The 72,089-nt window shown below is 35.2% G+C and overlaps 2 protein-coding genes and 1 long non-coding RNA gene across 6 annotated transcripts in view; 1 reads left to right on the forward strand and 2 right to left on the reverse strand.

Moving 5' to 3' along the window:
• Positions 1-615: 615 nt before the first annotated feature.
• LOC128236580 (uncharacterized) lies at positions 616-33,257 on the reverse strand. Of its 4 annotated transcripts, none has more exons than XR_008261386.1 (8): positions 33,120-33,257; positions 21,145-21,636; positions 20,081-20,245; positions 19,268-19,709; positions 8,165-10,296; positions 2,512-2,963; positions 1,985-2,108; positions 616-1,024 (listed from the first exon to the last, which is right to left on the reverse strand). XR_008261386.1 is itself a non-coding variant. In XM_052951533.1 (7 exons), exons 2-7 carry the CDS (start codon positions 21,607-21,609, stop codon positions 1,018-1,020), a joined length of 3,663 nt encoding a protein of 1,220 aa, XP_052807493.1. In that variant the 5' UTR covers positions 21,610-21,631; positions 33,120-33,255; the 3' UTR covers positions 616-1,017. The 4 variants fall into 4 exon arrangements, 2 of the variants coding, with proteins under 2 accessions (XP_052807493.1, XP_052807504.1); XR_008261385.1 differs by having other exon boundaries at positions 21,145-21,631; positions 33,120-33,255; XM_052951533.1 differs by lacking the exon at positions 1,985-2,108 and having other exon boundaries at positions 21,145-21,631; positions 33,120-33,255.
• A 2,695-nt stretch (positions 33,258-35,952) lies between these two features.
• LOC128236702 (uncharacterized) lies at positions 35,953-38,324 on the forward strand. The gene is made up of 3 exons (XR_008261416.1): positions 35,953-36,195; positions 36,691-36,833; positions 37,174-38,324. It is a non-coding gene; the product is annotated as an uncharacterized LOC128236702 (long non-coding RNA).
• A 12,308-nt stretch (positions 38,325-50,632) lies between these two features.
• LOC128236599 (multiple epidermal growth factor-like domains protein 10) overlaps positions 50,633-72,089 on the reverse strand; it is a 24,198-nt gene continuing 2,741 nt past the window's right edge. Inside the window, exons 3-10 of the mRNA XM_052951573.1 lie at positions 71,478-71,618; positions 71,024-71,152; positions 70,570-70,698; positions 69,369-69,497; positions 56,624-57,130; positions 55,550-55,706; positions 54,930-55,057; positions 50,633-54,667 (exon numbers count right to left, since the gene is read on the reverse strand). Of these exons, the coding sequence (XP_052807533.1) occupies positions 54,018-54,667; positions 54,930-55,057; positions 55,550-55,706; positions 56,624-57,130; positions 69,369-69,497; positions 70,570-70,698; positions 71,024-71,152; positions 71,478-71,618 (1,970 nt within the window). The 3' untranslated portion in view covers positions 50,633-54,017. The remainder of the gene's footprint in view (positions 54,668-54,929; positions 55,058-55,549; positions 55,707-56,623; positions 57,131-69,368; positions 69,498-70,569; positions 70,699-71,023; positions 71,153-71,477; positions 71,619-72,089) is intronic.

The following is a 72,089-nucleotide window of genomic DNA, read 5'->3' on the forward strand; positions in this document are numbered from 1 at the left end:
GAGTTATCACTCGGACAAGCTTTAAAATTATTTTACCATTAAAGGTCACTGTGACCTTGACCTTTGACCGATGAGCCCTAAAATCAATAGGGGTCATCTACTGGTCAGGCCCAACCTTCATGTCAAGTTTGATGACCATACGTCCAGGAATTATTTCTTCGAAGGGGGGCATAATAAAAAGTAGCTAACTAACCATGTTGTGGATGTTGTTATTTATCATTTATGTTTCGAAATATATATGCAAATTACGTGTCACATATGTACATACAGGGGTCATCACATCGTATATGTTCATAAAGGGCTTATCTAATAAACGATCGTACGATCAATCATCGTTAAATCAAGCCTTTGCGTTTAATATTTAATGAGTTTCACAATTTAAATTGAAAATTATACTTGCAAAAGAACATACACTTTGCCTTAACTGATAAATAAAGTTGTTTATTTTTAATTTTCGAAATAGATAGTACTGTAGAAAACTACTAAGATGTAAACATTCGAAAAAGCGATCGTAGGGTTTGTTAGTTAATAAGATGGCCGCAAAATTATTATACAAAACACTTATACAATGGAAATAACATAGTACTTTTCGGGAATAGTCAAAAGAAGACGCTGAATTCTAAATACAAAACTTGTTGGAAAATTGTTTGGTATAGTTCAGTGTATAAGTACCTATACATGTCAAAACATGAAACAAATCCACATTACTCGTCTTTTCATAGCGTCTCAATCGTCGTGTACTAATATCAATAACATAGGGTTTAAACTTGTACACCCTTTATACATATCAGGAATACTTTGTCGTAGCTTACATGCGATTATTGACTCCTTTGAAACATAAAAAAACACTTGTTAAAGACGTTTTTTTAACCCAATTTTAGTTAAACTTTTTAAAAACATTTTGCTCCACTGACGTAGACATTTTTTCCGCCGATGTCTGTTTACCTCTGTTGATGTAATACACATTGTTACATCGTCCATATGAGCTTAATGTTCGTATCATTTCGCGGCGCAGAATTATAATCTGAAATGTACAAAATTAACTATCATTTTAATTGCAATGACAATAATAATATGAAGAGAACACTAATCACAGAACTGTGATATCTAATATATCAGTTAAAATAGTTACGTCTAAACATTACGCCGTTACATTGTTGATAAGAAAACACACAGATCTTTCAAACCATAACATGCATCATTTTTTTTTAAATAATTGACCTAATAATATAATTATACAGTTAATAAATATCTGAAATAAGGTAGTTAAAGGTATTAATATCATTTATTGAAAATCGATTTATTTAAATAATGAAAAAAATAAATTCCTGGTGTAAATGTACATGTTAAGTTACTTTGGCAATCATTGTCTCTACATTCTGTGCATGGTTTATATACATGTTTAAATTTTTTTGAGTGTTCATAGTCTCTCATTAAATACCCGCCGAGCAATTATTGGAGCCATGCCATTTTGTTATGTATTGGCATGCTCCATCGCGTCTTCCATTGTAGTGCCAATGAGTGGAAAATAGACGTAAACAGTGAGTATGGGTTTTTTAATTTTCTTTTTTAAAAGATTAAACGTGTAAAATTAAAAAAAAATCTGGAGATTTTATTCCACATAGGACTGACCATGCGTTGTATTAAATGTTAAAGTTTCGAATAAAAAAGAACATCTGATCCTCTAGAATTTGCATTATTTGCGAGAGCTTAATGTTGACAACATCAAAATCTGGATTGTCAGGAAAATAGTGTTATCGTACTTGAGTTTTTTACAATTCCGTTAGATATTTGAAGCTTTTTAGTGACACAATGTTGTTTTGTTACAACTATTAAAACACTTAATTGCTGATTTTGATTTTATTTTCATAACTTTTTTTTATTTATATCACACATAGTCAATCATATGGTGAACTACAATCCCAGATCATTTTAATTTAATCATATAAACATCTAAATATGAAAAATAAAAGACCATACTCACTGTTTACCGCCATTTCCCACTCATGTGAAATACAACGGAAGACGCCATGGAGCTTTTTGAACGAATAACAAAGTGTTAGGACTCCAATGATTGCCCGGCGTGAAGTACAACACCTTATTATACCCTGATTTGATACAATGATACATTTTAAATGCATAATTATGGACCTCTATATTGAGATTCATTAAACAGTAAAGAGTTATCAGTTATAATAAATCAAAATATTACATATTGTACATAATTCTTAAATAGTTGCTATTACATTTAAACTATAGTTTATTAAATAAATCAGGCATGTTTTTGGTTACAATAATACAAAAAGCTTGTATTTGTATAAATATGCTTTTTTACATTTCAGTGATGCATTAAGAACAAAATTTGAAATTTTGAATATCATGAAATATCAAAGTAAACGTATCTATTAAATCGAAAACTTATTAACAAATATGGATATATTTACGATGCAAATTAATGTTTTCTTATATTCAAATAATGATATAATTAGGTAAACTAACGTTTCCATATACCTTTTTACGTGAACTGCGAACGTAATGTACCACAGGCGTTCTTTGTTTCCGCTGAACTCATACACCTGGATGGCGGGATGTTTTCCCAACTCCTCCTTCAATTGGTTCATGTCCTCCGCTAGTGTACACTCAGTTAGCCTACAGTAAACATACTGTCCAGACTGTATCAACATACGAAGGAAACGCCTGAACACTCCTGCTGACATTGTCACCTTCACTAGTATAATGTTATGGTCAGGTGAGGCGGGCTGTGGATCTACCACCTCGAGGGCAGCCGTGTTTCCCATTTCCTCCTTTAGCTGTCTCACCTCCTCCTCTACTGTACACTTAGCTAACCTACACTGCACAGAATGTGCCGACTGTATCACCATTTTAACAACACGCCTGAACACTTTTGCTGACATACGAATATTCCCCAGTGTAAGTTCACTTAGGACAGATTGTGGCCTATCCTGAAATGTCATATTCATCAAAGATTGTTACAAACAGATCTGATGCATATACATAATGTATTCATAGGTCTACACAACCTATAGTATACTACGCACCTGCTTTTATTCAGCAATTTTACTAACTAATTTATTAAATTGAAGTGATAAGATTTCTTGGATGATTTTATTCGTTTAAACATATTAAGCTAGAGTTATATTGTGGTAGTATTGTTATATCATTCTCAATAATGAAATCGCATACATTGTGATGCGATACAATGTTTAGCTTTTTATACGTAGTAATAATATATAACGATACATTCTGTCAGATTAACCTTTGCTTGATTTTCCATTAGGTTGGTGTTGAAAATGTTAGTATTGACAAACAAAACATGTTTAACTGTTTCTTTGTTTGAAACATGCGTGTGAATTTATATTCTAATTTCTTGTCTAAAATCGAAATGAATTATTGAATCCTAAGATTCTCCTTTCTCGTATCTCTAAACATTTCGTGGCACAGGTAATTTTATATTTCTTACTATAATCTTCCCCAGTAAGTATGATAACGATTTTAAACTTAATATACAATACAAAAATAGTTTTCACCAACAAAAGGACAGATCTCGCATTATGATGACTCACTGGTCATTTAAAAATGCATGAACTAGAGGATAATTGTTTGTTTCAATGTAAGATCGTATTATTTTTCACCTTAAACTATATTTACCATTTTTGTTGCACGAGGTGAAATATATTGCGACCTTCCACTGATCTTGCAATCTTGTATCAGATAAAAAATTAAGTTCAACCTCATGCAACATCATTTTATGAATCTCTTTATATGAGAGGACGAGAATTTAGAATTTCCTTAAAATATCTGCTTTACGCAAAATGAGAAAAAAATGTATTTCAAAGGTAGATCATGGACAGGTCGATCTAACTGAATACGAATGTTTAAACGCGATAAAAGCAAAAAAAAGTCCAGTGTCGCATGGTTTGACAGCGGAATTTTATCAATCTTTCTGGAACAAAATAAAACCAGACCTGGTCCTGTCTTTCAATTATTCATTTTAAAAGAATTGCAAAAATAGAGTATCATTACACTTCTTCCGAAAAAGAAGAAGATATTACTCAAATAAACAATTAGAGACCTCTTTCTCTACTAAATTAAGGTTACCAAATAGCTTCAAAATCAATTGCAAATAGAGCAAAGCCATTCTTACAGAAGATAATTTGTTATGATCAGACAGGTTTCATCAAGGGGAAATATATTGGGAAAAATATCAGAATTCTTCAAGAAGTGATTAATTTCACAAATTCAAACGAAGGTCTGATATTTTTTCTGATATTAATAAAGCTTTTGATAGCCTGGACCACAGTTTTCCTAATAAAATGCCTGAAAATTTCAATTTTGGTAAAGGTATAGTAAATGGGTACAACTATTTTATTATCTTATTCAGATACCAAAGGTTGTGTTACGAATCACATTTTTTTTTTAAATCAGAGTTCTTTTAAACGTAAAGGTGTCAGACAAGGCTGTCCTCTTTTCCCGTATTTATTTATTTGTTGCATCGAGCTATTGTCTATTGAAATCAATATAAATGAAATTATTAAGCTATTAAAGTAAACACTATTTACCCAAATCGAACAAATTATTATGCTAGCTTCATTTTAGATGGATCAAAAACATATTTCGACAATTTAATTAAAATAACAGTTTTGAAAACGTTATTATCAAAAATATAAGTTTCATCCATATTACTTTCCACTACCTACAAACATCTCTTTCTCCCTTTTCAACTAACACCCCAAAACAAAAAAAACCTCAAAAATACTTTCTCGATTTATTTGTGATTTATTTATGTGATTTATTTGCGTACACGAGTTTTGTATATATTTTCAATATATTTATGATCTACATGTATATTTGAGAAAATAAAATTGGAAACACAAGTGTTTACATCTAATTCGACAGTTGTTTTGTTTCTTAAATAATCTACATATTTTAATACTACGTTAACCTCTACTGATTATTTAAACAAAAGCAAAACGAACATAAAATCCATTCTCATATATGCAACAATTATAATAAACTGTATCAATTTACGAGGATAGACATGTCACCAGTGGACTTGTGTTATGATATACTTTACCCGTCATCTGTACGCATTAGTTTCTATATAGCGTCATAGCTAAAATTAGAAAAAATGGACTTGATGATGAAAACGAGTCTGATAACAGCAAAGACAACATGTCTGTAACCTCTGATAACTATTCGGATATTGATCCTTTGCAAGAGTTTGCCATTGAGGCTTTTCGAACCGTGTCAATCTCAGTACAGGGAGAAAGTGCGTGAGCTTATGCAAGAAGATAGCGATCTTAGTGAGAGCGAAGCCAAGAAGGTTGGATTTGAGGATATGCGGATATATATACCGAAAAGCCCTGCTAAACATTTTTAAGATCAGACTGCTACAGGCCATAAAGAAAACGATTAATCAATTTAAAGTCACAGAGAACTACGAAGAGCAGGAAGCCGTAAAAAACGCCAATGGCGGTAGTCCGATAGCCCTTGGCTACCGAATTTCAGCTCGGACTACCGATTTTCCGCAAAAACTAACCCGACCGGGCTACCGTTTTTTCCTTATATGATTAAAACAACAACATGCCAATGACACGCGTAAAGCATCGTGTTTTCTATACGCTTATTATTAAAAAATGCACCAAGTCAGATTCGCCGATATTTAAGATGACAAAAAAGGTAATTGCTCTGCTATTCAGGGATGCAAGCCATGTGCTGAAGGTTTGTTTATTAAATTAATGTATATAAACACATGTCAAGAGTAATTAACGCCCGATGTTAATTCATCTGTTTCTAACCAGTAACTGTGTCTATTAGCAGCAGTCAAACTCAATGACGTCAATAATTCCGCCCATTATGTAAATTAATGAATATCTTCGCCTGTTTCCGCGGACTGCGATGGCTGTGAAAAAACAACAATGCTAAAATATCAATATCAAATTTGATATGTTATTTATTTCGTTTAAATATATTTTATATATTGATCAGCTGAAATTAAATAGATCTTTAAGTCTTTAATGCGTAACAGAAAATAAGCGCATCGTCTTATATGCGCGGGAAACAGGTGCCCGTTTACTTCTTGGAACCTTTATAGAAAGTGAAATGATAACTGTTAGACATGATTAAATCGTTGCCAGTGTACCGTACAGTAAGGTTCATTTTTGAACCTTTGAAGAACAATTATAGAAATATTGGTAAAAGAAACATCGAGTATTTTTGTTTTTACTTCCGGAACTTGAAAGTGAAACTTAAAGTAGAAACTAGAAAAAATATCATTGCACACTCGCTTGTGCATTTCGGATTTGACAAGGATACACTGGATAACAGAAAGAATACCTTTTTAAAAGGCCTAATTATTTATATTGTATATATTTTCTGATCTTTTGATGACTACACTATTATAATATGTATCACTATAATTTATTTAAAACTGTATGAGCGTGCTCGATTAGATGGTCAGAATCGTGGGGAAATCTTATTCATACTTTTCCAAATGAGTGATTCTTTATGGTGTTTTAGTTTAGGCTAGTGAAATTGGTTTTGGGCTTGTAAAATTTCCTATCTGGTAGCCCGAAAGGTCTTGTGGATTCAAATCCGAATTTCGTATATGGCGGCCATACTTCAGCGGAGATTTTTGTTCTTTAAGGCAATGGCCAGTTACAACGTTCCTTAGTTAGACAAAGAGCAAGAGGAAGAAACTGAAGAGTCTATATTTGGATTTGCAAGGAACACACTACGGTACATGACAAACGCAAAATATAATTATAATCTACTATAAAATAAGTTTGATCTACGCCTTCCATCCACAAAAAGGAAAAATGGATCAATTTCAATAAATTAAATCAAATATTGCATTTCTTAGTTATAGGTGCAATCTTAAAGTGTATGGAACGGTACGGTAGTATGGCTATCAGGGGTTTGAGTAATAACCATAACCTTGGGAGAACCTTAAACAAATAAAGTAACATTTTGCTGTTTTCCTTTCTTATAAAGTTAAAAAACATAACTTTTTACCAATATATTACAAGTATATTTAGCCGCTTAATTAAATGTCAGCCTCTCATTGTGAATGAACCACATTGCCAAGTTGAGATCATAGACAAGTGCATGTACTGTTTCAGGTGTACAGTAGCTGAGTCTTAAGATGTCACGAGCTATTAACATCATCCGGATAAAGTTTGCATATTCGGAATATTGCAAACTTATTTCTTTTTTTACACCCCATGTTTTCATTTCTTTATTTTTGTTCTATTAGAATGGGTTTGGTAACACATATAAAACATATTTTTGGATTACTGAAATTGTATTTGAAAATATGATATGTTTTTAATTAAGGTCAACTTTTCAATTGGGTATCCAGTTGGCCGTCCTATTGGATTTTAGCTTTTCCGAAGTTTACTTATATTGAAGATTTAGAATTTGAATTATATCCACGCAGAATGGTACGCATTAAAATTTCACCAAATAGTTCTTAATCCAACAGGACATTCAATGTAAGATAAGGAAATATTCCACCGATTGACAATGAAAAACGCGAAATATATGGGATAATTGTTTGTTTCAGTTTAACAATGCAATGTATTTTACCGAATGAAAACCAACAGCTACATTTACTTCGGTTTTTAACGAGATGAAATTCACTGCGATCATAAACCGTAACAAATAATTTTCAAAATATATATCCTAAAGAGGATATAAAATGACAGACAACTGTAGTTTATACGGAAAACCGTGCCCGATTGCTTCCGAACGTAACGTCAATTAGAAAAGTACGTCGTTGAAATTGGTTCCACTTCTTAAGCGCTGACATTTGATTTTGACATAGTTAAAAAAACAGTGAAAACTATCAAATTTTTATTTTTACTGTGTCATCTTTTGTTACTAGTTAATTTATAATAGCCTCCGAAAAACAAGTAATAAATGTTGGATCCGTTACGAGTTCAGCAAGTTTGTTAGTAAAAGACATCATTAAAATAGCTTCCAAGAACGTTTGTTACGGTTACACATTTTACAGTACTGCATTACATTTTGAATGTGGTGTTCGAAAGGGTTACTTTCGCAAATAAAATGAAGGAATCAAATAGTTAGAAATCAAAATATTTACTATTTTACATTTTTAATAACTTAATTAAGAATCACTTACCAGAGCCGTTGTGAGTGAACCATCTCTTTGCGGTAGTAACGCTGTTATTAACTGTGGTGCTCGTTGTTGTGTTCTAAACTTGATTCCTAACTTGTGTAGATTGATCACTTGTAAGTTGATAACGTCAGAGAAATCAAGTCCACGTAATGAGAGTTTCTCGAGATATTCGAGATGTCTAAGGTTCTCAAGGTCTAATACTGAATCATTTGGACGACACGCCTTGATCAATGTGAGGTCTATATGTTTGATATTTTCAAGCTGTGAGATAATTTCCCCAGCTTGACGTTCGAAACCAAAGTTGTTCAATGTGAGTTTTCTCAAACATTTTAAATCTGACGACTGCAACGAAGATGCCAGTTTACTTGCTGTCTGGTAGTCTATGAAGCTTATATTGCATTCTAATAATCCGTGCAAATTCAAATGGTTGATATCTTCGTATGAATCATTTGTTAAATCAACAAACTTTAGAGTCTTGCAAGCCGCTAAATCTAAGATATTTGGATCTTTCTTGTACTGAAGGGCAGAGGAGAGGGTACTTTTTTCACCTATATGTAATGACATGAGGTTTGATTTTCTTTTCTCCAAACAATCTTTCAACGTTGACTTTTGTTTTGTTGTAAGATCATGTTCCCCTTTCCAAAATTCTACATTGCCAAGGACGACATGATTAAGGCAGAACTCTAACTCCATCCTTGAGTGTCCGCTTTTCTCCGCTTCGTCATATCCTCGCAGTATCATGTTTTGGAATTCCAAAGCTTTGTCAGCTGAATAATCATCTCTTTCACAATTTTCAGTAAACAGATCATTTAATGTTTTGGAAAACATTTCAGCAGCAGTTTTATTCAGGGAACAAAGACTGAGGAACATTTGCGACAGACTGAATACACTTTCTCTCCTGTTGTGTACATAAAGTTCTTCAATATGCTTGCACATTTTAGACAATTCTGTTCCGCAATTCGCTAAATACCATGCCGACAAATACTCTTGAAGTGTTTTGTGCAGAAAATGATAATACGGTGATCTTTCACCTGCTCTGTTGCTGCATGAGATTATTCCAGATTCAAGAGACGACTGTTCGTACCGTCTAAATTTTTCTAGTTGATCCCCTTGAATTTCAAATACAATGGAATCGTCCTCGCTAGGGGAAATCAGTTGATGGAAAGCTAATTCACCCAACGCATAAAGAAAGTCATTAGGTGGTTTGTTCGCTTTTATGTTTTTCTTGTCCCACATTTCATACCACCTTTCTTCTATTATTTCCCTGTACACGAAACACTGAGACATGTTTTCCTTTAATTTGCCTCTATGCCAGAGCCAAACAATGTGTACCAGCATGATTGGAACGTCTCTGAAATGCCACAGACCTTTCATTTGAATTTCATTGACGCAGGTGTCTGTATCTCCTGCTACTTGGTGACTTTTCCGTAACTCCCAAATTATTTTCCGAACTAGTTCCTTAGGTGACTCAACGCCTTGCAACTGCACGTGGTTTCCAAGTTGTGAGAGGTTTACTTTTACCTCAGCTAGTTTGTACGGTCTTGTTGTAATTATTGTTGTACAGTTCATCCAATTTGTTTCAATATGAGGAATCCTTTCATCAAGCTTACATTTTCTGCTATGCTTCCACTCGTCTAGACCATCAAGCAATATAAGACATCGTTCTGATTTCAAAATCTCTGTTAACAATTCAGTAAAGCCTTTATCATCTGACTCAATCTGATCGATCAAACATTGCAATATCATGTCTTTGACTTTGCATTTTCCCTCAACTTCTCGAAGCTTTATGTAGAATAGGAACTCAATCTGGTTGAAGAGTGTGTATGTCCCTGCCTCCTTAGTTCCTTTCTGATTCAGTTCGCACCAGTCAGCAACAATCTTTCTGCAAAGTGAAGACTTACCGGTGCCCGGCTCGCCTTCCACGAATACTGTTGTAGCCAGTGTGCCTTTGTCGATCAGAAACATGTTATTTATGTCTGATATTTTTTCATGTTTATATTTCCCGTCTTTGTCTTTTTTATTCTTTAACACCAGTAGTGGCATTTCATAAATGTCCTCTACAGCAGCATCAATATCCAATCGGACTTGCATTCTGACTTTTGTTTTGTAATGGTTGAGCAAATTTTCCTTTAACTCTGGAAATTGTGATATCTTTGTTAGTTTTATTTTCATTTAATAGGAAACAAAACTAATAAGACTAATTGTATCATATGTGAAATAATTTTCTTGCGTTCGATCATCTATTCATACTCATATTAATACGGTTTACAGTAGGCTGACCTTGAATGTTACAATAAGTAGACTGCGGTTGAATTACAAAAACATGTCAGTACATGTGTACGAACGCTATATATTAGGCGCTAGCTAAGCTAAAGAGTTACTACAACCAACCCCATTGTTTGAAATTATAAATAACTCGAGCTTCACGAAAAGTTTTATTGTCAATTAAAATCCCAATGCCTTCGTATTCAATCTTACAATGTATATCGTATATTTCTGGTCTATGTTCGGTGGGTATACGATACTCATTTTGTAATACGTGAACGTTACGAAGGAACGGTGATGACATCGTAATAATTTTTATCGTTTATTATTCACACTTAACGATTTTAGTTTGATAGCCTGCAGGGGTTACTGACATGTATTGGGGCCATCGGATGTTTGTATTTGTTCCGAATCCCTAATGTATGGCAAGATTGAAAACACATTTCTCAAGCGTAACAGGGATCACTATCTAATATTCATGCATTTTGATACCGTAAAGTAAAAAGTACGTTGAGATTGAATCAATGAAATGGTCCAAATGTATATTTATATGCGCATAAGTATGTTTAATATTTATGTCCCTATATAAGGTAATACCGTGATGAGGTCAACCAGAATGAAAACACTGCATAAATAGTGAAGTCATATGCTCTTGAAAAGGTCAAGATATAAAAAAAGATCAGTTTCAAAATCACCAGACATACTTCAATGTGACTTTTGTTACAAATCATTTGATGATATGATAATAAATATTCTTTTTTTAAAAGTTTAAGGTATCTGCTGTAGGTTGTGATTTTCATTGTGGTATCAGTTTTGCGCTTTCGTACAAAGAAGAAGAAATGCTAAATGAAATTGTTACTTTTTTATATCGTTTGGAAAAAAATGACAACTAGCCAATCAAACAAGAACATACATAAATAATCTCAACATTTATGGCTACACTAAACATATCGCTTTGAAATGGTTTATAAAATCATAAAAAACTTTACATTATGTTCACGCTGGAGTTGTATTTGCTTTATTTAGAAGACGATATGTTTTTTCGCAAAGCTGTTACACACTTTCAAGAAATTTCAATACAAAAAGGTAAAATACATTCATCTATCACAATTTAACTTATCAACTATGCACCCATATGACATTTCCTGAAACTTGAAATTGAAACATATAAATACATATATAAACAATCACATTTAGTAAAATGTATATCTATATTGCCTGATCGACAAATTTAATATATCAGAAATGCCTGTCTTAGTAGTACTATTATACAGATTCTGGCATAAGAACCAAGCCTTTGCTAAGTGTCGATGCAACTGCATTTAAAACAAAAACATAAACTCGGGTCGTTTTAACAAGGTTTGTTTCAATGTTATATTTTCAACATCGCAGTTATTATCAACTACTTGGATAATGCGTCCCTTGCGATCCACAAATTATGTAAATAGTTCACATATTTCTCATTCCTGAGCAATTTGGCGCATGCACGAACATCTGTCTTATTCTACGCATTGCTCGTAAGGATAACATTTTCGTAAAAGGCCATTGAATTAAATCTATATAAGGTTACACTACACTAAAATAATTATATATATATATATATATATATATATATATATATATATATATATATATATATATATATATATATATATATATATATATATATATATATATATATATATATATATATATATATATACCGAAAGCAGGACAATTAGACAAAATACAATTACTTTGTTTTGATAATACGCTCGTTCTAATGTAAGACTAGTTTGTAGTAAAGATTTGTTATTATATAATATTTTTAATGCAGTCGCCTACAGTACATGTGAAGCAGACCATCTGTGAATAGCACTTTAGCTGAAGACCAGTATTTTATAATTGTACTTCAATTATTACTCTGACTGGAAGGCAAACTATTACAATTATATACGATTTATATATAATTATTTACATTAATTAAATAGTCACTCTGGCATCAACATTAAACCTGCAATATATTTGTTGTATGTCAATATTTTATTTTTGCTCTGACGCTTGCTGTCATAATAATATCGTTCATTCGAGATAGAAAGACGAGGGTCAACCATAAAATTAAGCAAGCATTCTTGTGTGTTGCATTTGTTGAAATGCGTTGAGGTCACACCAAATATTTCATTTCATTCTAATGATAATGAAAACAAATACCGGGGTGGTCCCTAAACCCTAAACATTACGAATCCAATCAATCATTTTACTCGCTCTTTTGAAAAATGAGATGCATAAAGGAATCGCCCATGACGAAAGAATTGGTGAGCGGTCACTCACCGAAGTTGTCCGATCCCAAAGTGGACCAATTTTCATCCACTTATTGGCAATTAATATATTCAACGAGTTCGATAACCAGTATGGTCGCTTTAGCCCTTCAGTTATCAAAGGTTGAATACTTTCCCTAATAAAACTTAATATTGTAAGATTATTTTCACCAAATTTTAACAAATCTTGACCACAATTCTCTAATATTAATATCTCAGACGGAGTCAACCTTATCTCTTTTTGTGTTGATTGTCAAATGATAACCCGATTTACCTTTTCCGCTCTCAATCTTAACTTCTTTATTTTAAACTTGCTTTAATGAATACGGGCATATTTTATTGGACGAGTACGGTAACACATCGTTAATGGAAAGAACATCAAGAGCCATATTTCTTAAGTTGAATTTAAGATATGAATTGGAGGAAATTTTCGTTAGCAGTGACTTCGTTCGTGGTCAAAATATGCAATATACGTAGAACATGTCAACAATTTCATTACCATAAACATTTCAGACAACACATGATTTCAGTTGGTGGTTGAACACTTTCAACGCCTTATGCAAATAATAGTTACTGCAATATATACCCAAACTATTAAACAAGAAAACGCATTGGTTTGTTTGACTGCTTTGTACCATTTGTCCAGTTTATCTAGCAGTAACTAGTGTTTATATATATATTGTTGTAAAATATCCGCATGCTTCTAATTACATGGTACAAACTATCCCTACTGGCTACCGTTCTGATATGAGATTTAATACATTTAGTAACACATTTGTACAGGGGTTTTGTGATTGTTTTCACGACTCAGCTATTATCAGTTTTGCGGCCCTGGCCGATTATTGATTATCATTTTGCGGCCCGTAGAGCGTTCGCACGTGAATTCAATTTTTATCTTAAAATCAAATTTGGCGACTGTGAAACAATGTCTTAACTAAATAATCACATTTTTTTAGTCTGCTTGTACGTATTATTGATCAAAATCCTAAAATGAGGCAAACGCGAGCGCAGTTAGGAAAATAAGCTAGTGTTTTTTAACCAGTGTGGACTATTAGGGCGGCGTTTTGTTTATAAAGGTTGACATTTTAAAAACAAAACAAAGGAAGCAGCAAAAACTGAATTTACTTGAAAAACAGCCACTGCACATACATGTTGACATCAATAATACGAGGTATTAGTTTATTTAAGTAAAAACAGTCGTTCTTCTTGCTAAGTGTTCTTTTTTTAATTTGAATTGAGACATTAAAGGCATGAAAATACAGATGTCAGTAATTCGTACGGAAAAATTCGGAGAGACGTTTTGAGGAGTTTTCAAGGTGAATTGAAATTGATATGAATATGATATGACAACAAAATGTTGTTTGCCTTTTTGGCTTACGCTCAAAAACTAAATTTAATTTGATAGTGAGTTATCTAAACAAAGTCAAGACAGAATGAAATAAGAATGAATAAATGGATTGCAGGTAAACTATAAAAAAAGACTTTAAACTTACGCAATACGACTCGACTTCGTCTTGGGCCATTATGAGGCGCTCGGGCCAATTACCACTCAATGGCCCGGGTACGCCGTCTTTTAACCTTTAATTCATATATAAAAGGAGAAAAGAAATCACTTCCATAATTGAATATTGTACAACTTCGATCATCCAATATATGCAATCTTTTTTCACAATAAAATGGACATCACGGTACAAAACAGTTTCTTTAACCAGCGTTCGTTTGTGTAAAATTTCATTGTGTCATTACTATAAGTGTATTCTTTGTTTTCGTCTTTGCATTCACTTCTAATTCGGAAGAGTTACAAGAAATATCATTATTAGCATCAGTATTATTATTATTATTATTTTTTATATTATTATTATTATTATTATTACTATTATTATGCAAAATCAGAAAAAGTGCAGTGTAAAAGCACCCTAACTCTATTTTAGCTAATTTCAGAGTTATTGACCTTTTTAACATTTAATTGTCCGGAGAATTAACTGAAAACTACTTGTTGGAATTCAATTAAACGCCATACAATGGTTACGCACAAATGATAAGTTGAAGTGTATAAGAACCATAACTCTATTTCAGCTAAACACAGAGTAATTTCCCGTTGTTTTTTCTTGTCCGGAACATTAAAAAAAATAGTTGATGGAATTTAATTAAACTTCATACATGCTAACGTACAATGAGAGGTAGTGAAGAATACAAGTACCTTAACTTTATATCAGCTAATTACAGTATTATTGCTGATTGAAAGTTTTCTTGTCTGGAGCATGACTTAATAACTACTAGATGTCATTTAACTAAACATCAAACAATGGCCAAGCACAATGAAAGAAAGTACAGTGTACAATATTCATAAAACTGTATTCATAATCATTGTCAATTTAAGGTTGGAGTTTCTAAATATTATTCTGCCATTTACAACGAGGGCGGCGTTCGTGGGTATTAATTTCATTCAGTGATAGCTGTAATTATTACTATCGTCATAATTATTTTTTTATTATTATTATTATTTTATTATTATTATTATTATTTTACTTTTAATTTAAATGCTGCTATTCCTTACATAAAGTGTCAGCCCCCTTTAAATACTTTCCAACTAAATTCAATTCATCAAAATAATTCGATGTTTGGCTTAAAAAAACAACTACTTAAAATGTTATATAAACTAAGGACACGTCTTGGAAAAGGTTTACTTAGTGAAACATACTACATTCAGGAGTGAAAGGAAAACGTTTGTCATATATTTGTTAATGCAACTTGGAAGTATTTCATCCCGTTGTAAATAACAAGCAGGTCTGCTTCATTTGACAATTTCTTTAATATACATGTATAAACAAACATCTACTTTTATAGTGTATACATTATATAAAATACATGATACTATTTAATTTATAATCAAAAATGAGTTGTCCTACTCCTTTCAACTTAAACATAGCAACTATACATTTGATAAAGTTCACAAATGCATTCAAAGAATATGTAACAAACAGGATTTAAATCAAATGTATCACATGATTGCACATAAGAATATTACAGACAAGAATAATTGTATTTTGTACTCGAGTTGAATGGGCAAAAATCCCTTTAAATATGATGGAAAATCATGCCCAGAAAAATGGTCAATTTCTAATAATAATGAAAAAAAAAGGATTCCTTACCCTAAGACTTGAATAAATTATTGATTTTACATGCTTGATAAACTATTTATAGCCAAGCAACTCTGACACAACATCTGCATTTCATCTCAGTGATAATACATATAGGATAATTGTTTCAGTGTATGATCGCAAAATATTTTATCGAGTAAGCACCAAATGCTGTATTTCAGAAGTTGCGTTAGTTTTTTGGTGTTCAGGCGGAGAAATATCTTGCGATTGTTCACTGAAACGAACATTTTTTTTCTTTTTATTATATGCTAAAAATAATATAAAGTGGCATTTTAAATATTGTAGTTTATCAGAAAAGCGCGCCGAATTGTATGTAAAAGGAACGTCATTTTGGAAATGACGTCGTTGGAATTGTGTCCCAGGCCTGTACGCGCTGATGTTTGATCTGTTTTAAGTGTAGGAGCGTGTTTGCGTGCGTGTGTGTGAGTGTGCATTTGGTTTATACTTCAACCATTCTTCTAAAGTATATTAATTGCTAAATCTCCCAATTACTGCTTCAGGAGCCAATTTAAAAAAAAAATCATTTTTAAAGTTGATGTTTTGACGTAAGTATGGGCAAAAATATCAATACAGTAGAAATTATCAAATTATATTTTTTTTATTGTTGGAAACATTGAAGTATCATTTTTATATCACATATAAATTGCTATTAACCGCCGGGACGCATAAAATAAAGAATGTATTATGATGTGTTTGCTATGAAAATTACATAGCCCAAAACCAATTAATAAACTGCTGCAAACTGTTAAATATGAAAAAATTGTATTATTGAGATTTAAATGGCAAATACAAATAGTGCTGTTCTTAAGACCAAGACTATTAAGATAATAGCCGCAATTATTTTCTATTGCATTAAATCAATATAAGCTTACTGAAATGCATCAGTTTGTCAAATTTTGCTTTTTAACTCCAGTCATGTATATAAATTATATTCAACAGAACGTTTCAGTTCAACAATATGCAAATAGTGATCATGTAAGTGACAGTCATACACCATTATTACTAAATGCTGAACTGATTGCTTCTCGAACACATGGTGCAATTACAGAAAACACTAAAAACTGAAAAATTCTTAAAGTATCTGGTTTTAAATTGGCACAAACTTTTGAGAAAGGCATTTTGCCATTGTTTATACGGTGCTCAATTATTACACATTTGCTGTAAATGTCACACGTTTGAACACGCAAACAAGTTCAACAGCGGTGACTAACATCTTCATTCTCTTGAAATATGGTATTCAGTGCTGCATCCACATCCGGTTTCAGGTTGCTTGACCGCTTTAGGCTGCTGGCACATCAGAATTTACAGATAATATAAAAGCAATGTTTCAATAGAATAAAACTACCATCTTCTACTGTGAAGGTATGCAAAATGCATGTTAACAATCATTTAAGGCATACACAACTCCATAATTATGTTATCATAAATTTGATAAATTGAGTGCAGATCACATTTATTTAAAGATGGAGTTAATGAAATATATAATGTTTATATATTTTGAAATGAGTATTTAACAACTCCGAGGTAAAACCCCACTTAATGATTACAAAGAAGCATTTTGGAGGAGTCAAAACTACACATGCTTAGAATCTCTTCTACTTAAGTACCATATTTTATTCTCCGGAGGCGGTATGGAATTCCGGACAGGACCATTCTTTGAGCAGCACAGAGTTTGTCCCCCAGAGCTTTAGCAACCAGGCGGCTATAGAAAACATACCATAATACATTTGTGTTTAACATAATGTTTAAATGTATTAAGGTGTATTGAGGGATAAGCAATTATCTTAATGTAACTAGCACAATTTTTATCTGATTTGCCTTTTTTTGAAATATCACTTAAGTTTTCATTATCATATATATATATTATTGTGTGCAACGGGGCGGAGGGCTTATCATTGGTTTATACATGTGCTATATTTTGTTGAAGGGGTACGGTACACTCAGCGAGTTAGACCCACATTCGGCGCTGTTACGAAAACTGTTACCTGTTCAGAAGTTTTGACCAGATCAGTAAGGCACATGAATATACAAAAAATAAGACATGTATATGTTACCTCAGTCTATTTTAATAAAATAGCAACTAACATATTTTTTATTTTATTTCAATTTTCTTTCACTAATTAATTAAATCCTTCGATAAGTACAATATTGTGACTCAAGAATATAGAAAGTACAGACTAAGTACTGTATTGTTTTTTTGTGTTATGGGTCATAATGCAGATCGTCCAGAATATTCCAAATGGCCGCAGCCGTCCGCATAACAATAACAATTATTTCAACTACTTATGATCAAGTATAACATTTTTAGCAGCTTATCATCCCAAACACACGTTGTAAATCGATACTTAACCGTTAAAACCAATGGTATCAAACATCGAATGAACAATCTATTGAATTATAATTGGTATTCTTAAAGAAAAATCTGTGAAAAATCTGTGAATATAAAATAAAAATTCCAATATTTACAATATTTGCGTCAGACGCGTGTGGGAAAACGTGTTGTGGAGACTTCGTACCACTTCAATATCGTACTACTACTATACCTTACGGTTCTTGGTAACTCTTTCCGACCGAATCATCAATAACTGAATGTTACGAACGTTCCTGTAAAGATATTGTTGTGGTTACTGGTACGAAGTCTGCGTAAATAAGGAAAAACCCGTACCTTGCTATCAGATTCGTGGTCGATAAAACATGATGTTTCTAGTGAAAAGTGTTCAAATATGCATTATTCAATAGAAATAAGCATCATGCATCTCATTTAAACTCACCTTTACAAGAATCAATAAGATTAATCTGCTCTGCTTTCAAACTTGGAGTAGGATTTGTTATTTGTGCCAGTTCCAAATAAACAAAATAGCGTCCAATGTTCACTTAAAGTCGGCATCAAGTTCATTGTAGCGTGAAATGCGGATTAATATATTTAAGTTTTATTCCATAAATATTTAGTTTCAGCGATACTTTGCGAATTTGTCAGGAGCAGTTACTGCTAAATGACAAAAAGCAGTTTGCTACATACTGTATTGCACAGTAATGAAACATACTTTACTATCTTTTAACGCATTAGCAAAACTATCTATATATGGAAGTGCCGATCTAATATAGAACATGTGCCTCGGTTGTTTCCGTATTGATTTTCATTGGTTAACGGAGGTAAAACCCCGCCCGAAACATGTAAAATTTGATTGCCGGCCTGCACGCGCTTTATATGAGAAAAGAATGACAAGCTATTGTGGTGCCCATTTGTTATATCCATCACTTCGGCAAAGTAAAGAAGTAGTCCCGTGCACATATATTTGCCGTAGGAGGACGTGTTATGCGCGTTCGACTTCAAGCCCGTATTAATATAAAATTTAAACGAATTGTAAAATGTTAATACTGACCAGATTTCGTTTGTTTGTGTAGAGGTTCGACTACTTCTTTACGCAACCGTTTAACGAGTATCTCTGACTGATCTTCAAGCGTTCTTTTACCATCTGTCACAGCTTGTTTAATATTTTCTGTGGCCCTTCTTTCCAAAAACGTTATGTGATCCATGACCCTACTCCTTTCTTGTTTAATCGACAGAAAAATGTTGTCTTTAGTCTCTGATAAATCGTGCATAGCAGCGTTAGAAAAAAGTTCATGTGCTTCCAACATGTCTTCCAGATTCTTCTGGAATTGTTTGCTTTCAGAGTGTATATATTCTTTAGCACTTTCTGTATCAATTGTGTCTGTTTGAAGTTTCATTTCAATATCTGCAAGTCTCTGTTGGAATTCATCATGTAACTCCTGGCAGATATACTTGTATGCATTTTCATCTTTAGACGGATCGGTTGTCTTCAGCTATAGATATAGTTTCATCTTACATTTTGTATCCGGTGAGTACTTTGTCAAACAGTGATTTATCATTTATAATTAAAAACGCTCCTTTATATCAAAGTATATAATAAAATAAATGAAATAATATAAAATATAAATGTGCATGACTAAATGAAAGTTAAATGCTTACAAACGACATAGCTAAATGTGACTTATATGTACATGGTTTGGCTTTGTTCTTTATACGTTTGTAATGTTACTATTTAAGTTTAAGTTTCCTTCAATTTTAGCAGACAGTTCAGAACGTTGATGGTTGCAAAAATGTTGCTAAGCCCTAAATAGAATTAAACAGCTTTTTTAAAATTAGTTGATACTGTGCAAGAAATAAAGTGTACCTGGTCCAATTGTTTCCTAGCCTGTAACGCCTCTGGCCGAGCCTGCAGTCCTGGCTCTTTAAGTAGAGCGTACAGGTTATCAATACATTCGGTTGTAGCCTGGTCTGTCAGTGAGCTGGAACAACTGTCCGGCATGTGCCGAATGTGATTGACCATTTCTCGAGCCTGTAAACAGAACGTAAACAATGCATAAAGTGACTTATTAAGCGAGATAAACGTTGCAAAATAACGGTTATATACAAATGTTGGAACGCATTCCTGACATTGACTTGTAGTTGACCACTAGTTTAGGTTGTCATGATTTATGGTAATGTTGTTGTAGTCTAGTAAATGAAGGCCTCGGGACAGTGGTCTGTTAATGTACCGAATGTGTTTGACCACAGTCAGACCTGTCATGAATAAAGATAAATATGTTGTGGTCTCGTTAATCAGGGCAACGGAACAAATGTCCGGCATTTTGCCGACTGTTATTACAACTTCTCAATTATGTCATAGTAATTATAATATACGACAAACAAAACAAGAGCGTAGCCGAGCGAGCACCATGGCTGACCGGCTGTTGTTTAAACTTGTACTTAAGTATTGAATACAGACGTATGGGCCAGGCTACATATATGCACAGTGTCACTAGGTAATATGTGTAAAAATGTTTCCTGTCTATCCAAAGGTTTTGGCCACGTGATATATTTTGTCTGACCTTTGCACGCTATCAAGTAGCATAGTGTGTCAATTACTTATGCTATGGGAGTTATGGGTGTTGCCACATATGAACATATTTGTTACTTGTACTCTATAATGATTGGTGTTAATATCTTGAACGTTTATAATGGCCATGTTTTACGTTTGATGCAACATGATGCGGATACTGACACCGGTGCTACAACAACAACTTTAAGTTTAACTGACCAGGATGTATAAAAGCAAATAAGTTCAAACACTACAAATAAATTTACATGTTCGTTTTTGTCTTTAACCTCCTCAATCCGACTGACAGCCGAAGAGGTGCATATGCAAATGACTTGTAAATGTAAACCTGACTTAAGACACACATTCGACGATCGTACCTTTTCACAGACACTGGGAGTGATCTTCCCCTGGAAACGCCTGCAGTTAATGATGAATCCAGCAATGCCATTGAAATCCGTTTCTTCAACAGTGGCCTTTTTCTCATATCCAGATGGCGACATAAATACCTTGGCTATCTCCCATGGTGAGTGAGCCCAGTTTTCTGTTTTTGTGTTTCTCAAATTCAGTGCACCTATTCCTTTCGCTTGTCCATATGCATGCTCGTTGACCAACTCTTCTCGGAGAACAGTATGAAATGGGCACCTTGCATTTCTGTTGTGTACATCTATGGAAGAGCATGTGGTGCATGCTGGTACCTGTGCTTTTCGCAATTGTTCGCCATGCAAAAGTGTCGCCTCAACTTCGACAGCGGGCAGAAGGGCCTGCCTTGTGACGTATACAGCCCGCCACTGTTTAAGCCAGTTTTGCGATGCCGGATTGTTGGTGTCGATGAGTTTTGACATACTTTACTCATCTCGGTTACATCTGATCTTCAACAAAGAAATGACAATACATAAGTTCTGGACACTGAATATATACAAAAGTTTTAAAATAGCTCCAAGGCCCTAAGCGCATATTATACCACTCATCTGAGGTATCAGACTCATTTCGGAATCAAATTAATGCAAGTGTTCAACATAACTTTTATAAATTGCTTAAAGTTTCCGAGTCGAATAGTACATGCACAGGATTGTTCAAGAATCGTTTGAAATCGCGGGCAATATTAAATTAAAAATATGTGCCAGTATTGAAATATTTACTAAAATTTTGTGTATTTAGAATCTAGCAAAAAAGAACACACCCAAAACATTCCGAACGAAGATCTACCTTTCTCAAGATGGTAGTTTTATATGACACGACCAATATTCAACTTGTCACATATTACATGAAGACAATCATTCTAATAAAGTTACAAGTTAGGAAAACTGTTAAAACACAATCATACTTTTTTCAAAATACATTTTTTTGGATTTGACCCAAAATGACGCATATCAGAGATTGACATATATGTTATTCATAATACATTATAAACTACATGTAAAGCCTGTTGTCAATGTAGCTTGCTTATTATCAAAATGTTGAGGCTTAACAGACACGTCAATTCCTCGCGTTTGGTTCAAATGAGAGTTACTGACCAGATGAAATTACCATCTTCACACATATTCAAAACTATATTCGCCAACCAACAGATTCTGATGAGAAATTGAACTCCTGATTCTACGTTCTGGGATTGACCTGTCACACTTCTATTCTATCTCCTCAACTCTCACTCAGTCGCGTTCTTTCTCGCCCAAAAACTTCTTACATGTGTCGAAGTGTCATTTTAATGCCTTATTGAAATTATGTCTATTGTAATTATTGAAATTAACATTGACTCTATAACTGAGTTTCATATTTTCATTTGTACCATCAGCAATTAAACTTGCAATGTTTCATTCATGCGTTAGATTATTATAGCCAGAGCGTAGTTTACTAGTTAAGGTAATTTATACCTCCAACAATATCATCTCTTTATAACCCATTTTTGCATGCAAGTTTATCCATAACAGAACCTATACACTAACAGTTTGCAGTTGGTCAAGCGTAGCGGGAGATAAACACTGCCATTATTTGCTTGACCATCACTTGATAATCATGATTTACAATAAATAGTTTACATATATATTGCAGTCTGCCGGTCTTTAATGAACCCTGAGAGCACTTTTGGTAACACATTCCTTCTACTGTAATGTATTAAATGAAGAATTTCCATTAATATATATATATATTTCCCGTTTTAACCAACTAAATAATATCCAAAAGCAGCTGGTGTGATTTACAGAAGCGATACATCATTGAATTTAATTTAACCTTTCTGCTAAAGTCTTTCTGAAATAAATAGTAATCATTATATATTTTGTTCATGATGCACCTGTTTATGAGTTTTCATTTGTATTCGATAGATTATGCGTCCTAGTTGTTTTTTCTGGTTCAAAGAATTTGAATATATAATGTTTCAATCAAACCGAAAGACGTCACAAAAATATAGACCGAGTATACATGCAGCAAAACATTTTAGTATTACAGTTCGGGACTGCCTTGGAACGGACATCGAAACGTGAGTATACGGGGTACCACTAGAGTTTTGGTTCGCAACCTTCGCAACCTTATATTTATCAAATAGATACTTCTATGCTTTGACTTGGAAACAAAGTGTCTCATCTGTATGACGGGTTTTCAAACTTGATCTATGGCAATCAATCTTATCAAATCATTAATGAAGATCAGGGGTAAACTGCACCTGCAATATGGCTCAGAATCAGTATATTGGATACGAAATGGCCCGAAATGTAATTAGTTCGTTCATGACCATAAAATATTACTAATAAAATCATATTTAGGTTTAAGCAGGATTGCTTCATACTTAAACAAGCTAGAATGATCACAAGCTAAGTGTTGTGTACACTGGACGGTCGTCAGACATCCAATTATTCTAATAGTAATACCTTACCTATGCTCTTAGGTGAGCTAACAAAATATGATAAGCTTAAACATAAACTACTTAAGAGACACTTTTAGAGATTAAAACCCGCATGGTTTATATATCAAATCAATGTTCAAAAACGACATATGTATTTTCAGTGTTACATATATATAGTTGCGTGCTACGAAAACTTTTGTTGAACTGCCAAAATTATTCAGTGGTAGCCATAGTCACCACCTAACTTGATTATGAGGACTGGAATGTTCCGCAGTGTTGTATAAAACTCCTCCTAAAATAGCGTAGTTTGTATGATAGCGGATAGGAGAGATAACATTTAACAAGAACGCTGCAGAGCTCGTCTGTTCCATCACCACTGCCATGTGACAGCGCCTTGTGCAACGTTTTCTACCGGAAGTAGTTTTGTAAACATTGGAAAGCCTTGAAGCTTGAAAATTTTCACACATATAAGTGAATATATACATTTTCATGGTCTACCATTGCTGGTATTGTGACCTATTTATGTGAGTGATTGATTTAACTCAAATTTGCAATTTCGCATTGATATTAAACATTATTTTGAGTTTCATCTTTTGTCAGTGATAGTGACCTTCACCTTTCGACAGATCTCAATGTGTCATTTAACATTTTTTTTCAACATCTTGGAATACATTTAAATGAAAATATCTACAATGACAATTTAATAAGCAGTTATTACATTTTTCCAGTGAATCTACATACATTTTATTATAGTTTTATAAATAATTTTGACTTTGATTGTTAAATAAGTAAATTTATTGTGATTTTTCATTAAATGATTTATTGTAACACTGTTTTATGATTTGTTTGTGTATTTGTTTTCTAAATTGAGATTATGTTTGTGTAGGCTGGTCGTGCGGTTCCTTGTCTGTCACTGTCTTGGTTGCACAATCATTATGAAGCTTCACATTGGTAACGGGCATTTGCATGAAACGGTGAAATATACTGGTGAGCACTTAAACATTTACTAACATCTGGTAATCATTTCATATTGATTAAATAATCCTTACATCCCAACCGTGTGTCGTGGTTACAAAAATCCCTCTGGTCAATACTTATATTGTTAATAAGTTATTATTTACTATTTAATTAGTTCTTACTGATATTTGTGGTAGTATAAGAGCTTCTGTATAATTTAGTGTTCAAAATCCAATAGATATAGAGAGTTGTATATTGTATTTTCATATTAATAAATTCCTGTGAAGGATGATGTTCCTACGATGAACACATTTTATTTAATCGGTCTGTAGTTTTATTTGTGTTTTTTTCCATTTTGATTAAAGAAAAAAGTACACAGTTTTCTCATCAATGTAAGTGATCTTCAAATAATTTTATTTCGAGTGCACTTACATTGTGTTTGTTAGTTTCAGCTTATTACTGTTAGTTGATTTGCATTTTTGCTGTTAATTTGACATTTGAGATGACGTTGAATAGATAAGTATTGTGTATTGCAAATTTAAAACAAGAGATGTTTGTCAAACAGTATGCCCCCCCTGCGCGCCATGTTGTCAGGATTATATGGACAATTGAATGAAATATGCATAGACCAAAATGACAGCTGATTTGTCACCGACATTGGATGCCGTTGAGGCAGCTTTAAGATTATGACCATTCAAAGTGTGAGGATAGTGTGTGTTTTGACCATGACCATTGACTCTATGACCTCAAAATCCATAGGAGTCATCAGCTGGTCACCAAAAATCTAAATATCAAGTTTGAGGGCCATGGGTGCAGGCATTGGCAAGTTATCACATAGACAAGCATTTTTCGTTCAAGGTCACTGTGACATTGACCTTTGACCGGATAACCACTAAAATCATAAGGGGTCATCAACAGATCAGACGCAACGCCAAGTCAAGTGGGGGCATGGGTGCAGTCATTGTCGGGTTATCACTCGAAACATTTTTGCATTCAAGGTCACTGAGAACTTGACCTTTGACCCGATGACTCCTGAGGGTCAATTACTGGCCCAACTGTCATGTCAAGTTTTATGATCATAGGCTCAGGCATTGTTGAGATATCACTGGGAGAAGATTTGTTAACTTTTTTGTGTTAAAGATTACTGTGACCTTGATCTTGGCCTAATGACCCCAAAAGTCAAGAGGGGTCATCTACTGGTCAGGCCTAACCTTCATGTCAAGTTTGATGACCATAGGTCCAGGAATTGTCGAGTTTGCTTTCAAGGTCACTGTGATCTTGACCTTTGACCCCTAAAATCAATATGGGTCATCTACTGGCCAGGCAAAACATCCAAGTCAAGTTTGAGGACCATGGGTGTAGGCATTGTTGAGTTATCACTCCGACAACCTTTCACCATTCAAGGTCACTGGGTCCTTGACCTTGGTCCAATGGTCCTTAAATCAATAGAGGTCATCTACTTGTCAGGCCCAACCTCCAAGTCAAGTTTGAGGGCCTTGGAAGCTGGCATTGTCAGGTTATCATTCGAACAACCTTTTACCATTCAAGGTCACTGTAACCTCGACCTTTGGCCCGATGACACCCCAAAACAACAGGGTCATCTAAAAGTCAGGCCCAACCTTCAAGTCAAGTTTGAGGGCCGTGGGGGCAGGCATTGTCGAGTTATCACATGGATAACCTTTAGTCTGGCATTGACCATTTGCCCGATGACTTCGAAAAACAATAGGGGTCAACTACTGGTCAGGCCCTACCTCCAAGTCAAGTTTGAGGGCCATGGGTGCAGGCATTGTCGATTTATCAGTCGGACAGCCTTTTACCATTCAAGGTCACTTTTGCCCGACGACCCCCCAAAACAATAGGGGTCATCTACTAGTCAGGCCCAATTTTCATATCAAGTTTGATGACCATAGGTCTAGGCATTGTTGAGTTATCACGCGGACAAGCTTTAAATATATTTTACAATAAAGGTCACTGTGACCTTGACCTTTGACCAGATGAGCCCATGTCAAGTTTGATGACCATACGTCCAGGAGTCGTTGATTTATCACTCGAAGAAGCTTTGGTCTACCGACGGACCGACCGACCGACCGACCGACATGTGCAAAGCAATATACCCCTCTTCTTCGAAGTGGGGTATACTAAAGTGAAAAAACATTGTTTTTGAAGTTTGGTTTCTTTGTTCTTGCATTTGTATTTTCAGGGACCTACTATAGGTTTTTTTCAAATATTATTTATACCGGTGTTTATGAGTTTCTTTTTCAGAATAATTTGTCCATTTTTGATTTTGTGCTTTGTTATTCGTATTTTTGATTTTCACAATCATAGCTGATTTCACGGATGATGCACGTGAGCTCTCTGGTTTGCGTAATATTGAGTAATCTTATTATGCTGAGCCACTTCGGAAGTCTGGTAGATACACTGTTTTGGCTGCTAGCACACCAGCTGTTTCGAATACTAAGAACATTATTTATCCACACTCACACCTGTTAGGAAAGCCAGGGCTGCTCAATATATCAAACCTAAACATGTCCATCGACTTCGCTCTTTTACATGACAGCTTTGGAGCCCTATGACCCATGATCGTAAGCTTGATGATTTAAGGTCTTCTGCTGAGGAAATTTAAAACCCAGTTAAGATTACCCCGGTGTCTTCTAGTTATGCAGCTGGATTCCAGACTGATGTTGCTAGAGTGAGTATTGTTTTACGTGTGGATAGCCAAGCTGCTACTTTTGTCCCAGTTTCTTCGGTTAAGATGCCTAAACTTCCAGAGTTTCAGGTTAGGCAGTTGCTGGTGGTGTTGAGTTTGATGTGTGGAAATATGACCTGAAGTGTCTATTTACAAGTCAGGTTTACCCTGCCCACATTATACTAGAAGCAATTCGACGGAGTTTGAAGGGCAGGGCTAGAACAGTGTAGTTGCATCGAGGTGAGCTGGCCTCACTTGATAATATATTGATTAAGTTGGAAGGCATTTATGGTAATGTTCACTCTACAGAGAAGTTGGGGGAGCAGTTTTACAGCGGGGTCAACGAGAGTGTTACTGATTTAAGTATTCCTTTGGAATAGCTACTCAGTACCTCCAACTTACAGCTGGATTCTCACATCGTGAAAGACATGCTTCGTAATCGGCTATAGTTAGGACTTTGTAGTTCAGAGTTGCGTTATGTATCACGTTACAAATTTGAGACTTTTTCAGACTTTAATACATTGCGTAAGGAGTTGCCAGTCAGTCATTGAACAGGAACTAGGATCAGTTGCATCTGGTCAGCAAGCTGAGAATGAGCAGCTTACTGATATTGTAGGTCAACATATGAATGTTGTTGAATACGAGATGATTCAGCAGTTACAGGATTCGAGTAAGCAGAGGAAGCAGCGTAACACTAGGATGGGGAAGCTGGAAGAGTTGTCTAAACAGCCAGGTCAAGGTAGAGGTGGTCCTAGATTAGGTTAAAATTCCAGTAATAGTTTTAATACGCCGGGTGATTTAAACAAGAAAGTGCACAAATCAACCGGAAGTCAATGGTAGGTGACCTTCTTCTCGCGCGATTGCTCCCCTTGTAAGTCAATCTAGTGAAAATATATTCTGGTAAATGGTGTGTCTTATTGTGCTTTCTTGGATTCTCATTCAATGGTACCTACTATAAGTCAACATTTATTTAACTATCTTGAAATATGTTCAGCTTTGCAGAGTTTGTCTGATTTTACCCTGGATATAACTGGAGTTGCTGGTTCTAAGGAGTCATATTTGGATTATGCGTTATTGGATATTAACATTCCATCACATGTTATAGACCCTGTGACCGTTCCAGTTTTGATTATTTCAGTACTCTTTAAGTACCCTAGTGGTTTTTGGAACAAATGTGATAAATAATGTGAAGTCAGCTGCTGCTGATTGTAGTCACATGCCTCTCTGTGGAAACACGTCTTGTCGACTCATGCTGAGGCGCATGTTATATCAGGTAGGTCGCTGAGTCTGAGGCCTGTTGTTGTTAGTCCATTTGAGACCCGTTTACTTACTGGAGCTGTGAGAGATGATGATTGTATGACAGTTGGTGTAACAGAGACGGACGGGCACTCCACTTATTTGAATGTTTGCCATCGGCTACTTAGAGTTAAGTCCGTTAGTTCATTTCGCAGGATTCCGGTCCGTATTTGCAACATGTCTTTACGGTCCATTCCACTTCTGCCGAAGTCTCTGCTGTGTCCTTTGCAAGATGTTGATGTAGTTCGACAGTTTGATCCTTTTGAGGGAAAGTAGGACAAGTCACTGAATTCTGAGAAGTAAGGTGTTTGTGTCCCTACTGATACACATTCTCAGGGAGATCAGATTATAGCCAAGAACTTTCTTTCTGATTGGGAGCATCTGTTTTTGTCTGGTTTTACAGATCTGGTGTGTAATTCTTTGGTCGAACATGAGATAGACTTGACAGATTCCACTCCTCCTTTTAAGGAACCATGTAAGAGGAATCCACCGAGAATGTTTGAGGAGGTTCGTGAACACATGAAGGAGATGCTGGAGGCTGGCGTTATACGTGCATCTTCATTTTCATCCATCGTAGTCATAGTTTGCAAGAATAAAAACTCACAGGTTTTGCATGCATTGACTTCCGGCGTTTAAATTCAAGGACTGTGAAGGTCGCTTACGCTCACCACAGGATCGACGAAACCATTTATTCTTTGACTGGTTCTAACTATTTCAGCAAACTTGATCTCCACAGTTGGTATTGACATTGTGCCAAGAAGGAGTCTGATAAGCCTAAGACGGCATTTTCTGTATTTCCTGAGATTTAACGAGTGGCTTTTGGTTTTACTAACGCCCAAGCAACATTCAAGAGGCTCATGGAGCGCTATATGGGTGTGCTGCATCTTAAAAAATGTCTGATATATCTAGGCGACATTAACATTATCAGCGATACCTTGGAAACCCAAGGGCAGTAGATGTGAGTTTCTCTAGCGGCAAGTGAAGTATTTGGGACACGTCTGGTATTGGCAATGTGCCATGAAGAAGTCTGATAAGCCTAAAACGGCATTTTCTGTATGTCCTGAGATTTTACGAGTGCCAAATTGGCTTTCGGTGTAACTAACGCCCTGGCCACTTTCAACAGGCTCATGGAGCTCTGTATGGGTGAGCGGCATCTTTAAGAATATCTGATATATCTACACGACATTATCATTTTCAGCGATACCTTGAAAACCCAATGGCAGTTAGTGTGAGGTTTTCCAGCGGCAGGTGATTTATTTGGGGCAAGTCTTTAGTGAGTCCGGTGTGGAGACTGACCCGGACAAGATTGGTGCTCTCAGACAGTGGAAAGTTCCGACGAACATTAAGGAGCTGCGAAGTTTTCTTGTGTTCGCTAGCTATAACAGGCGTTTTATCCGTAACTTTGCCCAAACTACCTGAATGAGCTGTTGGTAGATGGTCCTTCTAAGCAGAAGAGATCCAGACGTCCTGTCCCATGGGGTAGGGGCGAGAGACAGCAACATGCAATTGATTATATCATTGAAAAACAAGTTATGATCCAGTGAAGGCATATGCTGATTTCTCGAAACAGTTTATTTTTAATTATGATTCTAGTTGAGACGGGCGGGGAGCTGTTTTATACCAGAAGGTGGATGAAGTCGAGCGTGTCGTCGCGTACGCCTCGCGTGGTTTGAGACAGAGTGAGCGCAACTACACCGCGAATAAGCTCGATTGTTTGTGCCTTAAGTGGGCAGTGGTAAACAAGTTTTATGATTACCTTCTTATAAACCAGTTTGAGGTTTGTATGGATAATAATCCATTAATGTACCCCTTTAGCACGGCAAAACTCGATGCTCTTTCACATGGATGGTTAGCTGCTTTGTGTGCCTTCCATCAAGTTTTCCATCAAGTACCAAACCGGTAATGATAATAATGTTGCGGATGCTTTGGCCAGGCCATCAGGTTTTGGCACGACGTCTGATGCTGAGCAGGAGTGTGTTATGTTTCGAGACGCCATCAAGGCTATTGTTCAGTCACATATTGTGGCTTTGAAAGAATTACCTCTCTTTGAGTGTGTGTCGTTTGACCAGAATGTGATTGCTGACGCAGATATAGGTTCACCATTGTCATCTGTGAACCGGAAAGACGAGCAGTTCATTGATCAAGTTATCAACTGGGTTGTTCAGATACTACATGAAGGTCATCGGCTTACACGTCTGCAAATTTCATTGGAAGAAGAGCCTATGAGACACTTATTTCGTGAATGGCCGCATTTGTTTTTACATGAAGGTTTGTTGTAAAGACGTGGTCTTGTAAGTGGTCATCATGCTGAGCAGTCGGTAGCTCCTGTTGCATTCCATTAACTGATTTTTATTGGGTTACATGAAGAGGTGGGACATCCGGGTAGAGAACGGACATCTTCATTGGTACGGTCTAGGATCTTTTGGCCCAACATTAATAGTTATGTCGAGAGCAGAGTGCATTGACATTCTAACTATTGACATGTGTAATGGCGGGTATAAAAAGGTTCTCATTATTACGGACCACTTAACGCGCTACGTTCAGGCGATTCCCAACCGAAACGAGACTGCGATTACTACTGTAAGGGCATTGTTGGACAAGTAAATCTGTCATTATGGCTTTCCAAGTCGATTGCACAGCGACCAGTGTTGTAAATTTGAAGGTCATGGCATTGGTTAGCTATGTAAGTTTGCTCACGTGGAAAAGAGTCTTACCATCCTCTACCATCTCTAAGACAACGACATGGCAGAAAGGTTCAAGCAGACGCTGATGAACATGATTGGAACGTTGGCAGAGGAGGAAAAGAATAATTGGAAGGCATTCATACCTATGTTGGTGCACGCATACAACGCAACGCGTCACGAGAGGACGGGCTTAACGCCACACTTCTTACATCCTCGATTGGCCATTCCCTTTTTCCGGGTACGGAAGGAGTTTTGCATGGGTCCTGTTAAAACACTCCATAGGAATTTGTTGCTGCCTTTTTTAGGTTTCCTGATGTCTTGACTCGACAGGTTAGAGAGATAGAATGGTATCCTAATGTGCACCGGTGGCCACCGCGCCGCGAGCTTCAGCATCGTTAGAATCTGATTTCGTTGATAATATACATGCAGTTAGACCTGCAAAATGTGGAAGGGGTGCCTGCAGATCCTAAAGATAGATATGTTATTCCGCAGCGGCGACGTTAGACGAGGGTGCGTCAGAGAACAAGATAGATGGATAAGGATTTGGTTGTTTGATGTGGGTTCTTTTTTTCAGATTAATTGAGCTGTTATCATAAACTGGAGATATTTTTTCTTAACGTTATTTTACTATGTGTGCCATTGCCAAAAGGAATGCAAAACATGCTATTAGAAAATAAATAACATATGATGTGTTTTAAAGTTGTTATTTATGATTATGTAATCCTTACCGATTAAATGCTATGTTTTCTACTGAAGCATAATTTGTAGGATGTACCACTTATTTGCTATTTTTTTGGACAATCTCCAAGTCAATACTAATTCATAAGTACATATTACTATGTTTACTGTTGTAAAATTAGGGCCCTAATCGGTTTTCTTTTCATATATAATGTCAAAAGTTACATATAGTTTCGACAATTGTAGTGTTCTCACAAAAACGTAGTACCTGTATTTCACGTTAATGTATTGAGTTGAGCTAGATTGTTTTGCACTGTCGAGACGACATTTTCTCTAAGAGAGGGGATAACGCAGGGGTATTTGTCTATGTACTTGTCATTGTTATTGTCTTTTCATGTGTCTAATCTCAAAACTAATCCTTTGCTTTCAATTCAGTCTGCTGTTCGTAATCATACTTTCCTTTTCTTAATCATACTTTCACTTTCATTTTCACTTACTTACGTACAAAACCTTAACTTTAACCCCTTACATTTGCACAAGGTATCCGCGCACTCGTTACTAGAAATCTGAACAGTTCAGACGTGTTTTGTTTTCATCCAGAAACGTATTCTTTGCGTGGCTTTCATTCAGTTACACTCATTTATATTCAATTTTAAGTTTGTACAATGTCATATATTATGTATTTGTACCGAGGCATTCGTTAATAGAAATCTGAACAGTACAAACGTGTTTTGTTGTCTTCCAAAAACTTGCGTGGCTTTATTCAGCACGCCTGAGTGTGAACCCTTGTACCCCGAGTACTTCGATATAGAAATATTGAACACCTATATGATTTTAAAAGGCACATATTTTATGAACATCTAGATTAATATGGAAGTGTATCTGGTAGGTAATTTTGCATAACAAATATGCGAGACGTTCGTATTGGGCCAGAATATATATGCTATAATAATTAACATGCGTTACAGCTCTAGTCTTTAACACAATTATATCAACGAACCCTTATTCTGATTCTGCAGCGAAAAAAAAAGAGTTTAAAGTCATTCAATTTTCTATTTTCTCTTTGTAAACAAACAATCGTTCAGTTTATATATCCAATAACATTTTGTTATTGCATCTAGAAAAATAGGTTAAAAGACGAGAGGAGATTACACGTCTGGCCTACGGGTAGGCATCGTAACATTGCAGTAAATGTGATATAAACTTACTAACCCGGTCAAAACATTCTTGAACACACTAAAATACTCAAAGAATCCACCAATTTGTTCCACAATGAACATGTCTTTCACTTAATCTTCCGCAAAATGAATAGGTGAGCTGAGTTTCAACATTGTTTGGTATCCCGTTACAAAGTCGATCAAATTTCTGAATAGTTTTATACAATGTGTGCTCTACCTGCATAAGTTTATTCTTTATACTTAGGTTGTTTACAACTAGCATGGTTATCCCATATTTTGAAAGAAATAAATACCCTCAATAAGTGATAATATTGCAATTTGGCACCATTATTTAGTACATGAACAACTGCATCACCGTATGTTACGGTTATTGTTGCAATATATAGTTAATAAATACTAGTATTATATGAGCCAATAATTTAATCGTATTTTACCAATGTATTCTTTATAAAATAGTTTCAAAAATGATTTGATTTATATTTATAAACTAAGAAATTGCTTCGAACTTTCCAACCAATTATGTTTTGTGCACTTGTTATATGAACTATAGTACATAAATTATGAATAAGCTTTCGCTCCATTAACACCTAGGGAATCGGATCGGTCACTGATTATCACACCTTACTTTTGGTAGCCATATCGGTTAATCATTATCAACACTTGCATAACTTTGTCGTGTCATAATTAGTGTTATTGGAATGATCACACCCTTGCTTTTGTTGGCCCTATTGCTCAGTGATGACTAGTCCATATAAACAGCCGCTTCAGAGTCTTTGACGATTTTTGTTTTGGCGACGCTACGCGTCCATATCCCACTTGTTGTTTTCCTTGCCAAGAATGACAGATCCCGGCGCTAAGTATATTGAGCGGAAAGATAACGGAAACCTGCTAGATAGATAAAAAATGGCGATGCTTTGTTGATAGATTGATCTGAATTTGTGTTTCATAAAACATTAAAGTGAAATAAGAGAAAGATATTGGCTAAAAATAATTTATGTGTAACTTTTGTGTTTTCTTAACAATGCAGTGTTGAATATTGTGGAGTCAAGTTGAAGAACATGTTTTACATTGCTTTGAATCAGTCGACTTGTGGCGTTAAGGGAACAAAATGAATATCCAAATGTTAAAAAAGTTCCCTATACGCGCATTATTCTGGCTAAGGGATGACCACTCCTTTCTTCCTTTTGCTGTATCGATTTCAGGCGACTTTATTTATCCCGAATGATCTGTACCAGTCAGAGATGATCAACCCTTACTAAATGTGGCCGTATAAGTCAGGGATAATCAAAGTAATATCACCATTAGGTGGTCCTTCCCGTTCGGGATAATCACCCCTAACTCAATACATATGCAAAAAAAAGCTACAGAAACATGCTCAGTGGCAACAAGTTTAAACATACACCCGGTTTAGTGGCATTGGGCAAACGCCAAAGACATAGAACACAAATTCACAAACAAGAAACATAAAACAGCACAAAACTCTACAAACCGCACAGTGCATAAATACTATATATATATATATATAGTTGGTATGTTTATCATCAAGGTTGCCCTATCGGTCAGGGATGATCACCCCATATTTGCTTGTCTGTGTAAAGAATATAATTTAAATCAAAGTGTGAGCAGGATGGCTTCATACATGTACATGCTATATTTTTCACTGAATTGTTGATGTACTCTAGGCGGACGAAAAACATTTAATTTTTCAATAAGTAAAAGCTAGGACGCGCTCGGGTCATCTTAGACTATATGATAAGGTTAAGCATAAAGGAATAAGGGACACTCTCAGAGATTGACACCTGCATGTATTATACATTATAGCAATGTAAAAACACAAGAAATATATGTTCAGTGTCAAACATATCGGCTTTTGTACTGCAAAAAAATGTTCAATGGTAGTGATAGTTTCCTTTAAACTGCGACTGGACTCTGAAAGTTAAAGAGCTTGTAATCCACGTGCTGATTGATTCTATTCTTTTTCAATTAAAACTTGTCGAATGCAATAAACTCCAGAAGTGACGTATCTGGATCAGACCGGTTAGTACCTTTATAGAAGTAAAGGCTATTCACAGATTTCTTCACCTAAGGCTAGTACCAGCTTACATGTTGGCATAGTTGACAACGGTCCCCTCACACGTATTTACGGGAACGAGCCTTGAAATATACCTCTCGTGGCTGAATTTCCTGCTATTATGCCAGGAAGACAGGCTCACAGTCAAGGTAATTCACTTATGCCATCCCTGATTGTCAATTACAAAGCAATAACGTTTGCGCGAGTCTCAGTCTTATACAGTATGTCAAATATACATGTTGTTGGGTCGATTTCATGCCGCTATTCCGCGTAGCCAACCTAAGAAAGTATATTCATCAAGGCCATCTCTTAGTGCCAGGCGTTATGACCAACGTGACATATGTCCATATGGTTCCTCCGCTCACGTGCAGAAATCGCATTAGAATCAGATCCCCAATATCCGCTTCTCGACGATACGCTATGAGATTGCACGAGCATGAGCCTTAGTGCTACACAAGAGGTCAAATAGGCCTGTGTGCTGCATCAAGCCCCTATCCTGCGTAGCAAGCCTACAATTATAATGCTTTTACCTGTGCTATCACATACGACACAGTTTAGGCCATAACATGGACTAGGTCCATAACGCATTGTTTGTCATTTTCAGCATACAAAAGTAATGAATTAATGCACTTAAGGTATTAGCCATGTAATACAACTCGGGAAACATCGGGTAACATCGACATATATCGCCACTCGCCGTAACAGATCGCGACGAACATCGGGCGTATTCGGCTTGTACAGGATGTTGCTATTTTTAGAAACAGAAGGTATTTCCCGGCTATTCATAGGTCAATAATGGAATTTCTACATCGTAGGATTTGGAAACATTGTGATGTTTTCTCATGAATATACGTTTAAAATAAATAAACACTAAAAGTACACGCTGACTGTTGATTACGATACATCTAACAATTTGAGTCATTACAGTTAAACATGGATTATAAGTGAAATATACGCGTACGAGAAGATTTTCTCTCGAAAAAACGAACTGTCAACAATCGGCATGGAACTGGGATATTCGTATCAATAGGCTCTGAACGTAAGTACATGTATCCTTGAGCAGTTTTGTACGTTTGTGTTCAAAAACGTTTGTTTTTTAATTTATCTTTGGAATTCTTAAATCATTTTATTAGCTAAATGTTTAGACAGCATGTTCATATTTTACATGTACTTATGTACATGTTACATATTTTTATATGTACTTATGTACATAACTTATATTTAAGATATAATATGAGTATGTAATCTTTAAATTGATTGTTTTATCTTTATCTTAAAGTTGTAAGTGGTTTGGGGCTTGAGGCCGCATCTGCTAGGACACTATTGACATTCATTGGCTTGGTGTAGGTCTCGTTAAAACCCCATACTGTTGTGAATCATTATCAACCATATGCACAACAACTACACATTTGTGCTTACCAACCCTTACTCTTGGCTAAAACAGATTTTAGTGCAGAATGTATAATACTTGTGCATTTGTATTTTACGGTGGTAGTTTCTGCTGGTTGATAATCAGAAGTCTAATTTCTTCCAGGCAGTTAAATGACTGAATATTACTTAGTCAACAACACTGGGTTATGAAGAATTCCAGCCTGCATTAAATACTATGTTGGATCCTTGAGAGCGGATTTGACAGCCATGTCCACCCACAAGGCAGTCGCATCTGATCGAGATGATGTGAGTATTTCATATAAAACATATTTGACTTGGTTTTTGTTTTTATAAACCTACTGTATTCAATAATCAAGTGGTGGTGGTGGTGATGGTGGTGGTGGTGGTGGTGGTGGTGGTGGTGATGATGATGATGATGATGATGATGATGATGATGACGAATTTTATTGATAAATTTAATAATTTTCTTTATATATATACATGTATGTATCAGCTTGTTGTTTTTTCAAAATAATGTCGAGAAATATTAAACTGTTTATATTTTATTTTGTATATGTATGGCAGTATAATTATCTATACTAATTAGTTAGAAAGGCTTTAAAGTACAACTTTTTTTCCTTTACAGCACTAAACATTCTTGATGGGTAAAGTACCTGAAGGTGCATGAAAACCAAATCAGCATTGACTCAGCATTGAGTTATCATCTGTGCACGCACTACAAGTACAAAGCATGGGAACAGACCAAACTTCAAATGTTGAAGAGTGAAGAATTATTGTGAAAAAAAAACTAATTGTTAGAATACCAATGACAAAATAAAACAGATATACAACAAATTACCCACAGAGATTGTTTACATGTTATAATATTAAAAAAAACACATTAGTTGAGAACTTTCACTCTGATATTTTTGGAGGGGCGAGCCCACTTAGTGTTCTTGTTTCTTCACATATTTTAGTTTAAAAGTACACTCATTTGTTTTAAACTCTGTATTTTGAGTTAGTATCATAAGTAAAATTCATTTATTTGAAAGAGTACATTTTATGAATAAGTCCAATTAAGCTTTATAATTTTTTACAAGAAAAGGGTTGATTTTTAAGCATTTTATTAGCTATAAAAATGTATGGTAACATGACATTATGTATATTTTCTTCAAAACTGGACGGTAAACTATCATAAATTGTCTTTTAAATTGTTCAATAGACATCATAGATAATATCTAAAATGATTTCAGCAGCTTGCCTTATAGTTAACTATTTTTTATGAATTTTATAAAACTGCTATATATTTTCAAACATCGAAAAACTGCTCTTTTCTGAAGAATCATAAGATCAATCAAAATGAATTTTTTCCATGTGTATCAATGATGTGTTCGTTTGAACTTTAGTTTTCTGATAACTGAAGTTTATTTTACCAGAAACTGTTGTGTTTATTTCATAATCTCTGATAATGCGAAAAAAATTCAAATATAGACAAAATATTTACTTGTCGCTCTTTGTAGCCCTTGGAGTTTGGGGGTGGGTGTAATGAAACATAAATAACTTTTTTAATTCACGGTAAAAAATCTTCAAAATTTGGATAAAAGTCCCATAGTGTACCGTGATTATAACTATGTTGTCGGTTAAAGCTTTTAAAAAAGTGTGTATTACGCGGCTAATACCTTAAAATAAGTATCAGTTAATTTTCATGTGATATGTTTTTGTCTTTTAAACATTTCATTTTTATTATCCTGTAAATGTTCATATTTTACAATTAGTTTTGCGCACAAATCAGCACGATATTCGGGAGCAGAATTGAGACATTCTACAAGAATGGGCGATATTTACAAAAGCTCTTAAGCACGTTTTGTTTTTATCAAAACTCTAAAAAAAAATGGCTGGTGATATGTTTGCTTTCATAGTTTATGCATGCAGACATTGTAATCCTTTTGTCACAATAACAAAATATTGTCTCATAGTTTATTAAGGTGAACGAAAATTGTAGCAATGGCTTTAGAACACCACATTTGTTTCATAAAGCTTCTCCGCTTCAATGTAACTATAGTGTGTCGGTGTAACGGGTGTAAAACATGGGTAAACAAGCACTCAAGAAAAGAGAACATTCGTCCTCAAAAACTGCATGCTACAGTGTTTAGAATTAAACCCTTTATAGTGGAATCCGTGTATTAGTATTTTTATATGCAATGCCTACATAAATAAAATATATGACAAATTTGCCCTCTGGAGTACGACAAAAATGATATAATTGAACAAAATTGGTACCCCAATGGGGAAAACTTGGTACACGCAAGAAAGAATGACATCACGACACGATACATGCATTTATGACAACGAGCCCTTGTTCATGCAGTAAAGATAACGAGACATAATACAAGCGTAAGGGACTACGCGATCTGGTACACGTACTAGGTAGAACGATACATGCTTATACCGATTATTTACAATCATTTAAGACAACGAGCCATTATTTATAAACACCGTTGAGAAAACGAAACTTGGGATACACAATAAATACAATGAAACATGATACACACATCAAGGACAGCGACATCAGACTATGGACAACGACATATGGTTAAAGCACAAATAACAACTAGAAACAGGTTGTTCGCATGATACATGATAGCATGTGAGCCTCAATGTAAAACAACAATTCTTACGAAAAAGGAGCTAATGATCGGAATAAAATAATACAGATATGTATCAATTATGATATATTATTATATATGTGTATTCTATGCCGGAATCAGTGTATTTTATGTTATATCATGTATAAAAAAAACTTTTTTTATCAATAGCATTTTACTTATTTAAAGGATACACGTTCTCCAAAACAAAGCATTTTGAAGGGCAAAAACAATATAGTTGCCACTAGAAAGAGAAGAGGGTTTATCCATACATTTGCATGTTGCTTATGTCCAGAAAACATTTACTTTCGGAGTACCATACTAATGCATAAGAAAAAATGTTGCATAAAGTATGATAAATTTGACATTGAACGGTATTTAAAATAAGTCGCTCTTATTTCATTTACGAAGTAACAATATGGTTGAATGAGGAAAGAAAATATCTACGCTCTTTATCAAAGTAAACTATATAGTGCGTCATACGAACGTGATACGCCAATGAATATTATATTTTTTTGTGAATAATTGATTTTAAGTTGAAGGCCACTGAAATATTCTGGATCCTGTTTTCATTGCCCGAATATACATTCATACAAACTTTTATAAATGACATACATATGTATATCATGCAATACAAAGCGGCCAAACCATATCAATGTGAACAAGTTTATATTGATTATAAAAACAACTATTTGATAACCATCTTAAATAGTATTAGCCTGTCACAACCATATCATTCGGAAGTTTAAACCAACACGCATTCCCGATTCAAGTGTATAACACATTTATGATCATTAAACGATGAAGTACACTGGTTAGGTATTTAACAGAAATGTAATACCCTGTATAAAAAGTGTTTCCATGTGTGATATTAAAATGCATGTTTTTTGTTAACAAATTATATTCATGTTGTTATGCATGGAACAAGTTTCCCTGTATGCATTATGTCTGTTTACCTGACATCAGATATTGTAAACATGTTCCAGTTGCCCTATTAGTTCCATTCAGTAAGTAATTCGATATGCGTACAATCTGTTGAAAACTACATTCATTGCTCTATCTTGAAATTCAATTACGTGTAGGAATGTAATGGGGTTTACCCTCAATAATATTCATACCCATATATATCCCAGGTTTATGTTCATCAGATTTACTGCATCTTTAGGGCGTTATATTATAAATCAATGCCTGAATACCATATCTTAGATGTAAGGAGATTATTGTGTCTGTACCTGTTTGGCATGTAATGAGCTCTTTATCAAAATACATGGTAGAGCCTGTTTCTTTCTAGCCTTATATCGAATACGTATTTGTATACGCGCATCATTTTACAGTCACTGTCAAATATATAAATAATGTTATTACGCTTTGTGCTGCATCAAAAGCATGTTCCTTCTTATAAGTACATTGTTCAAGAGTTAAAATGATCAAAACAGACGATAAAAGGTATATTTCATGATTGGTATAGCCACGAGTGAACTATTTACTTTTGGTCTTCAAGAGGTGAACTATATTGCAATGTTAAACTTGAACCAACATCTTTTCTTTTTACTTCATGCCTTAAAACGATATGAAGTGACTGACATATGTTTATTGTAGTTTGTAGAAAAGCGCGCCGAATTGTATGCGAACGTAACTTCGTTTCGGAAATGACGTCATTAAAAATGTGTTCCAACCCCGTGCGAGCTGACGTTTGATTAAAAATCAATTTTTTTTATATCACTGATATATCCATATAAACTACCGGAAAGCATATAAAAAACCTTTTATTGTTATGAATGTAGAATTTGTAATTGCTTGTATATTTTTGAATTGGTTTGATTATTTGCAGAGCAGTTAGTATTTTAGTAGTTGTCCTTTCGTTGATTGTATTTGCATTAAATGCTATCGAATTATGTTTAATTAGCATGAAAGATCCTTGAGTTACCTTAAGTAGTATTGCTTTGTATATCTGTTACACGTTGCATTTTGCATTCGTATTAATTGTTTTACAGGTCTAGCGACCTAACTTGTATAAACCTACGGATAAAAGCAAATCAGACACACAACAGGAGATACACAACCACATAAGATAAACAACACAGATAACGTCACCATCAAATATTGTTGCAGAAAATCGAGTGGTGAAGCGGCGTACACTTTGGATATATTAAGCTTTCGTGCAAGTTAATTTTTACATCGTTGATGTTTGAACATGTTTGCTGTTCAGTATGATCCTCTATCGGAGGCGTAGCTAGAAGTTGACGTTAGTGGGGGAGTAACTTAGGGGCACAAACTCGCACATTTGCCCCTCAATCAGATCCGAAACTAAAAAAGTGAGCCGGGTGATTTGGGGATACTCTCCAGCATTATTAATCAATTTCTAGTCCGAATGATGCCTTTTAGCGTATTTTTATTACCTTTTTTTTCTACAATATTGACATAAAAAGTAATCTTTGACGATTTAAGAGGGAGGGGGCGCCGGGTGCATCTTCTCCAGGATACGCTAGTGCTTTATTGAATAGGGCTAAATGACATGTAATGACCGATTATTAATAAACCGTTGGTATATGTATTACAATAGTTCACACTAGTATATAATTTGCAAAACATGAATTGCTGATAAAACAGGTTTTCTTGCAACTTACAGTTCATTTATGTTTTTAAATGCAGTAAATTAAATCACAATAAAATCAAATAAGGACAGTATAACAATACTTTAATGATACAAAGCGTTTTACCCCCCAAAAAATTGTGCAACATATCGTAAGAATTGATATTGAGAAGATGCGTTAAATTATCATATTTTATTGAAAAATAAATCGAATTTACATTTTAAATGCTGGACAAAACACAGGTCCAGTGTTTGGCAGTTAGTTTACCTAAAACAATATCTGTTTTTAAATAAATATCATTCTGTCAAAGTCCCATTAACTACAAATTGGCCATGGCTTTTTGTATACCTGAAACGGGTAGATTACTCATATATGGACAAGGAAGTAAATTTAAGTTTTATTCTGCTTTGTGTACAGACGACTCTCTACGTATAAAGGGGTCAGCTCAAGGGTTACTATATAATTTTAGAAGACCGTTTATATATGCAATCCTTTTTTTGAGAAAATACACATACATGAAAAGCATTACTATAGATGTGGTGAGACTTTAACAGTTTCAAACATATACCTATATGTCGGCGTGTTTAAATATGGTTCCGTGAAAAAGAATGTTTTGAGATAGTCCATTTTGTCAATCTAAAGACTAACACTTTAAAATCGCTACACAAGTTCATTTAAGGTCCATCTTGTCAATCTAAAGACTAACACTTTAAAATCGCTACACAAGTTCATTTAAGGTCCATCTTGTCAATCTAAAGACTAACACTTTAAAATCGATACACAAGTTCATTTAAGCTGTATATTTTAAGCTCAAACGAGAGAATAGCAATACTTCCACCCATGCGTATTTACGCCGGGGTCAACTCTTGGTTACGGTTTCGCATGCAATTATATCAGTCAATTTCTCATTAAATACATCATGCATTATATAAGGGTTCTCAGCCATAAAGGGAATTAATCAAGTAAATTGACTTAATGTTAAATATCTGTTATTCGATTTAAAACTTCTGGTTAAGGCTTTGTATATCAGCACACATACGTCCATATCTCAGCAACTACTTGCTGTTTCGCAGTAAAATTTTATTCTATTTAATTTAACTATACCGCCATGTTATACCCTTTATGCACCAATCAATTGTTACCACCCCCCCCCCCCCCCCCCCTAGGTCCGGGGAATAGCGGGGACTTTGACTTTCGGTCCAGCCAACCCCGGGTAAAATCCCCGCCCTGCTGAAACGAACTGATGGTAAAATCTCGGTCAAATGCCCCCGCACCCCAGGGACCATAGGTAAGGAACTTTCCCCGCTATTTTTGGCGCAAAGACAAAACCACCGCATTCACCCGGTACTTCGGGGCCACCTGGAAGGTAAAAACACGGCCCATTTCCCCGGCTATCCCCGGTTTACCCCCGGACCTGGGGGGCGTGGTTACAATTGACTGGTGCATTAATGCTATTGAGTATTTGTATTTAAAAAAGAACTATAGGCAAGATTGATATTTTTATTCAAATACGTTGTTTACATATATTTTCTATTGTTTTAATCACAACACGTCAACAAAACGTTCTTATAATTTTGAACTAATACAAGTAACTGAAACTTGTATCATGAAATATATCGGCTTATTAAATGATCCCAGTGGTTCTAAAGCATCCTTTTACTTGGATGTTAAATGATGTTAATAATATATTGAATGTTAAGGGAACTCTCGCAAAAAAGACCGAAAGTGCAATATATGCTCAACCCGGTTAAACGGTTACAATAAAATCTTAAATCAGGTATTTGATATGTCAATATTGAATTAGCACTAAATATTTTAAACCGCATACATTTCCAGGTAGACACTATTTAAACGAAAATGATAAACAAGGGGTTAACTTAATCGTGTGAATGCGAACAAAACGTTTATCTTTGTCAAATAAAATCATTATGATTGTCGTATGAGTTATTACAAAATTATTTAACACAATGCACCAGATCAATTTATCTGAAGTCAATGAATAAGAAAGATGATATCTTCTATTTCATTATGGTCCCCTGCTACTTATTGTCTTCCCGATCTTTGTTTGATAATGCACCCATATCCAGCTCGATTGTTGAACGGGACAAAACTCTAACTACATCGATCAGAAAACGATGTTTGTATTTATGTCCCGTACTTGAGAGCATGTCCATGCTTCCTGAAGTTACCATTTCCAGATGTCCGTCCGTCCACTTATGATTCCTCTTGATACTACTCAAAGCATTTTGAAATATTTTGGTGACACGTAGAGTGCAAGTTTCGGCCCATTTACTTTAAGGTTACATCCAAATTTCATTACGCATTTTGACTGCGAAACAGACCTCAAAATAATTTGTTACAAATTTACGGCGGCCATGTATATTTATATTATACTATCATATTTTGCTTTTGTATGTGTTTGTGTTTTGTAGCTCTTCTTATAATGATGTTATTACAAAACAAGATCTACATTTCTTCTCCTCCTCTTCAGTTATAAACAATATGTTCGCATCAAACCTACTTATAATATATTGCCACAAAACAAAGCAAAAATTCGAACATGCGTAGTCGGTTGACATTTTCGAAGCATTCTAACAGGGCTATTATACGCATACAGATATCGTCTTTACCTCTAGTCCATCTTATTTTGTATAGGTTCACTTATTTAGTTCTTCCTTTCCGGTTTATAATCACTGCACGGAAGTACGTGGCCATTATACGGGGTCGAGAGGACATTATTTCGAACAGAGCGAACATAATACCACACCAAGCGTGCATTATACCACACCGAACGGGCATAACACCCCAACAACAGGCATAATACATCACCGAGCGGGCATTATACCTCACCGAACGGGCATAATATCTTATCGAGCAGGCATTATACCACACTGAGCGGGCATTATACCTTCGCGAGCAGGGGATGTTCCGAATCGAGTGTGCAAAGTACGAACCAAAGCATTGGGAAGTATAATTAACTAAACTATGTTGAGGTTTATTCATATATTTGATTGTTTCTCTACGTGTTTCAAGCAAAGCACGGTTATAAGTCAACATCTTGCCGAATGTGCCGAGCGGACATTGAGCCTGACAGAGTGGGAATTTTATGGGACTAAGCGGGCATGATATGAGGCTAAGCGGGCATGATACAGGACCGAGCGGGCATGGTGTGGGAACCAACGGGCATGATATTTGACAATGCGGGAATTGTATTGGACCGAACGGGCATTATATGGGACCTTATGGGCATGATATTAGGCATGTCATATTGGGCATTATAAGGGCACGGTCGGCCATTATATAGGAACGAGCGGGCATTATTATTGACCTAGCGGCCATTATATGGGACCAGCAGTCTTGGACAGTTTTAAAACATGCCCAACGAATCGTTTGCAACGCGTTTCCCCGTCCTGCATTACAATTTAGTCAAAGACAATATGAAACAACGTCCACAGACCACGGTGCAGCAAACGCCCCAGATTCTTCCGTGCAGTTTGGAATTCCCCGACAGTATTACACATCGCCAACCAACCGATTGGCAACACCTTTTCTAGAGTCTGCCGTGCGGCTTAGACAGTTAAAGAAATATTAAACAGTGCCCACCGACCCCCGCACGTGCATCGCTTTTCCCAGATCATTCCGTGCAGTATTAAATCACGCCAATCAACCAATGAACAACACACGTTCGAGGTCCTACTGCGCGGTTAAGTCACTCAACGACATAATTAAAGCATGACCAATGACTACTATACTGGTACTACTCGTGTCTTTTCAATTTCATTAACAACGACCGAACATATTTGTCACAATTAGATTTTAGTTTTAAATTTGTTTATTTCAAATTTGTTGGGACGACCAAACATGTAGTTTAAACTTTAAAACGATTGTGAAACAAGTAATTGCAACTCATATTAATCACTCTCGTTGGCACGATGTTGCGCGAGAGTGCGGTCTTATGCTATGGGGGAAAACGGTGAACACGGAGAAAACCCACTTGTCTAGTAAGTTGACCACAAACCAAACTATATGTGCGAAAGACTTACATTTTGTGAATTCATAGTTTTGATATTCAATTATTTAGATTATTTTAGGATGACATTTTATAATTTTATATTTGATTTTCTATAGATCTTTTTTCGTTGTTACTTTGTTAAAATAACTCCAAAAGCAAAAGTGTAACAATTTCTAAAACTTTAGCTTTGATTTTGTTGTATTATCATATTTTTTTCTGGAAATAAATCTGTAAGATGTATTGGATATAAATAGTAATCATGTAATGTTTGATATGTCATTTGGATTAAATTTGACGGATATTTAAAAATACTAGCTGAAGATGTTTTGTGAGCTTTTTTTGGCATTATTCTTTGGGGTTTTATATTCATATATTATTAATTTAAGAATAATTGTATCACATTGTAAATAATTAAATGTGGGGAAATTTGTAAAAGTGTTGTCGGATTTAATAGTGGTCAGTTCAGTATTTCTTTACATCATGTGTACCTTTGGAAATCATTCTTTATTCTAGTACTTACTTAAATATGCCTTTGTAAGACTGTTGAGAATAAAATAGGTCGTGGTTTAGGTTCGTTGTTGGTTTTCTTTCTCTATTATTGCATTTGGTGCTTGTAGCATAAATAGGGGCTCGTCTAGGATTAAGATTTATTCGGCAGATTTAATTTCGAGTTGTTTATATCAAATTTCTATAATACTTTTTTATACCCTTTCTGTCGTTACAAACGGCCATATCATTCAACTCTGATAATTTTATGGTCAGACCTTTCCAGAAGGAGTTCAATTTGGTTAAGATGACTGATTTGCTGAAGCCTCAATCAATTTCTTGAAACGAGGATATTTTTTAAAAGAGGATCCTCTGTAACATCGTTAAATCTCTTTCTAAATTTAATAAAGTGACGTTGAACTTCGGTATAAACTTAAGTTAGAAAGGAGACAGATGCAAGAGAGACAGATGCATATGCAGCTAGAAAATAAAACAAAAAGAGGCAATTTCAGTTAACATGTAAGCACAATTAAATATATAATTATACACTACTTTGATTAACAAATAAATGGCATAAAAGCACTGAACCTTAATCGTACAGAGTGTTTTAAAGTGACACTCTTATTAAAAATCAATACATACACATGTTAAACAAACATAAATTTTGAGTGATAATTCTTTAACTACTTACTAAATAATGCAATAATGGAAAATATAAATTACTGAAAACAAGATTGTAACCTTGTATTTAACAGCTGAAAACGCAAAAATATTAAATGATTGGTGAATGCTAAAATATTAACAGTGATCTTCTATCATCTTATAAGGTAGAAATACCGAAATTTATGCACATTTTGTTCAAATTAAACTCATAAGAACCATTGTTTTCTACAATTATCCATCCTTTCTGGTATATTTAAACAATTGTATTAATTGTGGTAAATCTTATTTGGGAGTAATAGTGCAACTTTAATCAGAAAAGCTTGGGAATGGTACATGCAGCTAATGTTTGCCACAGTTTAAGAGCTCATTTTGAAGAATCATGAGCCCATGAGGCTTCGAGGCAAAAACTTATTTTTTGGAAGATGCAGGACCAGTTGCAAGACAACTGCCCCGATCTGATGAGGCACAAAGACTCCGGCTATATTCAGGACAATTGCCCCAACCAGATGCAGAGCAACTTCCTCGAACAGAAGCATGACAACTGCCCCGACCTTATTCTGGACAACTGATCCGACCAGATACGGGACAACTGCACCGAGCGAATGCGGGACAACTGCAGTGACCAGATGCAGGACAACTGCACGAAACAGATACATAACAACTTCCCCGACCATGTATATGCCAACTACACCGTCCTTATTCTGGACAACTGACCCGACCAGATACGGGACAACTGCACCGAGCGAATGTATGACAACTGCTGTGACCAGATTCAGGACAACTGCACGAACCAGATACATAACAACTTCCCCGACCATGTATATGACAACTGCACCGACCTTATTCTGGACAACTGACCCGACCAGATATGGGACAACTGCACCGAGCGAATGTGGGACAACTGCAATGACCAGATGCAGGACAACTGCACGGAACAGATACATAACAACTTCCCCGACCATGTATATGACAACTGCACCGACCTTATTCTGGACAACTGACCCGACCAGCTACGGGACAACTGCACCGAGCGAATGTGGGAAAACTGCAATGACCAGATGCAGGACAACTTCACGGAACATATACATAACAACTTCCTCGACCATGTATATGACAACTGCACGGATAAGTTGCAGAAAAACTGCCCCTACAAGATGCAGGAAAACTGCCCCGACAAGATGCAGGAAAACTGCCCCGACACGACCGGTAAAACTGCCCCGACAAGATATAGGACACCTGCACCGACCAAATTCAGGACAAATGTACAGACCAGATGGGAGACAAATGCACCGACTAGATGCAGGACAGCTGCACCGACCAGATTTAATACAGCTGCAACAACCAAATACAGGACTAACTCCCCGACCAAATACAAAACACATCCACCAACTAGATGCAGGACAAGTCCACCGCCCAGATACAGGACAACTGCATCGGATACCTCGTAGTTGCAGGAAAACTGCATTATATTCTGATTAAAAATGTATATATGAAAAATGACTAACATTGTATAATAAAGCCTTAACCTTGGTTCTACAGTACAGTATGTGAAATACATACCGCTAGTAGCTACATGTACGATTAGTTGGCATCTACAACTTTTGTTCCATTGAGGGTTGGTTCTGGTCTGGTTTCTTTTAAGTCCGGAAGCGAAATAAGTTCATGGATTTTTTTCTCCCACACCTCAGTATAAACGGTCATTCCAACAATAGTCAGATAAATATGTATTTGTCAATGGGGTAAAGGTAAATTTCCAGGATGTGCCGTAGGGACTTTTTTGCAAACAGTTTTACACATTCGCCCTAATTAATAGTGTATCCACTGAAGAACATAAATTTACAACAATTATTATCCCCACCCATGTATGGCAATCCATAGAGGTTGAATGTAAGAGGGGTATATTGCTTTGCAGATGTCGGTCGGTAGGTCGGTCGGTCGGTCCGTCGGTTGACCAAAGCGTGTCCGAGTGATAACTCAACAATTCCTGTACGTATGGTAACCAAACTTGACATGAATGTTGGGCATGACGGACGAATAGATGACCCCTATTAATTATAGAGGTCATAGGGTCAAAGGTCACAGTGACCTTTAATGGTAAAAGGAATTTAAAGCTTGTCCAAGTGATAACTCAAGAATGCCTAGACCTATGGTCATCAATCTTAACATGGAGGCTAGGGCTGACCAGTAGATGACTTCTATTGATTTTGGGGGTCACCGGGACAAAGATCAAGCTTACAGTGACCTTGAAAGATTAAAAGGTTGTCTTAGTATTAACTCAAAAGTGCCTGCACACATGGCCCTAAAACTTGATTTAGAGGTCGGGCCTGTACATTAGAAGACCCCTATTGATTTTAGGGGTCATGGAGTCAAAGATCAAGGTCACAGTGATCTTAAATGGTAAAAGGATTTTGAAACTTGTCCGAATCATTAATCACAAATGCCTAGAATTATAGACATCACACTTAACATAGCCGCTGGGCCTGAACAGTAGATGACTCCTATTGATTTTGGAGTTCATCGGGCCAAAGGTCAAGATCACATTGACCTTGAATAATAAAAAGTTGTCCAAGTGATCACTTCACAATGCCTTCACCCATGGCTCTCAAACTTTTCTAAGAAGTTGGGCCTGACTAATAAATGACCCCTTTTGATTTTGGGGTTCATCGGGCCAAATGTCAAGGTCTCATTGACCTTGAATGATAAAAGGTTGTCCGAGTTATTACTCTACAGTGCCTGCATCCATTGCCCTCAAACTTGACTTGTATGTTGGGCCTGACCAGTAGATGATCACTCATTATGTTGGGGTCATCAGATCAAAGGTCAAGGTCAGAGGGACATTGACTGCTAAAAGCTTGTCCGATTGGTAGTTTGATAATGCCTGCACAAATGACCCTCAATATAAACTTGGAGGTTTGGTCTGACGACTAGATGACCCTTTAATTTTGGGGTTCATCAGGCCAAGGTCAAGGTCACATTGACCTTGAATGAAACAAAGTTGTCCTATTGGTAATTTGACAATGCCTGCACCCATGGCTCCGAACTAGACTTGTATGTTGGGCCTGACCAGTAAATGACCCCTATTTATTTTGGGGTCATCAGGTCAACGGTCAAGGTCACATGACCTTGAAGGCAATCTCGACAGTTCCTGGACATATGGTAATCAAATTTGACAAGAAGGTTGGGCCTGACTAGTTGATAACCCTGTTGATTTGGGGTTTCTTCAGGTCATAGGCCACGGTCACAGTGACCTTTAACAGAATAAGTTAGCAAAGCTTCTCGTGGTGATATCTCAACTTAGCCTGGACCTGTGGTAATTAATCTTGACTAGGGAGTTGGGCCTGAGCTGTGAAGGGGTTATCGGGTCAAAGGTCAAGGTCACAGTGAGCTTGAACGCAAACAGCTTGTATAACTTAACACTGCCTGCACCCATGGCCCTAAAACTTGACTTGGAGGTCCATGCAATCAATTGTCCAAATAATCCTGACAACATTGCGCTCGGGGGGGGGGGGGCATGATGTTTGACAAACATCTCTTGTTATTCATAGATTTACTAATTTTCGTTCGTATACGTAACCTAGTAATTCAAATATTTGAAAAGGTTGCACCAAATGTGTGATCTCATGGATTAATATTACTTTCGGAATGTGTTTTTATTGCTAATGAAAATGTATTTCGGTTATGCGTCCCAAAGTCGGACAATAACAATTCAAGAGATTCAAGATTTATTTACATAACATTCAGATATAGTATTTACAGATGAAGTACTTAGTATGTGTTTATACATATTAAACAATAAGCAATGAATGTGGATTATTTAGATTACATACATATGTGATAAGTATTTTCAATGGCCGAGAGTGTAAGATAGGTTCATCCCGACCCGAGCGTAGGCTGTTTTGCAGAAGCGTGGTTAACCGGTATTCCGTTAAACACCCTGCGCGAGGGTCGGGATGAACCTATCTTACACGAGCGGCTATGGTAGATGCTTTTTCTCCCACCTCAGTTAAAAAAATGTATTGGATTTTTTTTTATGCGTAGTGAAATGGATATGTCATGGATAAGCGCACAGTGAATGACATTATGTTAATAGTCAAATCGGTCTTCAAATAATTCTGAGGAGAGTGCATCATTATTTCTTGAATGGTATGTAAGCACTATTTATGGTGCCATTTGAAGCGAGAAATATTTAATTAGCATTCTAAATATTACCACAAAACAAGGTTTCCATATTGCTACAGACGACGGTCTTCAACCAGCGAGGTAATTGTGTGATGACAATAAAAAAGGAGTTCCATAAGGGGTCTTGTTTCATCTTGGCCCGTGGGCAAGATTAGAATTTTTAGCATGGTTAAATTTTGGATCTACCTATCTGAGGTGGGAGAAATATATTATCTTCCATAAATATTAACAATACAAATTATACGAATAGTTACGTGAAATCAGACACTTCTTATCTGAATATAAAATTCTTTCACATTCTTTACCTTGGTTCCAGTCAAATATATCGTATTTTTCTGTAAAACACATGTGTAATGTAACAATGTCGCTACATGTAATTGAAAACAATTTAATTGAAAACAAAATTGATAATTTTCCAGCAATTCACACATTTATTTCTCATTTTGTTTTTATTATAAAAATTTATTTGAACAAAGTATTTCATTATCAATTATAATCATAAGAAAAAAAACATGATATTTCGCCTTGATTTTATGAAAAAACATTCTTAAAATGTTCGTCACTTTCTGTTTTTAAATACAAAATGACGTCTCATAAACTCACTCCACAATTATGACGTCTTCTAACCGGATGTGATGTCACCATCTATATTCAATAATTAATGGTATTTTAGTTAAATATCAGACAATCTAAGTTTTTGTTTATGAAGATATTAGTTTGTTCTGTGCTTATTTGTTTTCTTGAATTGATATATTTACACGAAAGCTTCACCAACTTACAATAATAATAGTGATGATTACATAAATCCTAAAGTTCCTACATTAAACCACATATACAAAATGAAGGAAGCCTTGGAAAAAATACTTAACATCTGAATTATTTGCAAAAATATTCTTACTGAATATTGGCCTTACCTGAATCAAACTAGTAAGATTAAAGCTGTTATATTTATGTTATCGAAATAAAGTCGGTTCAATATCACCTTTAATAATAATAGAATTTTGTCAATGTTTAAAATCGAATTTCTTTTGCTTTAGGTAAGAGTAACTACACAACAATGTATCATATATTTATAAATGAAAATACAGTCGAACCCCGTCGGGTCTTACTCGCTTGGCTCGAATTCATCTTTGGCTCAAACTCGATGTAAAGGACCGATTTCTTTATACTGAAGGTAACCACTCCCGAGGCTCGAAATTTCCGAGTCTCGAGGATTTTTTGCCAGTCCCTGGGAGTTCGAGCCAGAGGGGGTTCGGCTGTATATCTGACGGATAAATGTAACTGTACACTTAAAATCAATCATTTACATATGTACAACATCGAATATCTTTTAAAGTATCTGCATGATAAAAATTAATCATATTCATAAATATAGCAGGTAACTAAACATATTGTAATATGAAATTATAAAAAATAAACATGCAAATTAAGATGATAAGCAAAGTACATAAAAACAAAGAATACTTGAGTAAAGTTATGGCTAACTAAAGGTATTTAGCTGCTAACGTTTGATATTAGGTTCCCTGCTTGCAGTGTATGCTCTGCGGTGCGAACAGGGCTTTAAACAACACAGTTAGCTTACGTGAGCGCCCGTTAGCGTTAACTGAACTCAGTGCTGGTTTAAGACGTAAATATGTTAACTGATTTTTACTAAAAATACATAGTAAACATCGACACTTAAATTTCTAACCAATTTATTATCAAAAATAACTATTTGTATAAAATTTGGCATATTTGGTCTACGTATAGAAAACAAAATATCTACATATAAAATATCAGATGCCAACTACATTCTAGAGAAAAACGATATTCGTCTTCTATGACTTGACATATATAACATTTTCTCTGCTCAAACGTTATAGGGATGGACTTCGTTCATCTTAAGTCTATTTGCATACAAACGTTACCCTGAGCCTTTTCATATTAAATGAGATTAAATAAGGTTAAATCTAAGACATGCTATATTCATATAAATTTTTTTCTCTATTTGAGTCTTCAAATCTTCTAATCTAGATTGAGATAAACTTATTATTTAGTCTCTACTTAACATTTGCAAGAATAATCTTATTGTACTAATTATCATTTGTTCGAAACTTCTTAAGCAAAAACATTACAATATATCTAATTGCCTGGTTAATTATACATATAAACTCGCCATGAATACAATAATGTTGGGTACTTTTACCCTGTCTCATTTGCAATTCCTTCTAATTCGCCTGATTAATAGAATTGAATTGAATAAAGTAGATATACACCATAATTCAAGTTATTATACACTTTTAATATACTGAACTTAATTTTTAAAACAACTTCAGAATAGTACAAACTATTTCGAGTGCCAATCTGCGAATTGTGGTTTTCAACTATACATTTCTACTATTTTTTATCGATTTTAAGTATGTATTTTCCGGATCTAAATTTATTTTTGACATTCTTAAATTGAAATGTGTAGATCTTTATTTTTACGTAGATCGGTGCAAAAGTAACAAAAATCCAGCAATAACTTAAAATATTTCTTTTTCCTTGACTCTAGATTTGAGAAAAGCATCTACCACTGGCCACCGAGGAAGATATATAAATCTCGGCTCTCACAAAATCTACTTCATTGGCAAATTAAATAAGTTGTACTGATTCAAGTTCGATTGCGATGAAATCTGAAATCTGATATGAACCACTAACAGTCTGAGTTTCTGTTTGAAAGGCCATGAAAACGTACCACTAATGGGGATCGAATCCACAACCTCTTGGGTGAGAGGCGGAAACCTTTACCCCTGTATCACTATAACCAAAATGACAGTTTAACTGTACACATTGCATTATTATCCGACAAAGGCAACATACATGTTATCTTAAATGAGCGTGTAGACATATTTTTTCAAATATTTGTCATTTGCACAAATGTTTTCGTCGACTAAAAAGAAGAATCAATTGTTTGTTCATCAATTTGATGTTCAGATTCATCATTAAGCGGTTCACATTCTTCCCTCTCATTTGCATGAATATCATGCAATTCAATTTGTCCTAAAACACCAAACACCTCTTCACCCTCGTCGAAATATTTAGCGGCTAGCTTTCGCCGGTCTTCCGCCTTGGCTGTTTGATAAAGTGCTTCAAGGTCCAAATATTCATGCGTACACTCAAGTTCAATGTTGCCCTCTGATTTTGTAACTCTCCGTCTGGGATTTTTGTCGTCCGTACTACCAAGTTCATTATTGCCTTCAGATTTTGTGACGCTCCGTCGGGAATTACTGTCGACCATTAAGTCTTCTTTCGGACGCACTATTCCTCTTTCGCTGTCATATTGTACGACGCTCCGTCGGGGATTTAATTCACTATGGCTTACGTAGCTATGAATGCTTTGTTTACTCCGTATGCTCCCGCCGCCTGTAGCATAGGGTTCAACATCTGTCGTATCTGACGAGTCAGATGACAGCCTGTTCAGAAAAGGGAGCACTCTCTCTCGAACGCATTGACGACAAATGCAAGGCGGCCGATCTTTGATTTTATCATAGTGATCTGGTGGGTTTTGCTCACAGATGTAATGATAATGATCCATGGTTTCTATAATATAAGAAAATAGTTACAAAATAATAACCATTCGAAATTCAGTAGTACCTAACAAATATCCGCAGTTAGCATCATCAAGATAGAATCACAATATATATGTATTACAGAAGACCCTCTTTACGGCAACTAAAAAATCAATTAACTATATAAAAAAATAGATCTCCGATTTCAGTGCAACTCGTTCGATAGTTATGTGAGGCATAGAAAACAAGTTTACATTTTGTCTTAAGTAAAATTCGAACACATGAGTAAGTACCTTCATTAACATCGGCGTACACGTGAGAGCTCTCCCGTCTTCGAGACCTGGAGGGTTGTTGGCCTGGTGGAACAACAGCTCGAAATACTCGGCGCGGTTGTATGCTTTCATTCTGCTGACTGTTAGACCTGAATATCAAAACAACAAGAATAATGTATTAACCTTTATAGAAGAATAATTCCCCTTTGCATATTAAGTAATTACTATTATGTAAATGTTCATCGTCATCTAATGATGCGACACAAACAACAAAGCATAGGTTTCTTGTAAAACGCAAAAATAATCAAAAGAGCATGTAAACAGACAAGTTAAACCTCAGATGTGATGTGCCTAATAACTTATCCAAATTTGTAATAACCAAACATAAATCAAGTCTGGTATAGTTATTTTTCATCGCGTATTTTACAGTGTTGATTGTAAAGAGAAGCAAGCGACAAAATGTTTTATTATCTTGTAATAGCAGAGTATTATGTTACGTATGTTAACGTCTGGTTTGCTCCCACCATTAAATCATCACGTGTGTATCTAAAGTCTGCCACATTCGATTTTCCCTGAGTGTACTTTTACATTCAAAAACATATCGAGTTACCCATACATGTTATCGCCACTTCCGTCCCTACCTTTTTCGAATCCATAAATAGCAGGTAATTCCGACAACAAGCAGAGACACAGTGAACATAGCTGATATCACTATCAAAGTTGTATTTGACGTGGCGTCGTTCTCTTTCTCGTCTGATATAGTTGTCGTTGTTTGGAAACTGCTGACATCTAAAGAAGCTTGATAAAAACATGGATCATTATAACAAAAATAGAAACGACTGGGACAGCCCCCACTTTCTTACACTCTTTTAATCCCCTTATAACAGGATCAATCTAAAGTTAGCCCTCTTGGAATCTTTTGTAATGTTCTCCTTTTGTACTTTGGCTAGATGAAGTTAGACACTCACACTGTTTATGCTTAAGAATGATGACAAAATGTTGACTGGTAGTCTATTTGATTCAATTTTAATATACTCGTTTAGAATTAACAATTATTAATAATTATTATATAAAAGGGGCTGTACTCCGTATGATAAAATAGCGAAAAATAAAATTGTCGAAAACTGACATAAACTTGGCATCGAAGTGTACAATGCATTGAAACTTACTAACTGAAGTAGCACATAGTTTACAATTTATTTAAGTTTAGCAGTTATTTCGTATATTCCATTAAAAAATATTACTGAGTATGTCTACCAGGTATACTTCATTCCTTATGCGTGATTGGCTAGTCGGTGTTATCACGTGATATTACCGAGGTAGGTGTAAAGCGTTATTATGTCACCCAATTAGAGAAAGCCATCGTAGCTCAGTGGATACAACGCTGGACTGCAATTATGGCGACATGGGTTCGAACCCGGTCTCCGAAACAATTTTATTTTTACATTTTGGTACTTTTTTTACAACTATGATATCAAAGCGCAACACATTCTATTAGATAATTGTCCTGAGATTCGTTACAGAAAAAAAACTTTTTTGGTGCCAATCTGGTGTAGAGTCCCTTTAATTCTGATCACCTTTTTTGTAACAAATGACACTGAAATGCTTCGATAAACATAACGTTGCATTATCAAACTAGCTTTATCTGAAACCATTTGATAAAACCACATATCTTTAATTTGAAAGGCGGTAAATGTTTTGAACATTAGTCTTACCCAAACAGAATATATCACTCCACCCATTAGTACAGCCGTTTATACATTCGCCGGTGGATGAATTACATCGGTTTCCATGTTCGTCACCTTGGCAATTGGCACTGCATTTAGTGTTGCACTTCTTGCCCCAATAACCGTTCTCACATCCAAGCAGACATTCACCGTTAATATTGCATGGAGGATTGGAGGAACTATTGCAGTGACCGCAAGTTGCGTTGCAATAATATCCGTATCTATTTTGATTACAGCCATTCAAGCATTTGCCAGTGTGTCGGTCACACTGCGGGGAACCCTTTCTTTCAGCACATCCTTGGTCACATTTTAGTGAACAATTTTCTAAATACGTTCGTGTACAGTCTTTACAAATTCCATTTGTTTTATTACATATCCCATTTAAACATTTTTTGCAAGTTTTCTCGCAAGACTCGCCAAAGAATCTGCGTTTACATCGACCAAAGCAGCCTTCACTTAAAGTCATGTTTTTCATTTCACAGCGCTTTCGGAGAGCTGCAAACGAAAACAGTTTAACATTATATTATTTTATCAAACCAAATACAGGATGACTGTTTGAAAATAATTAGATGGTAAAAGTAAATGAATTAAAATGCTGATTTTTCTGGCCCAATTTCCATGTTTCTGTAATTCAGATACGCATTAGTTTACAATTCCATCAAGAAGTAACATAACTTTGGCCTTTATTTTCGTTGGAGGCTTTCTAAATGATGAAAGTATAATCCGCCCGGCGATCCCGCTTGCGTAAACACCAATACTTTCTATGGACGCAACAGGTGGTAACACATCATAGTGCATTCGTGATGAACATTTCAGAAATCGGGATCATGACCTCCAAATTCATCACGAATAACACTATTATTTTTATTATTATTCATTTATTTCGGTCAAGATAGTGAATACATGTCATTTAAAAAATTATTCCACAATTTTTCATGAAAGAAAATTAGTAAAATATATAAATAAATATAAGGTGAACATGTGCAAAAACTCATCAATTCCAAACGGACTTAATCAATAGAGCATAGTTCCTAAAAAATTGAGATAATCTAATAATTTTTACTGTTCTGATAAGGTAAGATTCCCATCTACATGAAACATATAACTTTATGCTAGTAAGACCTTTACGGCATATTCAAACAAAAAGCACCAACCAGAAGCTGAAATTTGCCATTACGAAAGAACTGGGAGGTTAAAAAATAACAGATTTTCCTCCCCTAAAACACTTAAAAAACAGACAAACATGCAAACTTCCCGTGTGAATTACAAAGAGGAGCTTAAAATATCATTCCTACCGTTAAAAACCCGTTGAGTAAGACGCGTATTTATCCGAATCGAACGTTTTTTGTTGCAGTATTTCTACTTTCACTTCGAATCACCTTCTTGCAATTTTGACCTTGACCGCGCACTCGGCTATGACTTAAATACACGATGCGTTTTCATTGGACGGCTACAATCGACTTTCCTTGTTTTAATGACGTATTTGGAAAAACATTCAAATGTTGTCCAAAGTGAAAGTAGAAATACTGCAACAAGAAACGTTCGATTTGGATAAATACGCGTCTTACTCAACGAGTTTAATAAAAAAGGTTTACGTCTGTAAAAAATAGCTCCTATATCAAGAAAATATGTAAGTCTTGTCCCAACTGATACCAATATTTAAATCCTTTTTATTTTCCTTTGTATTTCTTTTAAAGAAAAGAAAATAAGCTATTATCTTTATTTGCATTTAGCAAACTTTAAATGCAAATTTTATTGTACGATATGTAAGTATGGCCATTGACTTTGCAAATTGAGTGCATTTTATTATTTTTTGAGTTAGTTTACATCTTTTATGTCTTTGAATTTTCTTCAGAATGTTCACTTAATATGTTTTTTGAAATAAGATATAAGATGTAGGTGAATGCGTTTTTGAAAAAAAGTAAAATATAAATAATTTTGATCATTAATGCTTTAATGAAAACTACAGGGACAAGCCCAGTGGCAAAAATAAACCCTGTTTTAGGGGCAAAGGGCATGGGCCCAAACGACAATAAACTTGAACAACAAACCTATAAACACCACATGCACTAATACAATCACCTAAAACAGACAACAGACAATGAACGTGAGACACAAACCTAAAAACAACACATGCACTAATACAATCACCAAAAACAGACAACAGACAATGAACGTGAGACACAAACTTATAAACACCATATGCACTAATACAATCACCAAAAACAGACAACAGACAATGAATGTGAGACACAAACCTATAAACACCACATGCACTAATACAATCACCAAAAACAGACAACAGACAATGAACGTGAGACACAAACCTATAAACAACACATGCACTAATACAATCACCAAAAACAGACAACAGACAATGAACGTGAGACACAAACCTATAAACACCACATGCACTAATACAATCACCAAAAACAGACAACAGACAATGAACGTGAGACACAAACCTATAAACACCACATGCACTAATACAATCACCAAAACAGACAACAGACAATGAACGTGAGACACAAACCTATAAACAACACATGCACTAATACAATCACCAAAAACAGACAACAGACAATGAACGTGAGACACAAACCTATAAACACCAAATGCACTAATACAATCACCACAAACAGACAATGAACGTGAGACACAAACCTATAAACACCACATGCACTAATACAATCACCAAAAACAGACAACAGACAATGAACGTGAGACACAAACCTATAAACACCACATGCACTAATACAATCACCAAAAACAGACAACAGACAATGAACGTGAGACACAAACCTATAAACAACATATGCACTTATACAATTACCAAAACAGACAACAGACAATGAACGTGAGACACAAACCTATAAACAACACATGCACTAATACAATCACCAAAAACAGACAACAGACAATGAACGTGAGACACAAACCTATAAACACCATATGCACTAATACAATCACCAAAAACAGACAACAGACAATGAACGTGAGACAAAATCCTATAAACAACACATGCACTAATACAATCACCAAAAACAGACAACAGACAATGAACGTGAGACACAAACCTATAAACAACATATGCACTAATACAATCACCAAAAACAGACAATGAACGTGAGACACAAACCTATAAACACCACATGCACTAATACAATCACCAAAAACAGACAACAGACAATGAACGTGAGACACAAACCTATAAACACCATATGCACTAATACAATCACCAAAAACAGACAACAGACAATGAACGTGAGACACAAACCTATAAACAACACATGCACTAATACAATCACCAAAAACAGACAACAGACAATGAACGTGAGACACAAACCTATAAACAACATATGCACTAATACAATCACCAAAAACAGACAATGAACGTGAGACACAAACCTATCAACACCACATGCACTAATACAATCACCAAAAACAGACAACAGACAATGAACGTGAGACACAAACCTATAAACACCATATGCACTAATACAATCACCAAAAACAGACAACAGACAATGAACGTGAGACACAAACCTATAAACACCACATGCACTAATACAATCACCAAAAACAGACAACAGACAATGAACGTGAGACACAAACCTATAAACAACACATGCACTAATACAATCACCAAAAACAGACAACAGACAATGAACGTGAGACACAAACCTATAAACAACACATGCACTAATACAATCACCAAAACAGACAACAGACAATGAACGTGAGACACAAACCTATAAACAACATATGCACTATTACAATCACCAAAACAGACAACAGACAATGAACGTGAGACACAAACCTATAAACAACACATGCACTAATACAATCACCAAAAACAGACAACAGACAATGAACGTGAGACACAAACCTATAAACAACACATGCACTAATACAATCACCAAAAACAGACAACAGACAATGAACGTGAAACACAAACCTTTAAACAACACATGCACTTATACAATCACCAAAACAGACAACAGACAATGAACGTGAGACACAAACCTATAAACACCACATGCACTAATACAATCACCAAAACAGACAACAGACAATGAACGTGAGACACAAACCTATAAACACCATATGCACTAATACAATCACCAAAACAGACAACAGACAATGAACGTGAGACACAAACCTATAAACACCACATGCACTAATACAATCACCAAGAACAGACAACAGACAATGAACGTGAGACACAAACCTATAAACACCATATGCACTAATTCAATCACCAAAAACAGACAACAGACAATGAACGTGAGACACAAACCTATAAACACCATATGCACTAATACAATCACAAAAAACAGACAACAGACAATGAACGTGAGACACAAACCTATAAACACCACATGCACTAATACAATCACCAAAAACAGACAACAGACAATGAACGTGAGACACAAACCTATAAACACCGTATGCACTAATACAATCACCAAAAACAGACAACAGACAAAGAACGTGAGACAAAAACCTATAAACACCACATGCACTAATACAATCACCAAAAACAGACAACAGGCAATGAACGTGAGACACAAACCTATAAACAGCACATGCACTAATACAATCACCAAAAACAGACAACAGACAATGAACGTGAGACACAAACCTATAAACAACATATGCACTAATACAATCACCAAAAACAGACAACAGACAATGAACGTGAGACACAAACCTATAAACACCATATGCACTAATACAATCACCAAAAACAGACAACAGACAATGAACGTGAGACACAAACCTATAAACACCGTATGCACTAATACAATCACCAAAAACAGACAACAGACAATGAACGTGAGACACAAACCTATAAACACCACATGCACTAAAACAATCACCAAAAACAGACAACAGACAATGAACGTGAGACACAAACCTATAAACAACACATGCACTAATACAATCACCAAAAACAGACAACAGACAATGAACGTGAGACACAAACCTATAAACACCACATGCACTAATACAATCACCAAAAACAGACAATGAACGTGAGACACAAACCTATAATCACCACATGCACTAATACAATCACCAAAAACAGACAACAGACAATGAACGTGAGACATAAACCTATAAACACCACATGCACTAATACAATCACCAAAAACAGACAACAGACAATGAACGTGAGACACAAACCTATTAACAACACATGCACTAATACAATCACCAAAAACAGACAACAGACAATGAACGTGAGACACAAACCTATAAACACCATATGCACTAATACAATCACCAAAAACAGACAACAGACAATGAACGTGAGACAAAAACCTATAAACAACACATGCACTAACACAATCACCAAAAACAGACAACAGACAATGAACGTGAGACACAAACCTATAAACAACATATGCACTAATACAATCACCAAAAACAGACAACAGACAATGAACGTGAGACACAAACCTATAAACACCACATGCACTAATACAATCACCAAAAACAGACAACAGACAATGAACGTGAGACACAAACCTATAAACACCATAAAAAACCCATATATTAAATATCCATTAGCTATAGTGTTGAAGAAATCACAACTATAAAACATTTTTTATTATTTTGAAAAGTGCAGAAACAAACCCATTACATAAAGAGAAAAAGACGAAGGGAATTAGCTGGATCCCAAAAACGGGTTTTTTGCGACACACATTGCTGAGTGGATAATTTTCGCGTGCAAACATGAGAGCTTTGGAACAAGAGTTAAGGTTTAAAAGTAATATATATCGATTAATCAATGTGTACAAGGGGTTAAACGATAATAGAGAACTGCTTAACATTGATCGTTGCCTCTAAAATATCGACAATAATCGATTACGATATTTTTATCTCTAATAATTATAAATTACTTTCTTTCAGCAAAATCCATATAATGACATCCAGAAAAGAAGTTTCTTATTAAAAGAATAAGACCATATCAATATTATCTTTAAATTATGACCAATTAGGCTAGCATTGTAGTTCCAGTCTGCCGAATGATTCAGAAAGTCATTTTTATAAATATTTAAATAACAAATGTACATGTAGGCAACATATCTTTTTTCTTTAAAAAAAACATCAGTTTCGTATATGAAATTGAAAATAAATCGACTTTGCACATACGATTATTTCCGATAATCGATAATGTTTTTTGTCTGAATTTCAATCCCTAAATTGTACCATTTATTCTTTGCCTGATTGGGTATTGTATTATTTTGTCAGCTTTTTACCAAATTGAACCTGATTATTTTCCCGCAGTGTTTAAAAAAAGACTTGTACATCTTGCATTCTGACTTGTACATGTTTTATTCAGACTTGTACATGTTGCGTTCTGTCTTGTACATCTTGCATTCTGACTTGTACATCTTGCAATCTGACTTGTACATCTTGCAATCTGACTTGTACATTTTGCATTCTGACTTGTACATCTTGCAACCTGACTTGTACATCATGCAATCTGACTTGACTTGTACATGTTGCAATCTGACATGACTTGTATATTTTGCATTCATATTTGTACATGTTGCGTTCTGACTTGTACATCTTGCAATCTGACTTGTACATCTTGTAATCTGACTTGTACATCTTGTTATCTGACTTGTACATCTTGCAATCTGACTTGCACATCTAGTAATCAGACTTGTACATCTTGTAATCTGACTTGTACATCTTGCGTTCTGACTTGTACATCTTGTAATCTGACTTGTACATCTTGCAATCTGACTTGTACATCTTGTAATCTGACTTGTACATCTTGTAATCTGACTTGTACATCTTGCATTCTGACTTGTACAACTTGCATTCTGGCTTGTATATCTTGCATAATAACTTGTACATATTGCAATCTGACTTGTACATCTTGTAATCTGACTTGTACATATTGCAATCTGACTTGTACATCTTGTAATCTGACTTGTACATCTTGAAATCTGACTTGCACATCTAGTAATCTGACTTGTACATCTTTTAATCTGACTTGTACATCTTGCAATCTGACTTGTACATTTTGCATTCTGACTTGTACATGTTGCAATCTGACTTGTACATCTTGCAATCTGACTTGTACAACTTGCAATCTGACTTGTACATCTTGCAATCTGACTTGTACAGCTTGCAATCTGACTTGTACATGTTGCATTCTGACTTGTACATGTTGCATTCTGACTTGTACATGTTGCATTCTGACTTGTACATGTTGCATTATGACTTGTACATGTTGCATTCTGACTTGTACATGTTGCATTCTCACTTGTACATGTTGCATTCTGACTTGTACTTGTTCCATTCTGACTTGTAAATCTTGCATTCTGACTTGTACATCTTGCGTTCTAGCTTGTACATCTTCCATTCTCACTTGTACAACTTGCAATCTGACTTGTACATCTTGCAATCTGACTTGTACATCTTGCAATCTGACTTGTACAACTTGTAATCTGACTTGTACATCTTGCAATCTGACTTGTACAACTTGCCATCTGACTTTTACATCTTGCAATCTGACTTGTGCATCTTGTTTGTACATGTTGCATTCTGACTTTTTCATCGTGCATTCTCACTTGTACATTTTGCATTCTCACTTGTACATTTTGCATCCTGACTTGTACATCTTGCAATCTGATTTGTACATCTTGTAATCTGACTTGTACATCTTGCTTTCTTACTTATACATCTTGCTTTCTTACTGGTACCATTTACATTCTTTCATTCTGACTTGCACATCTTGCATTTTGACATGTACCACTTGCATTCTGATTTGTACGCCTGCAATCTGACTCGTACATCTTGCATTCTGACTTGCACTTTTTTGGAATCTGGCTTGTTCATCTTGCAATCTGACTTGTACATCTTGAATTCTGACTTGTACATCTTGCAATCTGACTTGTACATCTTGAATTCTGACTTGTACATTTTGCATTCTTACATGTACATCTTGCTTTCTTACTTGTACATCGTGCGTTCTGACTTGTACATTTTGTATTCTGACTTGTACATATTGCAATCTGAATTGTACATCTTGCATTCTGACTTGTACAACTTGCATTCTGACTTGTATATCTTGCATTCTGATTTGTACATTTTGCATTCTGACTTGTACATCTTGCATTCTGACTTGTACATCTTGCAATCTGACTTGTACATCTTGTAATCTGACTTGTACATCTTGCAATCTGACTTGTACATCTTGTAATCTGACTTGTACATCTTGTAATCTGACTTGTACATCTTGCAATCTGACTTGTACATTTTGCATTCTGACTTGTACATGTTGCATTCTGACTTGTACATCTTACAATCTGACTTGTACAACTTGCAATCTGACTTGTACATCTTGCAATCTGACTTGTACAGCTTGCAATCTGACTTGTACATCTTGCATTCTGACTTGTACATGTTGCATTCTGACTTGTACATGTTGCATTATGACTTGTACATGTTGCATTCTGACTTGTACATGTTGCATTCTGACTTGTACATGTTGCATTCTGACTTGTACATGTTGCATTCTGACTTGTACATCTTGCATTCTGACTTGTACATTTTCCATTCTGACTTGTTAATCTTGCATTCTGACTTGTACATCTTCCATTCTCACTTGTACATCTTGCAATCTGACTTGTGCGTACAAGTCAGATTGCAAGATGTACAAGTCAGATTGCAAGATGTACAAGTCAGATTGCAAGTTGTACAAGTCAGATTGCAAGATGTACAAGTCAGATTACAAGTTGTGCAAGTCAGATTGCAAGATGTACAAGTCAGATTGCAAGATGTACAAGTCAGATTGCAAGTTGTACAAGTGAGAATGGAAGATGTGCAAGTCAGAATGCAAGATTAACAAGTCAAAATGGAAAATGTACAAGTCAGAATGCAACATGTACAAGTGAGAATGCAACATGTACAAGTCAGAATGCAACATGTACAATGTTTGTACATGTTGCATTCTGACTTTTTCATCGTGCATTCTTACTTGTACATTTTGCATTCTCACTTGTACATTTTGCATCCTGACTTGTAAATCTTGCAATCTGACTTGTACATCTTGTAATCTGACTTGTACATTTTGCTTTCTTACTTATACATCTTGCTTTCTTACTAATACCATTTGCATTCCTTTATTCTGACTTGCACATCTTGCATTTTGACATGTACCACTTGCATTCTGATTTGTACACCTGCAATCTGACTCGCACATCTTGCATTCTGACTTGCACTTTTTGCAATCTGACTTGTACATTTTGCATTCTGACTTGTACATGTTGCAATCAGACTTGTACATCTTGCAATCTGACTTGTTCATCTTGCATTCTGACTTGTACATTTTGCATTATTACATGTACATCATGCTTTCTTACTTGTACATTTTGTATTCTGACTTGTACATTTTGTATTCTGACTTGTACATATTGCAATCTGAATTGTACATCTTGCATTCTAACTTGTACATCTTGCAATCTGACTTGTACATCTTGCATTCTGACATGTACATCTTGTAATCTGACTTGTACATCTAGTAATCTGACTTGTACATCTTGCAATCTGACTTGTACATTTTGCATTCTGACTTGTACATCTTGCAATCTGACTTGTACATTTTGTATTCTGACTTGTACATCTTGCATTCTGACTTGTACATTTTGCATTCTTACATGTACATCTTGCTTTCTTACTTGTACATCGTGCGTTCTGACTTGTACATCTTGCATTCTGACTTGTACATATTGCAATCTGAATTGTACATCTTGCATTCTGACTTGTACATCTTGCAATCTGACTTGTACATCTTGCATTCTGACTTGTACATCTTGTAATCTGACTTGTACATCTAGTAATCTGACTTGTACATTTTGCATTCTGACTTGTACATCTTGTATTCTGACTTGTACATCTTGCAATCTGACTTGTACATCTTGTATTCTGACTTGTTCATCTTGCATTCTGACTTGTACATCTTGCATTCTGACTTGTACATCTTGTAATCTGACTTGTACATCTAGTAATCTGACTTGTACATTTTGCATTCTGACTTGTACATCTTGTAATGTGACTTGTACATCTAGTAATCTGACTTGTACATCTTGCAATCTGACTTGCACATTTTGCATTCTGACTTGTACAACTTGCATTCTGACTTGTACATTTTGCATTCTGACTTGTACATCTTGCATTCTGACTTGTACATCTTGCATTCTGACTTTTACATCTTGCAATCTGACTTGTACATCTAGTAATCTGACTTGTACATCTAGTAATCTGACTTGTACATCTAGTAATCTGACTTGTACATCTAGTAATCTAACTTGTACATTTTTTATTATGAATTGTACATCTTGCATTCTGACTTGTACATCTTGTATTCTTACTAGTAACACTTGCATTCTTTCATTCTGATTGCACATCTTGCATTCTGACTTGTACATCTTGCTTTCTTACTAGTAACACTTGCATTCTTTCATTCTGACTTGCACATCTTGCATTCTGACATATACCACTTGCATTCTGATTTGTACATCTTGCAATCTGATTCGTACATCTTGCATTCTGACTTGTACATCTTGCATTCTGACTTGTACATCTTGCATTCTGACTTGTACATCTTGCATTCTGAATTGTACATCTTGCAATCTATCTTGTACATCTTGCAATCTGACTTGTACAACTTACAATCTGACTTGTACATCTTGCAATCTGACTTGTATAACTTGCAATCTGACTTGTACATCTTGAAATCTGATTTGTACATCTTGCATTCTGACTTGTACATCTAGCATTCTGAGTTGTATATCTTGCAATCAGACTTGTACATCTTGCAATCTAATTTGTACTTGCAATCTAAATTTTACATGTTGCATTCTGATTTGTACATCATGCATTCTGACTTGTAGATTTTGCATTCTGACTTGTACATCTTGCATTCATCTTGCATTCTGACTTGTACATCTTGCATTCTGATTTGTACATCTTGCAATCTGATTTTACGTCTTGCAATCTGACTTGCATATCTTGCATTCTGATTTGTCCATCTTGCATTCTGATTTGTACATCTTGCAATCTGATATGTACATCTCTCAATCTGACTTGTACATTTTGCATTCTAATTTGTACATCTTGCAATCTGATTTGCACATCTTGCAATCTGTCTTGTACATCTCTCAATCTGATTTGTACATCTTGCATTTTTATTTGTACATTTTGCAATCTGATTAGTACATCTTGCAATCTGACTTGTACAACTTGCAATCTGACTTGTACATCTTGCAATCTGACTTGTACATCTTGCATTCTGACTTGTACATCTTGCATTTTGATATGTACATCTTGCTTTCTTACATGTACATCTTGCTTATTTGAAGATATATATTCAATTCAGTTTATTTTTCAAACTTGATGCTAATATGTGTGTTTAAATTCGCGTAAAATAGTTTTAATCGATTATCAATTCTGAACAAACACTTCATAGCAAGCCACACAACTCCTTTTGGGCGTAATTTCAGAAAATTGTACGTAAATAGACGAAAACTATCGACATAAGTGAGCCAGAAAGTAAGCTAAAAGATAGCTTGAGTAAAAACTTAGATTAAAGTGACACTCTTATTTAAATTTAATACGTACACTTGTATAGCAAACATAATTTTTGATTGATAAACCTTTAACTACTTACTAAATAGTGCATTTATGAAAAATATTAATTACCGATTACAATATTGTAACCATGTATTTAATAGCTGAAAACGCAAAAATATTAAATGATTGGTGAGTGCTAAAAGATTAACTATGACTATCGTCTTATAAGGTAGAAATACCGTCTTTCCTGCTCCTTTCATTCAAGTTATACTCGGTATCTTTCATAAAAACAATTGTTTTCCACATTAATTCACCCTTTTCGCTATATTAAAACAACTGTATTAATTGTGATAAATCATACGTGGGAGAAAGAGTGTATCTTTAACCACGATTAGAAAATTAAAAATAAACTTTCACGAAGCTAGCAATGCAGTTGCTCGAATAACAAATTCAGGATGCAACGAAGCAAGATGTACTCTACAAGTAAGAAAGAAAGATGTAAAAGTCATAACGCAAAATGCCTTTTTTTGGCAACAATACCCTTAATAATAGTAAAATACATTTAACATTGACTAATAGCTATGCTTTTTATAAAGCGTGTTTGATTATTTTTTTTTTTTTGTGGCTGCATCCTTACAAGACAGAATAATGTTTCAGCATTGACATAGGAAACATGAAATACGTAAAGGTTATATTATAAATTTAAAATATTTGCGACAATTATAAACCGAGAGTACCGTCGCAAATACAATTATCCGTAAAGTATTATTGGTTAAAGACAGTATATTTTAAAAATAAAAATTGTATAACAAGTAGCATTTGTATTGCTTAATATATTTGCACTTAAAAGTTTTCAAATATTATCAACAGGTTGTCCGGTTAGCGCAGTCGCTTCACAACAAAGCTTCCATCGTTCGATTCCCTGCCTGAGCGTATGTAAGTTTGGTTGGTGGTCACCAAGGTAGACAAATGTGTTTTCTCCGGGTACTCCGTTTTCCCTTACAAGACAAGGTTACTCTCTCGCACAACATCGCGCCAATGAGATTGATTTAGTAACAGTTCATCTAACTTTCATCCAAATCGTTTTAAAACAAAGTTTAAACTACATGTTAGACGGTCGACAGAGATGACTTACTGCAGAAAAGAGGAACTTCGTCTTCTCCGTTAGCACAGTGATTGTTACCATCACAAACATAGTTCGAATGGATGCACATCCGGTTACAGTTGCAGAAGTAGAAGCCTTTATGACGACATGTTTCCATGGCTGTAAAAAAGAGGAAAATGGCAGCATCGAATGTTACAAATGTATGGAATAAAGTTATGTGTTGTACGCAATAAAGTTATGTGTTGTACGCAATAAAGTTATGTGTGGTACGCAAAACCTTATTTGTTGTACGCAATAAACTTATGTGTTGTACGCAATAAAGTTATGTGTTGTACGCAATAAAGTTATGTGTTGTACTCAATAAAGTTATGTGCTGTACGCAATAAAGTTATGTGTTGTAGGCAATAAAGTGATGTGTTGTACGCAATAAAGTTATGTGTTGTACGCAATAAAGTTATGTATCAAAACAAGAATACGAGTATCATTATCATTTGATATAGAAGTGATTTTAAATGGTATTAAATACTATTAACGGTTAATGATAACAACTTCAGCGTTGAATTTATTTGCGACCATTAAAAACCGAATATTACATCGCAAATTCTGGCAGAAAATATAATTATATATTACGAATAGCAATTGTCACGCTCATTGTTTTAATCTACTTACAATGTGCACTGCATTATTATTATTATTATTATTATTATTATTATTATTATTAGGATGATTGTAATGAAATGAAGTGAACGTCACGATATGATTTTAAGAGATTGGAGGAGATTCATCTTCTTTGCTATAACAGTCAATATTTCCGTTACAAACGTTATCACTGCGGATGCATTTCTGTGAAACATTACAGAAAAACCGGCCTTTTTCAAGGCATACTTTCATGGCTATAATAAAGAGGAAAATGACTGCGTAGAATATCACAGTTGTACGCAATAACATTGTGTCAAAATTGAAATGCATTTAGCATTACCTTTCGATATATACCAATTTTAATGGTCTTAAATACTTATTTGGTTCAAGATAATCCTTTCAACCACGTACCTATTTTTGTCCATTACAAACCGTATATACCGTCGCAAAATCCAGTATTAAATAAATGTATCTATAACCTAGGGGATTTGGCTATATTCTTGAAACAAGTGACAATCTGCTCTTCATTATTATTATTATTATGATTATCATTACCAACACATACAAAAGATGGTCGACAGACATGACTTACTGCAAGCAGGGGGAGTTTCATCTTCCCCTTTAGGACAGTCAGTATTTCCGTTACAAACTTTATCTTTGCGGATGCACCTCTGTGAAACATTACAGGCGTGAAAGCCTTTTTTAAGGCATACATCCATGGCTGTAATACAGAGGAAAATGGCAGCATCGAATGTTACATATCTATGATATAAACTTATTTTTTTATGTGTTAAGATAGGAATATATGTATCATTACCATTCGATAAATACTATTTTGATGGCCTTAAATACTTTAAACTGTTCGGGATACCCCTTCACCGTTGAACCTATTTGCGACCGCAACAATACTTTTAAATACCGTCGCAAATACTAGTATTAGATATAATCATAAACTACGAATAGCATTTGAATCAACTTTCAATGTGAAGTGCAATATTAATATCATTACCAACACATACAAAAGATGGTCGACAGACATGACTTACTGCAAGCAGGGGGAGTTTCATCTTCCCCTCTAGGACAGTCAGTATTTCCGTCACAAACTTTATCTTTGCGGATGCACCTCTGTGAAACATTACAGGCGTGAAAGCCTTTTTTAAGGCATACATCCATGGCTGTAATACAGAGGAAAATGGCAGCATCGAATGTCACATATCTATGATATAAACTTATTTTTTTATGTGTTAAGATAGGAATACATGTATCATTACCATTCGATAAATACTATTTTGATGGCCTTAAATACTTTAAACTGTTCGGGATACCCCTTCACCGTTGAACCTATTTGCGACCGCAACAATACTTTTAAATACCGTCGCAAATACTAGTATTAGATATAATCATAAACTACGAATAGCATTTGAATCAACTTTCAATGTGAAGTGCAATATTAATATCATTACCAACAGATAAATAAGATGGTCGACAGAGATGACTTACCGCAGGCAGGAGGGGATTCATCTTCCCCTCCAGAACAGCCATTATATCCGTCACAAACATCAGATTTGGAGATGCACCTCCGTGAAACATTGCAGTAAAACTGACCGTTTTCGCGGCATTTCTTCATACCGATTATATATCCTTTATAACAGGATCAATTTCAATATTTGGTTTGAAATAAATTGGAGAATTTAAAAACCAATGAAACTTTTAAACAATTCATATTAAACATTATCAAGGCAAACTCTTCAAGCGGGAAAAAAGAAACTGTGCATTATGAGAAATCTGTCGCTAAAAAGTTGTTCAATGAGTACATGCTCATTACCTCATCTATTTGACATATACATGTAACTGTGATACATAGAGGTTCGTGACAGTTTTCAAAATTAATTTCTCTTCGAAAAATGGGTTATTTAAAAACGATTATTACTTGGCGAAGCACATTTTCCGCAATTGGGTTAAAGAAGCATATTAACTCTGAAATGGAATTACAACAATTTTTTTTTTTAATATACCAAAAAGGATGAATAAATGTCAAAAACAATGGTTCTAATGAGGGATACCGAGTTTAATTTGAAAGAAAGGTGCAGAAAACGGTATTTCTACCATATG

This window comes from Mya arenaria, chromosome 1 (genome assembly GCF_026914265.1).
Source record: "Mya arenaria isolate MELC-2E11 chromosome 1, ASM2691426v1".
NCBI lineage: Eukaryota > Metazoa > Mollusca > Bivalvia > Myida > Myidae > Mya > Mya arenaria.

What these genes read in the sequence shown, in the direction of transcription:
- LOC128236580 (XM_052951533.1), bottom strand. Translation starts at nt 21,609, where the DNA reads ATGTCAAAACTCATCGACACCAACAATCCGGCATCGCAAAACTGGCTT. An exon ending in CTCCCAGTGTCTGTGAAAAG is followed by an intron (nt 20,246 to 21,144) that starts GTACGATCGTCG and finishes TTCTGTTTACAG; the next exon opens with GCTCGAGAAATGGTCAATCA. An exon ending in ACACAAACAAACGAAATCTG is followed by an intron (nt 10,297 to 19,267) that starts GTCAGTATTAAC and finishes CACAATTTCCAG; the next exon opens with AGTTAAAGGAAAATTTGCTC.